Raw genomic sequence first — 60,948 nt, forward strand, 5'->3', positions numbered from 1 at the left:
CCACTACTAATAAAATAATAAATATACAGTCTAACTCTAAAATTTCAGAAACTGAAATTTTCTTAAAAATTTGAGTGGATTCAGATCCCAATGACTCTTTCTCCATATCGTGGGTTTATCTAGAAATGAATCTTTCAAAGAGATGAAGAGTTTTCTTGGCAATCCATAATCAATTCCATTAAAGAACATTTGGCACTTTGTTTTTGGTGAAGTGAACGTGATTGGTAGATCAGAAACTTAGAGATGTGATGAGTTTAACATCTCAAGACTTTTCCAAAAGGTCACTAAATAATTGCATGAGACCTCTTACAACACTCTTATTTAACTCTAGCCAAAAGCATGGATTTAATTGAAAATTGAAGTTGTACATATTTGTAGTATCTCTAATATATTGACCATAAGAACTTTGCATTAAAATAGAGGACACAATACTTCAAGAGAGAGCTGAAAAACGCTATGCCGACTCCAAAAACTTGTTTATCACAATTTATGCGGAATTAATATTATGAAGCAATAAACAATTCAATCACCCAAAATATATAAAGCAATAAAGAGGCAGACACATATATTTTGGTTACGAAGAGGAAACCTTTTAAAAACCGATCTAAAAGTAAAACCTCTCCTGGGCAGCCAAACCCAGGAAATCACTATCAAAAGATTATCCAGAGATTACAGACACTAGGAACACTTACAACCATTTGCAAGACCTTGGCTCTGTAAGATCTACAAGCCTACAACTCGTCTCCTTGCTCACAATCTTCTTCAACGTGATTCTCCTTTACCGGACCCTTCCGATAGACTTCTCAACCGTAGATTTATCAAAGGAATAACTAAAACTCTAAGAGATTTAATTTAACGCTCACCACATATGATCTCTCTTAGTACAGCCTCCGACGAACTCTCTGGGGGTGAAAAATTCGTACTTCTATCTTCTATAATGATGTATATATACCCCCGACAAAACCCTAGACTTAAACCACTTAAAATCACGTTTTTTGGCCTCAAACTTACGGGGTGTCCGGACATGTTAATGGGCTGTCCGGACACGGCTTTGCGGAGCAAAATTTGAGTTTCTGGAAATGAGGTCCGGACCCGGGGAAGGCATGTCCGGACATGAGTGAAACAGCATTCTGGAAATGCTGTCCAGTCTTGATCAACAGCCCCGATCGATGGGCGTTTGTGGTCCGATTGAGCTGAAATTTTGCAGGGACGTTCATAACACATGAATCTACATTATGTACGGTGGAGATTGGATTCTGAGCATTCTATATCAGTGTTTGAGCTCGTGAACAGTAGCCTCTGCATTTTGAAACTGAATTAAGCCAACACAAGAACTAACAAGAGCAATTAAAGAGGTATGGGTATGGATGAAAATTTTCTGAGCAAGATTGTAGCGGTAATGAAAATTGAAGTGCAAGCTGAAGACCATTTACCTCCCTCTCTTCATCCTTATTCCTTTTCCTCATCTTCTTCATCATCTCCGATCTGCAAATTCCAACTGTTATAGATAATTGTTAATGTCAAAGTAGTGCGGTGTGGTTGTCTTAATTCTATAGCAGTAACTGTTATTTATGCATGCCTTTATTTATAAGAATGAAAAGGTTTCCGTAGAAAGTGAAACGACAGACAATTTTACTTTCAATTGTATGTTGAATTCCTGGGCTGAATATCCGATTGTTTCCTATTAACTGTCTACCGACTTCTGGTGATCAGTAGTCAGAATAAAATAATTGTTTGGGTGTCAGTTTAGTAAGTGGTAGAATTTTTATTTCTTCGGTTAACCAAACCAAACCGACTTAATTGACATGTGGCCCTCAACAATGTTTTACATTACCTGTTTAGCTCCAAAACAATCTATTTTGACACAATAAATTTTTTTTTTTTTTTTTTTTTTTTAAAAAAAAGGTTCATAATTAACCGACTTAACTGACCGACCTTTAACCGACTTCATCGAGTTAACTGATTTAATTGAAATAGTTAAAATTTATTCATATCGATACGAAGTCGGTTAACTAATCAATTTTTTTAATTCAGTAGATGAAAATATCTTTACTGTCATGATTTAACCGATACCCAACCTTAGGGTAAAGATATTGACCACGCCTGGCGTGCATCAACAGTGATGCACGCCAGGCACAAAATTTTTTTTTTTTATTATTTTATTATTTTAATTTTTTTGAAAAAAAAAAAAAAAAAAATTTGTGCCTGGCGTGCTTCACTGTTGATGCACGCCAGGCGTGCTCCCAATCACGACTCCCCAACCTTATCCAGTCTAGTATCAAAGCTGTAAAACTCTGTCAAATTCCTGGGCCTCTCCCTCACTGTTGAGCCTCTTTGGGGGACCCATTCAACAATTAGTCAATTGCTAAATAATTCATCCACCAGCTCACAAGATATTAGATAGATAAGGATAGAATCTAAACTAACAACAGGGGACCAGAAACAGAACCAACCAGTCAATCCACATTCAACATAGCAAAGTATTGTACAACAAAATCCAACATAAATTCTAATTTATGTATATCCTCACACATTCACTATATACATAAAACTAATTAAACATCATCAAAATATTTGTAACACAGATTACAAAACACTGCATCACTCTCTTAAAGCAAAAGAATTGGATCAAACTCTAATTAATTAAGGATTCTAAAACTAGAAACAACATGTCCACTTTACAGTTGGTGGCAGTTGGTCTCACCCTGCCAGCTCCAAACAATGTCTTTCAGCGCAGGCCTCACCTCCTCCTCATACAACTTCTTGTACTCCAGGGTGTCTCCGGCCGACTTGGAGAACTCGACCACCGCCACCTCCGGTGCCACCTCGAACACCTCAGCCGTCACTGCCAACTTTCCTTTCCTGCCATCCATTTTCCCCTGCATTTTCACCTTGAATTCTTTTACGCTCGTCACGCTGAAATTCAGCCTGCTCGCCAAAGCCTGAAGCTTCGCCACGATCGCCGAAGCCGAGCACTTGGAGGTGAACATGGACCCAGATTTCCTCTCGCACTCAAACAAGTTCGACAAGTCGAACCCGGACGACATCGACGAAATGAGTTCGAAAGCGTTGTAAAAACGCGGTGACATGGACTTTTCATCATTCTGGTCGTTCTGATCACCGACCGGTTCTTGGATTGAGAGTGGAATTGGAATTGGCTTCACAAACCCCTTTTGAAACCAGGGATTTTGCATTATCTCCAGGATTGAAATTCTCTTCGCCGGATCAGAAACAAGGAGCTGGGATATCAACTGCTTTGCGTCGGTGGAAAACCATTGGGGAAACTCGAATTCGGCCTTGAAAACCTTCCGGTACATTTTCATGAGGTTGTCGGCTTGAAATGGAAGATACCCAGCAAGCAAAACGAAGAGAATTACTCCACAAGACCAGATATCAGCCTTGGCTCCGTCATACCCTTTCTTCCTCAAAACCTCTGGCGCCACATATGCCGGTGTGCCGCACTGCGTGTGGAGCAAGCCGTCATTCCAGAGCTGCTCCGGCAACGCCGACAAGCCGAAATCGGAAACTTTCAAGTCCTCGTTATCATCGAGGAGGAGATTTTCGGGCTTCAAGTCTCGGTGCGAAACGCCACGGCTGTGACAGAAATCGATCGCACTCACTAACTGCTGGAAATACTTTCTCGCCAAATCCTCCTTGAGCTTTCCCTTGGCAACCTTGGCGAACAATTCGCCCCCTTTGACGTATTCCATCACGAAGAATATCTTTGCTTTGGTGGCCATCACTTCCTTCAACTCAACAACATTTGGGTGGCGAACCAATCGCATGACGGAGATCTCGCGCTTGATTTGCTCGATTAGGCCTTCTTTCTTGACGTTGTCCTTGTTGATTAGCTTGATGGCAACGCTTTCGTCGCTGACGAGATTCTTGCCGTAGTACACCTTGGCGAAGGTGCCTTGGCCTAACAATCTCCCCATCTCGTACTTTCCGAAGATTATGTGTCTCGAGGAATCGAGATTGCCGGCTTGTTGAACAACACTTGGTTCTTCCATCTCAATTCTCAACCAAAAAAAAAAAAAGAAACAGAGGATGGGATGTTTGAGTTTTTGGGAAATTGACTCAAATCAGGCCATGAATGGTAAAAATGGGCATGGCCCAGATGAGAAAAAATGGAATTTTTCCCGAAAAAATGTGTCAGATGGCCGAAAAATCGGATGAAGGTGGTGATACAGCATAAAGGACGAAAAAATGGGATTTCATTTTTCTGAGAGAATTGAGGGATTGGAGGTCAATGATTACAAGTTGGTGGTGTTGAATTGGATCAGGTTTGGTGGAAAAAAGGTGGTGATTGGTGGCAGGGAAATAAAGGAGATAAGAGGACGCAGAAATGGTGGGAAGAGCGGGTTGGCATATAACCATTGGAGGACATAGTTTGGGGTGTCGGAGAGTGTGGTCTGGAAGGAGCGGGAAGGCACATAAAAGGTGGCCCAATTGGGTTGGGACACGTACAAATGTGTATGGGTCCCCCCACAACAATTAAGACATTTTGTCTCTCTTCTTGTTTTCCATAAATAGAGCTCTCTTTCTCTTGTATCTTGTACACGTACTTTGCTTGAAATACTTGTGTAAAATTCAGAGATTCTGAGGCGGAGCAAAAAGGACAATATGCTCTGTGAAGCTTCCTGTTGAAGCTTTGCCAAATAAGTACCAGCTGCAGATTCAGAGCTCTGAAGCATGAATACAATGGACCCAAATCCTGCCTAAATCAATCTGAGCACACGGTTGAACTTTTCTTTTTGTTTTTACGGTCCACATGGGGCGCCCACAACTGCTACTGCTGCTTCCTGCAACCTAGGAGTTTGAGCTCTTTGCCAGAGGTTGTAAGGGAGCACTACAATTTCAACAGTTAAGCTCAATCCAAGTAGGATGCTTCTCCAGCGGTAAAAAATATCATTCAAGAATTCTCGTAAGTCCAAATTCTTGTGAAGCAGTAAAATATAATGGGGAAAAGTTTACGTGATTCTATCAAATTATTATTTAATTCCTCAAACTTTTAATTAAGATAATGTTGCTTTTAAACTACTAAAAAATTGTTAATGTCATCCACAAAGCTATCAAAAAGACAAAAATTACCTTAAATTTTTGTTAATAAAACAAAATTACTCCCATAAATTCAAAAAAAAAAAAAAAAAAAAAAACAAACAAACAAACACAAAAATTCCCACTTCCCTTTATCATTTTTTGTCCTTAATTTTTAGTTTTAGTTTTTTTTTTTAAAAAAAAATATTTATTATTTTTTTATTAAGGGTATTTTTGTCATTAAGGGAAACATTGACAGTTTTTTATAGTTTATATGAAGATATTATCACAATTGAAAGTTTAGAGAGAATATTATCACTTAAGGCTCCGTTTACTTCGACTAAAATGGTTTCCAGAAAATGATTTCCACATTTTACAGTGTTTACTTCGACGTAAAATAATGATCAACGGAAAATATTTTCTTTTTGAACGAATTTTTTTTTTTAAATTTTCGAAAAATGGTTTATGGTTTTGAAAACCGCAAACCATTTTCCAACTATAAGTATCTCGTTCTTAAATCGATGAACCTTACCAAGACTCATCGAAAACCTCGCAGGTACTTGACCGGGACTCGCCTAGGACCCGCCCGGGACTTGACCGGGACCCGCCCTGGACCTGACCGGGACTTGACCGAGACCCGCCTAGGACCCGCCCGAGACCTCGCCAGGACTTGCCCGGGAGTTGATCGGGACCCGCCTGGGACTTGCTCAGAACCTGACCGGGACTTGCCCTAGACCCGCCTAGGACTCGCCCCGAACCCCGCCAAGACCTGCCCGAGACTCGCCCAGGACTTGCCCAGGACCCGCCCGAGACCTGACCAGGAGCCGCCTGAGACTTGACTGGGACCCGCCTAGGGCCCCGTCAAGACCTGCTGGGAACTTGACCAAGACTCGCCTAGGACTTGCTCGGGACCGACGAGGACTTGCTCGGGACCCGCCTGGGACTTGACCAAGACCTGACCGGGACTTGCCTGGGACTTAACTAGACCTGCCCGGGACCCACCTGGGACTTGACCGGGACCCGCCTGGACTTGACCAAGACCCGTTCGGGACTTGCCAGGGACCCGCCCGAGACTTGACCGGACTTGCCCAAGACCCGCCCAAGACTTGCTCGGTCATGTCCAGTCGGGGTCCCGGTCAAGTCCCAAGCAGGTCTCGGCGGGGTCCAAAGCAAATCCTGGGCGGGTCCCAGTCAAGTCCCAGCGAGGTCTCAGGCGGGTTCCGGTCAAGTCCCCGGTAAGTCTCAGGAGAGTCTCGGGCAAGTCCCGGGCGGGTCCCAATCAAGTCCCAACAGGGTTCTGGTCAAGTCTCGGGCAAGTCCCGGCGGGGTCCCGAGCAAGTCCCGGGCAGGTCCTGGTCAAGTCCCAACAGGGTCTTGGTTAAGTCCCGGGCAGGTCCCAGTGGGGTCCCAAGCAAGTACCGGTCAGGTCCCTGTCAAGTCCTGGGCGGGTCCCGAGCAAGTCCCAGGCAGGTCTCGACGAGGTCCTGGCCAAGTTCCGACGAGGTCCAGGGCAGGTCCTTGCAGGGTCTCGAACAAGTCCCGTGCAGGTCCCAGCGGGGACCTTATTAGAAAAAAAAATATTAAAAATATATATATATTTTCTGTGTGCACGGTAAACACAGTAAAATGTTTTCAACAAAAAACATTTAGGAAAAATGGCTTTCCTGAAAATATTTTCTGACATAAACCATTTTACGTCGAAGTAAACTGAGCCTAAGTGGCAATTTAAAAAGAATATGTGGACATGAGCTACAGCATTAGGTTTTGTTAATTATGTGCACTAATGCATTTGAAATTGTAAAATTTCCTCCCTTTTTTTTTTTTTTTTTTTTTTAATTTATTTCTTTTTGGTAAGTTTAAAATACTAAGGCACATTTGCTACATGAGGTGCCTATTGTTCTACCAATTCATGCACACAGCCAAGTCATACAAAATTTTTTGCAACCAAAACCAAAAAAAATAAATGAATGAAAGACCAAAAATAGTATTATGAACACCACAAAGCCATCACTAATTTTAAATTTAAAGGATCTAATTATATCTTAATCTTACATGAATTAAAATTTAACACTAGCCAAGGCAGCAACTGACAAGGATTATAAGTTGTTGGGGGTGACAAGTTTGAGGCCGTAGCTGTGGAAATTTATGTACGTGAATCGAAGTATGAGTATAAGACTATTAGAAGTGAGTATCGGTCAAAAAGGTCCGGTTTTGGCTCTTACTGGTTATTAACCGATAATTATCGGTTAAACGGTTTCTTAACCGATTACCAGCCGATAAGGAATTTAACTGAAATTATCAGTTATAACAATAAACGGTTAATCGGTTTAATCGTGGGCTTCAGGTTTCTTGCTCTTCTGCAGAAGAACAAAAATGGATCTTCTACATTGACCGCAAACAGAGAGAAAGAAACCTGAAGAAGAACAAAAACCTTTTTCTTGGGGACAAAACGGAAGTGATCTTCATGTCGTTGAAGATGGAAGAAGGCGGCGATTCAGGCCAATGAATCTGGATTTGCTTCAAATGTTGCTGGGCAATTTGATCGGTTTTGGAGTTCTCTGTCACCGTTAATAGAGTTATGTATTGCAATACTAGTTTGGTTGATTTTGTTCTTGACCTTTCTCATGTTTTAGCTAAAGCCAGTAAACTCATATTCAACGTCCTGGGCTATAAAGATGCTGATGCGGAAGTTAATAGTCCTAATGATAGAAATTTAGTCTCAGGCTATGAATCTAATTCTGCATCATGCAAGTTCTCATTGGAGGAGTTGAAGAATTGAAATCGGAGAAAGATAACATGGCAGTGGATCTAGCGATAAGAACAAAACGGAGAGTAGATAACATGGCAGTGGATCTACCTGAACAAAAGAAACCTGAAGGAGAACAAAAGAAACATAAGACCATTTTTGTTCTTCGGAATTCACCGCAAACAGAGCGTAGAGAGTAGAGAGGCGAGAGCAGATGGGGGGTATGGTGGCAGATGGGTCGATTTAGGCTTAGGGTTTGATATTTAGATAGGTGTATATAATCCCCCAAAACGGCTTTGTTTTGGCTTCCCCAACTAACCGGTTCTTATCAGTTAAAACGGTTAATCGATAATAAATTGTTAATTAGACCGGACCGGACCAATAAAAATTTTAGTACAAAATTTTTAACCGATAAGAATATCGGTTAAACGGTTATGGTTAATATCTGTTCGGTCAAAATCGGTAAACGACGGGTAATCGGTAATCGGTAACCGATTAATTTGCCCGCCCCTAAAGACTACATGTGTCAATCTTAATCTAATCTATTTAATTAAATGGTTTAGTCTCATAAACTATCAGTGGCGGATTCAGGAATTCATTCTTGCAAGGGCGTAAATAAAATAATAAAATTTAATGATAATTTTTTTTTTCTCTTTATATATTATATTTTATTATAATATGGTAAATACAATTAAAAATATATATTATAACACAATATGTGTATCACAAAAAGCATATTTATGAGACTTCATAAATATATGTCAGATTGATATATCAGTTAACATGTAGGCACTAGTACAAAAATAAAGAAAAATACGAAGTGTCTACAATTGCATTTGACGTGATCTTAAAGAAACAAAATCATTTGAAGCTTTCAAAAATTTTCCTTTCAATGTAGACAAGTAAATTATCCACAAGAAACTCATCCTCCATTTTGTTATGAAGTTTTGTTTTAACAATCTTCTTAGTTGAGAGTGCTCGTTCGGTAGTTGATGAACAAAGAATTAAGAATGAGATGTATGTAAAACCCTAGATTTAAAAGACTTTAACAGTTTTCCTTCTTGTTAATCTGTTGATGGGATAATGGGAAAACCCAAACAATAGGAGTAGGGGCACTAGGGCAGGCAACAGCAGTGGAATCAGCAGAGAATAACTGAATAAGTGAATAAAAGAGAGGTTTTTTTTTATTTTTTTTAGGTTAGGTTTGGGCTTTGGAGGGGCTGTTTTTTTAAAAAAAAAAAAAAATTGGAGGGGCTGGGCTATGGGCTGTGCTAATTTGGAGGGGCTGGGTTTTTAAAATGGAGGGACTGGGCAATATTTGAAATAAAAATATATAAAAAAAATTTTTTAAAAAAAAAAATTTAAGCAAGGGCGCTAGCCCCTGCGTCCTTGTGAGTAGATCCACCCCTGTTAACTATAACACAACCTATTTAAATAGATGAATGACCTGACCCGACTCGCACAACTTATTTAATAAACAGATCATGTTGGGTTGACCTGACCCGACCAACATAACCTGTTTAATTAACAATTTCAATTATTGAGCATGAAAATAGCATTTTATACAAAGATATTGCCATAATAATTATCAATTATGAACAACAGATCATATTGGGTTGACCCGACCCAACCAACTATTTAATGAACAATTTCAATTATTGAACATGAAAATATCATTTTATACAAAGATATTGCCATAATAATTATCAATTATGAACAATAGATCATGTTGGATTGACCCGACCCGACCAACATAACCTGTTTAATTAACAATTTCAATTATTGAGCATGAAAATATCATTTTATGCAAAGATATTGCCATAATAATTATCAATTATGAACATGAAAATGAATTACACTACCACATTTATATCTTTGCAACTAGGGATGAGATTAATGGTAATTTCTTTTCGTCTTAGACTTTAGGTTTTTAATTTTTTAATGGTAAAAATTGAAAAAAAAAAAACAATTAATTAATGAATATATATACAAGTTATGCGAGTCACTTGTAGGTTAAGTAGGCTAACCCGAAACTAACTCGTTTATTAGTCGTATCTAATCGGGTCGACCCAGTTGGACTTGAATTCTATTTTACTAAATTTTAATCAATTAATTTTGTACTAGATTTATGTCAAATTCGCAAATCTTGTTAAAAATTATCGGCCATAAATTATATAAGAGAGAGAGAGAGATGTGCAAGGAGTATTGGCCCAACCCTTCCTCCTCATCCCATCTCTAAATGGAAAAGTGGGCCTCAAATAAGAAACCTTAGAGAAAGCAACACCAATTGAGGCTCAGGCTAGCAAATATCCTGCTTATGTAGTCTTGTTTCGTTTGGGCCTCTCAGCATATTCCCTCCTCAATTGGGTTGTGTTGACTGATGTGGAAGGTGGGTTGGGCCCTAGCGTTCTCCCTGATTTTTGAAAAATAAAACAAACAAATCCTATATTTTTTATTTATTTTTTTAATTATCATCAAACAAACAGACAATTCAACATCACGAATGTCAATCAAAAAGACAAAAAATCAGAGAATAATATGCCGAAAACGCAACCTCATTCTGTCAAAGAGTCACTTGGACTCTTCTTGATCGTGTGGGCATCCCTTTCAACGAGAGCTTTAAGTTAATGTTGATCCACCAACCTGGAGAAAAAGGATGCAATATTGTTACCTTGTATGACCTTTATGAGGGAATCTAGAGAATCTAAAAGGGTTTATCTTCAATTTGAACTAATCAACACTTTTCTCATCATGGTTTGAATGCATGCATGAGCACTAACCTACTAACCCATTACTCGTAGACCGATGTAGGGGGACTAGCATACGCCATAGCCTCCCTTCACTTTAGAAGGGTTTAGTATAGATCTTTTGGCCAAAAAATTTTAGATTGGCCGCTCACCGGCCCTTTGAAAACGGGTCTAAAAAGTTAAGTGACGTAGGGGGACTAGCATACGCCATAGCCTCTCTCTACTCTTGAAGGGTTTAGTATATATCTTTGGGCCAAAAAATTTTAGATTGGCCGCTCCCCGGCCCTTTGAAAACCGATCTAAAAAGTTAAGTACATACACAAGCTAAGGTGGTCTCATACAGCCTAGGAAAAAAGTGGTCCTATATGAACTTGGACTAAATTTACATCAAAATCGATGATATTTGTTGGTTGGTAAACAAATTTTATTCGCAAAACGTTTTATGAAAATGAATAATTGAAAGTAGAACTCTAGCATTATTAGCATATTGTAATTCAACATTTAGACTTCCTGGGACTGTCAAATGTTTCTGAATTGTGTGAATGAACTCTTCTTGTTTCTATCACAACTACTAAACAAACATTTTTAGCTATGAATATTCTTAAAAACTATGCTTTTTAACAAAAATGAATATGATTTTTTGATTGATTGTGGTTATAGTTAGGGATGGAGGCAGACTTTGGTATAGGTAAAGGCCAAGGGCCAAAACTTTTAGTGGGTAGGGGCCAATAGGCAAAAAAAAAAAAAAAAAAAAAAGTTTTCCTTATAATTTTTTTTTTTCCTTGTGTGTGTGGGCCTACACCGGCCACCCCCAGCTCCGTCAATGGATATAGTGTTCTCCTTGTTATCCTAAAAAAGAGTAATATATGCTTCATACTCAACTCTTATCACAGTTATATACAATAATACGACTAGGCTGATATGGAATTGGTCATAAGGCGTTGGATTAGCGTTTATTGAAATAAAATAAAAAATTTAAGGATTGATAGACATTATCACATCAACTCAGTTGTATGCGAATGAGATGAGGATTGAGTATTTTACATTGCTCCTCATAAAAAAATAATAAGGATAATTTATTAAAAATATGTGAAAGTTGAGGAATTCAGTTGTATCTTTCTTTTGGACGCCTATTTTGTCCCTTAATAACTACTATATTTCATAATTGTCGAAAATACTTTATGTGATGTTAATTAAAATATTCTGGTGAAAAATAATTATAAAGAAACGAATCAAATAGCTAATTTTATGGGTTTTTATTTATTTATTTATTTATTTATTTTTATTTTTAAATATATATCAATTAAGTGATATTTGTTGTATAGTCTATCCAAGTCTTTGACTAACTACTTTTCCTACCCACAAAAAAAAAAGTGTAGAATATCATATGGCTTCTTAATGTTCCCAATTTTGTAGACTAATATGGTCAATTGAATTCTGCAGGACTATTCGGTTCCGTTTGTTAAAACTTTTGTTTTAAATTCTTAAAATAAAAATATTAACAAATAACTCAAAACGGACAAATAATTTTCACTTTTACATCAAATTAAAATACTTTTGTGAAACAAAAATCAGCAAACATTCCCTCAAAATACATTAACATAATTAAGAAGAGAGCCATGTTTAATCTCCAAGTGGTAGGTGTTAGGTGCAAGACAGATACATTAGAATCTTAAAATAGGATCAAGAAAAAGAAACCTTGTATTTCATTGGTCATTGGAACAACAATAGATGTTGAAAAGAATATCCAGGAACAAAGTCAAACCTCGTGTTTGCCCTACTTGTTTGATATCTGCAACTTCTATTTCTGGACCAATCACCCGTTAAACGGAATGGGCCCCTCAACGTTCACCCAACTTTGAAAGTCTGTGCTCTCATTCTCAGGTTGTGGCGGTGGCTGAATAATTTTTTCCCAATGAATCTAGATTTTTCAATAATTTGTTATCCGAATAGTTTGACAATTCGGATAATTACAAGATTTACAAATTTGACACAAACTAAATACTAAATTATTGAGTCGGGTTAAAGAGTTTGACTAATTTAATTAAATAAGTCGGGTTAAGATCATGACTTATATATACATATACATACTCAACACGATCCGAACTTAACACATGACATTTAAGACTGGCAATTTTGATACAACTTATACAATTGACATAAACTTAACACGAGATTAGCGAGTTAGGATTAAGAGGTCTGACTCGTTTAATTAAATAAGTCGAGTTAATGTTGACGTATATAGTGTAATAGCTATACCCAACACGACCAGAACCCAATACGTGACATTTATCCTGTAAAGTGTAAACCTAAAACAAAATTAGTGAATTAGAGTTGAAGGGTCTAACTCTTTTAATTAAATAAATCGGTTTAAAGTTTACTTATATAGTGTTATACTTATTAACGAATTAAGGTCGGTGAATTCGACTAATTTAATTAAATGTCATATTAAAATTGATCAATATCTTGATACAACTTCAACCCGACATATGTAACACGGTGCCAGTGAACCTCAAGGGAATCCAAATTATTATCAAACATGTGGGTAAAAAGAAAGACCAGACAGAGAACAGAGTATTTGAATTGGTAGTGCTTTGGTTGGACTAGAAATGGTGATTTGTGTCGGGGTAATTAATTGGACGTGGACATGAAAAAATAGGGTTCATGAATCATGAATGTGAACATGCAGAGACTTTAGAGTTACAGGTTCATTGGATTGACTATTACGTAATTAGTGTTGAATATATAAGTCGGTCGCGGTCACTGGTCAATGGTTGAGTCTTCTTGTTGTACTTTTTTTTTTTTTTTTTTTGGTATGGGACGACTTTTTATTTGTTTTGTTGTGCTTGTGTGATGTAGCCAGTGACGTCATTCCCATGAGGCACCCCACCCCACCTTCCAATTTTGAACCATCAATATCTTTAGTCGAACGAGGACGAATGAAATTGACTTTTATAAAGAGGAAACGTTTATTTTCTGGGAAAATATATGCTGTGCATTTTTTTTTTTTTTTTTTTTGTTATGGCTGAGGTCAATAATTAATAAATAATGAAGAAGAAAAATAACAGTAAATAATGAATTTAGGCAGGTGTCAGTTCATTTAGGCAGGAAAAATATATAATTTACGCAAGCCTAATTGGAACTCTAATCAAGACCAAGTTCAATCCATGCAAACAGAAAATGAAAAAGTCATGATGTTTGGAGAGAAGAGCGAAATATATATATATATATATATAGTTTTTGAAAAATATGGTTTTTTTCTTTTTTAAGAAAAAAAAGTGTTTTGATGGTATACAAGGAGGAGGAGGAGGACTAGTTTTTGGTAGAGTCTACGTTTAAAAAAAGTAGTTGTTTAGGTGTGTTTGAATTGTTTGAAAAAGATGAGAATTGTTTTCTGGTAGGGTCGACACGGATTTTTCTTTTTCTTTGCTTGAATTGTTTGTTAATAGTTTTGAAAAAAAAAAAAAAAATTGAAAATAAGAAATTATCAAACCATTATTATTTAAGGCAAAAAATTAGTAATAGAATTTTTATTTATTTTTTATTTTTTTATATATATAAGTACAAGAGACCTACAAAACCAAACCAGAAAAATATTAAGTATGGTATGTATAAGATTACTTCAAAGGGGAAACACACAATTACACAAATAAGAAAAACTATGAAAACATCATGCATCCCAATATAATAAACTTATATATATATATATATATATACTCTATAGACAAATAAGATGGTTTACATTCAATTGAGATATGAATTTTTTAGGCACGGGATACTCTGGATAGCTGGTTTAGGGGGTGGTAAAACCGCCTCTTTAGCTTAAAGGGGAGGTTCGATCACCTCTAATAGTCAATTTGAAAGTGCTTAAATCAATGGCCACTGAATGGTTCAGTCATCTTTAATGACCAGTTTGGAGGTGACCAAACCATCTGCTTGACTATAGAATAGTACGTTTTAAAAAAGTAGTTGTTTAGGCGTGTTTGAATTGTTTGAAAAAGATGAAAATTGTTTTTTGGTAGGGTCGATACGGATTTTTCTTTTTCTTTGCTTGAATTGTTTGTTAATGGTTTTGAAAAAAAAAATTTGAAAATAAGAAATTATCAAACCATTATTATTTAAGGCAAAAAATTAGTAATAGAATTTTTTTTTTTGTTTTGTTTATATATATTTATATATATAAGTACAAGAGACCTACAAAACCAAACCAGAAAAATATTAAGTATGGTATGTATAAGAGTACTTCAAAGGGGAAACACACAAATAAGAAAAACTATGAAAACATCATGCATCCCAATATAATAAACTTATATATATATATATATACACTCTAGACAAATAAGATGATTTACATTCAATTGAGATATGAATTTTTTAGGCACGGGATACTATGGATAGCTGGTTTAGGGGGTGGTAAAACCGCCTCTTTAGCTTAAAGGGGAGGTTCGATCACCTCTAATAGTCAATTTGAAAGTGCTTAAATCAATGGCCACTGAATGGTTCAGTCATCTTTAATGACCAGTTTGGAGGTGGCCAAACCATCTGCTTGACTATAGAATAGTATGTTTAAAAAAAGTAGTTGTTTAGGCGTGTTTGAATTGTTTGAAAAAGATGAAAATTGTTTTTTGGTAGGGTCGATACGGATTTTTCTTTTTCTTTGCTTGAATTGTTTGTTAATGGTTTTGAAAAAAAAAAAATTGAAAATAAGAAATTATCAAACCATTATTATTTAAGGCAAAAAATTAGTAATAGAATTTTTTTTGTTTTTTTTTTGTTTATATATATATATATATATAAGTACAAGAGACCTACAAAACCAAACCAGAAAAATATTAAGTATGGTATGTATAAGAGTACTTCAAAGGGGAAACACACAAATAAGAAAAACTATGAAAACATCATGCATCCCAATATATATACTCTAGACAAATAAGACGGTTTACATTCAATTGAGATATGAATTTTTTAGGCACGGGATACTTTGGATAGCTGGTTTAGGAGGTGGCTGCGGTAAAACTGCCTCTTTAGCTTAAAGGGAAGGTTCGGTCACCTCCAATAGTCAATTTGAAAGTGGTTAAATCAATGACCACACAATGGTGCAGTCATCTTTAATGACCAATTTAGAGGTGGCCAAACCATGTGCTTGACTATAGAATAGTTTAGTCATCCTTGAATCTTGATAGCCAATTTGAAAGCGATTGAATCACCTTCGATGGCTTATTTAGAAGTGGTCAAACTACCCTAAAATGCTTCGTGCAAACTCAACAGCTAGCCAACCAAATCACCTTTTTAAAAAAAAAAAAAAAAAAAAATTATTTGATGTCATAATCTAAGTCATTTATTTAAATTGAAGGGTCCAAATAAAAAAGATATTACTATATTGGGTGCAATGGTCACCGGATCTCAAGGTATTTACATGGCCGACTTGAAAATGTGAAAGAAAAAAAAAAATGATATATATAGACGGGGCAGGGTCCTTAAAGTCAAACCCGAACGTGTAATTGGCGACATGTGCTCTTATCCAGTCCATAATAATTTAACACGTGCGACGTGAGGCTCACGTTGTCAATGCACGCGTGTTTTACTTCTACTCCTCTCGTCAACTCCCACTACTAACACTCCGAAATTCTCACACCAAATAAAGCTTTTTTTTTTTTTTTTTTAATAAAATCAAACAAATAATTAGCTATTACTGTTCCTATTTCGGCTGCATTGTAGCAGGTGCTCCTCCAACAGTTTCAAGCAATTCAAACGTTTTTGAATTTGTTACTATTTTCAAAAAGAAAAAAAAAAAAATACATACTCCTTATCTTACCCGAAAAATAAATTAATATTAAATAAACAAGACAAAGAGTGTCACTTACAAGTTACAAGTAAAAGACACCAACATGAGTTGTTAAATTGGACTAAGAATAGAAGAATAGAAGATTGAGACCAATCAAGTTGACAAGTTGATGAATTGTACCCCAAAAAGAAAGAAAAAGCATAGGCCGCTTATCTCATGCAATGCGTCATTTGCAGACCGTAATTAACTGTCCAGATTATTAATAAAAGAGTCATGTGAAAGTGAAATTCAGTTGCCTCAAGACAGAAAAAAATTGTCGGATAATTTATCATAGTGCATGGCTGTCTAAATTGTTACGAGTCTGGTGTCGCGGTTTGGAAGCTATATAAGAAAGGTAGTAGAGATGAAGTGTCAAAGTTTCCAAGGTGAAGGGTTGGTGGCGATGGGTTCCTACTTTCTGCCGTGAAAGTTAAATAAATAACACAAGCCTGCAGCCAGCCGTCGTGAATTGGTCAGAGGTGGCTTCTAACTACGATTGGCTTATCCTTGCTTGAATTCAACCAATCTTTGACTCTTTATACATCATAAAGCCGGTGGTCACGGTCGTGCTACATTTTTGAGAGGGTGAATGTATAAAATCCAACTATCATAAAGTGTATCAGATTCAGAAAGCCTAGAAAAATAAAAAAGAAAATATTATTTTATTCCAAAAGTAAATAAATAACAAAAACTATGACTATTCACCCAACACACATTTAGCCCGCCAAGAATAAAGTTGCATATATAATACATGCATGTGATATGAGCCTCCTGGCCTTGACATTTGCTCACCAATAAAAAGAAAAAAGAAAAAAGGGAGATAGTCAATATTGCTTTGTTTGGTCATATTTAGGGTTGGAAAGTTCAAAAACATTTAAGAGATAGAGAAAACTTTTTAGAATTGTCTTTTTTTAAAAAAAAAATAATTGAGACTAACTTTTGGTGGGAATATTATATTATATGGAAATGCCAAGTTTAAAACAGTCTTTAGTATGTATGTGAAAAAACTAAATCAAATATATTAATTGGTTTTGATTTTGAATGTAAAAGTATCAAATTTAGAAGAAAATTTTAATTTAAACCTAAAAAAACACAACAAATTAAAAAAAAAAAAAGAAGAAAGAAATGAATTGTTTATACAATTTAAAACTAACACGATTCTCTGATTTGTAAATTAATAATCACTCAACATTGATTACGTTTATAAATTAATTATTGTCCATTAAAAGTAGGAAAATTTGGTTTAAACTTCTTAGTTTTTGTGATATATATATATATATGTTGGGGATAAAATCCACAATGGGTCCCACTATCTCTCAGCAATCCTTAATTATCTCATAAGGTCCTACCTTATCTCAACTACCTCACATTATCTCTCCACTGTTTCAAATGATTCTTCGATCATCTTAAAGGAGAAGATTACATAGAAAAATCCTATAAAAGGGAACAAAATCGGTAAGAGGATCATCCTTTCTATATATAATGCTAGCTCTGGGTATATTTTGACCCCATATACGACTGCTAACTTAAGTATCGGAGGATCTTCCCTGTAGACTCCTTTGACGCTCTTATTATTTTGTAGGAGCCCAAAGATTAATAATTAAGAAGATTAATAATTAAGAAGGTGGGAGGGGGCAGTTGAACTGGGCACACAAGCCATCCCTTATGTTTGGGGCAGTCGCACAAGCTACCATTAGTTAAGGGTTTCTGTGTGAATCACCCCTTAATTAGTTTGAGGCAGTTGTGCAAAATATCCTCTATATTTGGAGTGGCTGCACAAGCCACGCCTTTTGTTTCGAGTGGCCACACGAGTCACCCCCTTGCCGAGGGGTAGCAACACAAGCCACCATTTTTTTTAGGGATGACTGCACAAGCCACCCACACTATTAGAGATGCCTTGCCTCCTTTGAGGAGTTCACCAATCCACCCCTACTTATAAATGTAATGAGAATTTTTCTAGTTATAGACAGAGAGTTGGACATTAAGACCAAGGGAGGCCATGGCCCTACTATTTTTCCCATTTTCTTTTTAAAAAATGCTGTTAAATTAAATATATGTGCATTTTTTTTTAAAAAAAAAATTAGGCTTGATCCTTCATTGATCTAGTCAAATTAAAAATTCTACTTTCGTCCCGGGTTATCGTCCCGGGTTATAAAAGACTTCAATCAATGTCATCTTCAATCTTTGTTTATTGATGCACTAGTGGAGCGGGCGGTTAAGCTATGGCTCGACTGGTCTTGAGGGTGCGCCTGCGGTTTTCACCGTTTATGTCCTTCATGAGCAGTCTCCCGCGGGTTGTTGCTACTATGGTCACGCCCAAGTATAATAGACATAATTGGTCTCTCCTTCCAACCTTTTTAATTAGAAAAAAACAAATCTTTCTTTATTTATTTTCCCTCTTAGATGATGACCAAGAAGCACGCAGTCACCCTGGGACATTGAGAACGAGTTCAACCTACTTAATTGGAAGGACCTTCTCTAATATCATGCTGCAAGATTTCATAGATAAGGTTCATGAACCTTATAGACACGTTTTGCCTTGTCATACAAGGCATATACTAGATGAGGAAAACATCTAAATTCCAACATAAATATTCTAGGTCAAATCTAGAGAATGCCAGCTAAATTTTATAATGCTAATGATGTGACCGTTTTAATCAACTTTTGAAATTTTATTAAAAATAAAGATTGATCAAACAATTAGTCGGAATTGTCATGTTAGTGTTATAAGATAATTATAAGATAAAGATGCTGTTTCTAGCATTATTATTCGGTAAATATCAAATACTAAATGAAAAAGTGAAAAAGTAATATCCTTTTTCCCAAACAAGAAGCATTTTATTGGCAGCCAACACAAGAAGATGAGTGGAATATGAGTACTAAACTACAGTGTTCATAGCTTCACACTCCTCACTCGGGCAACGTTAATTCGATGTCCTTCGTATATACTTTGAAAAGCAGAAATGAAAAGAGGATTGCAGTTCCAAAAAGCATCCTAATTTTGTGTCAATTTTATCAGCCGACATCAGAAAACGACAAATTAAAGACTCTCCGTAGTCCATGCTTGTCGCTTTACTTTTTTTTTCTTTTTCTTTTTCTTTTTCTTTTGGCATGCTTCTCGCTTTAATTTCTTAAGAAATGCAGGCTTAAAAAAAAAATTTTACAAAAAAAAAAAATTTATAAACTGATGTGACACAATATGATTGGATATAAGATAAGTTCAAATTTTAAAAAATCTAATTATGTTGTGTCACATCAGTTTGTAAAAACTTTTCTGTAAAATTTGTTTGTAAGCCTAGTACTCCTCTTACTTTGTTATATAAAAGGCTTCTTGTGAGCTAGGGGTGTAAACGAGTCAAGCTTGAGCGAGCTTCTCTTGTTTGAGCTCGGCTCGTTTAAATTTTACTCGATTTCGAGCCGAGCTCAAGGACAAGCCAAAAAATCGAGCTCGAACTCATAATAAGTCGAGCTAAGCCGAGCTAGCTTGCAAGCTGGCTCTTATATTTAATTTATTTATTTTTATTATAAATTTAACTTCAAGTACTCTTAAACCATTCAAGAAGCTAGCTTGCATATGAGCATTTGCTTAGCTAGTTAGGATCCATTTGAGAGTGCGTTTTTAAAAAATTAATCTGCGTTTTTAAACCAAATCGCAATTTTGGAGTGTTTAGGATTGCGATTTTAAAAACGCAAAATTTAAAATCGTGGAAAAATCTGCGATTTCTATAAGCTGACTAGGGGGTGCTTATTTGAAAAAGTGCGAATTTAAACCAAAATCACGATTTCTCTTAAAACAATATTTGGCGCAATATTTACCTATTTGGCAATGAAATCGCAATTATTTGCTAATGTTATCCAAACACTTAATTAATAAAAAAGTACTTTTTAACATGTTTTACCAAACGCCTATGCGAATTTAAAAAGTAGCGATTTTAAAAACGTAATTTTTAAAAACGCAATTTTTAAAATCGCACTCCCAAACGGGCCCTTAGTCGAGTATGGAGCCTGAGTTAAGAAAGCAAGACACTTAGTTTTGAAGCGAGAGGCTATGTATCCTTTTATTATTAGGAAAATAAAAAATCATCAATTTTTAATATTAATATGAGCAATTACCAATTCGAGCCTTATAAAAGCTGCTCACAAGCCTAACTGAGTCGAGCCGAACTTGCTTCATTTAATATTCGAGTCAGTATTTGTGTTCACGAAATACCTTATTTAATAATCAAATTGAGTACAAACCGATCCCGAGCTTGCTCGCGAACAGCTTACTTGTTTAACACCCCTATTGTGATTGTGACTGTGGCTGCCAACTTTTTTCAAAAAACTTCTTTTTTTTTTTTTAATCATTTTATTTTATTTTATTTTTTTGAATTTAACTAAATTTTCATATGGGTATTGGTATGGCGTGTTTAAGTTGTGAGTTAGTGCAAATTTAGGGCTGTTAAGTGAGCGAAGCGTCTCGCGAGCAAGCTCGGGCTCGGCTCGCATAAGCTCGGCTCGTGCTCGACTCGAATATTAAGTGAAGCACTTCGTGAACACAAATCCTAGCTCGAATATTAAACGAAGCAAGCTCGGCTGACTCGGCTAACTCGTGAGCAGCTCGTGAGCTCGGCTCGTATAAGGCTCGCCTCGCTTATTAAGCATTTATCATACTCTCGTATAAATATATTGCACTGTGCAATATATTTATCATACTCTCGTCCTACCCTCGACTCTGCACGGTTGACCAATTAATCAATGCTTATTTTTTCTATAGCGTCAACTTTTATTTAAAAAAATAAAAAATAAAAAATAAAATAAAAATAGATACGATCAAATTAGTCCAATAGAATAGGGGTGAAATGAGAGTATGACAGATAGGAATTTACTAAGGTTAAAATATTTTCTAGAGAACGTTTTTTCTATTTTTTTTGGTCTTTGAGAATAAAGATAATGGTCAAATCGAAAACATTTTCGATTGGCCTAAAAAAACTTATTTAATTTTTGTAAAATAATTTATCTTTTTCAAAATCGTAAACAATTTTTTTGAATTTGAGCTTTTCACTCTCAAATCGTTGGAGTTCGCTAGATCATAGTCGGCTTCTGTCGAAATTCGCCTAACTACTGCCAGAGGTTGTTGGAAGTCACCAGCTGTTTTTTGTTGTCGCTCATTTTCAGTACGAGCCAAGCGTAAGAAAATATTTGCAACAAAAAACATTTTACTTCAACAAAATATCGAGTAATGCTACTATTTACACTAATTTTACATCGATTGACGTTGTGTATTTTAAGTGACTTCTCATATGAGCCACTTAAAAAACACAAAAGAAAAATCACTTAAAATACTTCACGGTATAAAATAAATATGATAAATAAATGTAAAGAATATCATTACTTGCAAAAGTATTTTGTCGCATTAATGGTTGTATTAGCATGTTGGATGAAAAATGTCATGGAGGGTAAGAAGGTAGCCAAGACTTTTATTTAGGGAAAGGGATGGATATGATAATTCAATAGTTGTGGTTTGTCCATAATAAGGAACACAGATAATGACTCATTAATAGGCTCAAATTAAGTATATATTCAAAAGTATGCATATTAATTTGGGGGAGCCCATATTGAAAATTGGGGCTCATATATATGTGGTGATATATTGAAAGCTTTGAAAAGTTTTGACATACTCATTCACCACATATGTATTCATTCTTTCTTTTTAAAGTCTTTAGGCCGATATTTAAGCTTAATTAATATCTTTATTAGAAAGTTTTAATAAACTTTAACATACAGCATCCGCCACATGGCCCACATGTTTATTAATTTTTTTTTTTTTTTTTTACAAAATATTTGGGAGGACAGAGTCACATATTTATTAAACCTAATGCTATTTTTCACACCCATTTCACATAAGTTAATATAACGTGTTTTAAGTGGTTTTTTATTTTTTTATAGTCACTTCTATCAGGACGTGGTGAAAAACTACGTATGTTTTATTGCATTCAATAAAAAATTGATACATTAGGTAAAAACACAAAATATAATGAAGATGAAAATGCCGTATTTTTAATTCAAATCAATCCCAAGAACTTTTTTATTAGTTCTAACCCAACACCCACCACTCACCACCGAATCCCGTCCCGCCTCCGAGCTCTCAACATCAGAGTTTCCAAAACCAACCAAGACGGTAGATTCGGTAGTTTTATTAATGTGTATTTTGTCAAAAGAAAATTATTTGGTTTGAAAGGTTATATTATTTTTTGGTATTAAAAGCTGAGATGATTATTTTCTATTGGAAGGTGTAAAACACTGAATTTACACCACCATCTAATTGAAGTTATTCTCATTTTTTATAAAAAAAAATATATTTTTTTCTTTAAAATAATTAACATGAAAAATCGCTTAAAACATATTACATTATCGAAAAATGAGTATAATAAATAAATGCAAAAAGAAAGGTTGATGTTTTTTTTTTTTTTTTTGTGGTGTGACTTTGTGTCTCTGCTTTTCCCGCGTGTTTAGTCCCCTAATTTACTTTTGCTTGATTAGCGCCCACTGTTAGTAGCAAGGCAGGTAAAGTCCATGTAGTTCAGCTGTCTGTCTAGCTGCCCAAACAACCTTTCTGGTTGAATTGGACCATCTTTTGTCAAACATGTGCGGAGAAGCAACCCCCCCACACCTTTTTATTTGACGTCCAAGCAAAATAAAATAAATAAACGAAAACCATATTAATTTTGCCTAAACTAATATTTTTATGGTTCCAATTCAATGTACTTGAAAAGCATTATTAAAAATTTGGTCATGGTGTTCATGTTCGGGGCTTGCTCTATTTTTTAAACATTTTTTTAATTTATTATGTGAGGAAGGCAATGACCTCAATGCTGTGACGCATGGCACCGCCCAATTGGAGATAGCGTCTTCAAGCATGAGGTTTTAAGTTAAACAACCTTTTCATCACAAGGCAAAAAGAGCACTTTTAAAACGTGTGAATTTATTAAGTACTCGTAAGTGGAGGAAGGAACCACTTTGTAGCATGCGAAACTCGTGCTAAATAAAGCAACACACACAAACGCTTCTCTGTGTCTTTCTTTAGAGAAAGTTTCCGTTTTCATTATCGATGGAGACCCGAATGGGTGGGTTTTATTTTATATTTTACTTTATTTACAAACAATGGAGAATTATAAATTATTATAATTGTTTTCTTTATAAATGGCTTAACTTTATTTACACAATTATGAGTTGATGATGTGGATGTTCTAATCAATAACATATCTAATATTAGAACAAAAGATGTTCTAGGAAAAGGAAACCACAATTAACCTTGAGGGAGTATCGACACTTTTCCTTAATCAAGAATTTTTTGTTTTTATTTTTGTTTTTTTTTTTAAAAAAAAAAAACAAAAAAACAAAAAGCAAAAAGCATACCGTACGTCAGACACGTGAAGGGAAGGAAGAAAAAACAACACATTTTTCAAGACCTCCCACGACTTCTTAAACGAATACTTTAAGAAAAGAAATACTTTGTTTTTTTTTTTTTTTTTTTTTTTCACGTGTGAAAAGTTTAATTATTCCTTTAAAAATTGAATAAAAAAATTGAAAGGAGTGGCGACGCAATCACCCTCAATGAAGGAGAGGCCGGCCACTCAGGGGAGTGATGGTCGTGCAACAACTAAGAGGTGATCGTGCAACAATCTCTAACTAAGGAGAGTGATGGTCGCCTCTGTCATGAACAAAGAAGAAGGATAACTACAACAACCACTTTTGTCCTGATCAAAGGTAGTTGTACGACAACCCTTGCAAGATGAGGGTAGCCATGCAACCACCTCCAATAGGTTAAGGCTGATTGCACAACTACCCCAATAGGACATGAATGGTTGCGGAGCCACACCAACATAATAGAGGTTGTCACATGATTACCCTCCTTCTCCACTAACAATAGCGGTGTGGCCACTCTCTTTTTTTTTTTTTTTTTTTTTTTAAAGTAAAAATCAACATCACACGTGAGAATAAGCTTGTGCATTTTGTCAAAATAAACTATAGCCCGGCTTAGTCATATTCAGTGAAACCCAATGTGACTAACATTAATCAGGAGTGAGTGATTTCCATTTCGGGTTTCGAACTCGCTTCCTAATACGTGTTTATTAATCATATAAAAATTGCCTTGAAACCACTAAACCACCAGCACTAGTGGTGCCTATATTTTGATTGGATTATAAATTTAATAAGACTTGTAAGAATGTGAAATTTTACCGGAGGCTCATCGTAGTCCCAAATTCTCATTAATCTTGTAGGAATGGCTTTTATGTTTTCCAAAATTCCCTTTATAAAAAGGAGAATTGGGTTAAATTTTTATAAATTTTAATAAGTCAATTTAATCCCACCAAAATGAGGCATTATATATACATAACATAAGGGGGCAAATTTTTTTTTTCTCCGAATTGAATTGAAAGAACTTTTTCAATCAAATCTATAAATTTGTCAAATTTTTTTCTAAGCATACGAGAAACACATGTTTCTTTTTTGATACCATTAATAGAGTTGAAAAAAATTCTATTAAAAAATCACGTACTTCTCATATGTACTATAAAAAAAAAAAAAAAAACAAATGTAATTATTTAGTACTAAGAGACAAATAATAATTATATTGAGTGAATAAAAAAAAAAAAACCAATTAGAGAAGATGAGTAACGCTAGAAGTTCTCATTGTATTTTAAATGATGTGACTTTTAAAATTATTATTGGGCTTATGATAAATCATTATTAATTTTTGATCAAATAATAATTTAAAATGTCACGTCCTTTAAATAGAAGGGGCTGCAAGAAAATAAGAAAATTACAGTTTACCCCCCCAAAGTTGATAGTGATTTTCAATTCGAATACCAAAGTTTTAATTTTTGCAATCCACTCCCACAAAATTTCAATTTTTTTTCAATTCGACCAATATTATTCAAAAATTCCCATATTGCCCATAATTTTTATTTTTTATGAAAAGAAATAAATTTGGGGCTGCAAAAATGACCAGATGGCCAAAGGGGTGGCTATGGCCACCCCGAATTTTTTTTTTTAATTTTTTATATAAAAAAAAAAAAATAGGGGCAATATGAGAAGTTTTGGATATAATTGGACAAATTGTAAAAATTTAAAACTTTGGGGGGTGAATTACAAAAATTAAAATTTTAGTGTTCGAATTAAAAAACGCTGTCAACTTTGAGAAATAAATTGTAATTTTCCTCAAGAAAATTAAGGAAACACCTTTTGGAAAAAGCAAAGGTAGAATAGAAGCATGTGAAGTGTGTAGTGTGAAGCGCGGAGAGAAAAATGCTTTGAGCTGAATAAAAAAATTCGCTTTGTACCAATAATAATAATAATAAAAAAGTGATATCTATATATATTTTAAATATATAAAAATAAAATAAAATAAAAAAGAATGCATGGAACGTGGAAAATGCCAGAGAACGGGACAAAGAAAAGAAAGTGAATGGCCATACATAACAAAAACCCATAATGAAAAGCAGATAATGAAAGAGAAAGCAGCGGGTCAAGATGGAACTTCTCCTTCCATCCATTGTTTATTCATTTGATGGCGTGCTTGACTTTGAAATTTTTGTGCCTGGAATTTCAATGCAACCGACACGTTCCCACCCATCACATTCTTTAATATTTTACCCAACTCAACCAAAAACCGTGCACTATAAATCTATCTATTATCTTTACTGTCTACCCACTTGAACTCCACATGCCCCCTATCTCTCCATTTCCACCAAGTTTCCTCACAACTTGTCCTTCTTTTTTTTTTTCTTTTTTAATTCTCTGTCCCTTTCTCTTTTTCTCTATATATATATATATATATATTCACACGCCCAATTCAACGAACAATTGATAGAGGAGCCAGCATAGCTTTTTTTTTCTTTGTTTCTTGGTCAATCTGAGACAGCTTTGAGCCGGTCGAAACTTGAATTTTGCTTGCTCGGAATACGGCGGCTATGGATTTTTCTTCATGGAGAAGCACTCGCTTGGATCTTAACGCCAATCCCATCCGGGTTCTCGAGGATGCTTCGGTACGTACTTGGAAATTTAATCTTTTCATCCATCCATCCGTTCCCAGAAGCTCATTTTCACTTCAATTGATGTCATGAAATTAACTAAGAAGATGTTTTTTTTTTCTGTTTTCTATTCAATTTCAGAACAAAGAGGAGGAAAGCAATAATTTTGTCGACTTTGGAAGGAAGGTTTCTGTAAAAGAAGAGGTGGGTTTTTGATTAATTCTCTTTTTTCTTTTTTCTTTTCTTATTTTTCTTCATTATTACATGGGTGCTGAGATTTTGTGGTGTTCGGATGATGTGTTCAGAGTGGGGCTTTAGTGGAGGAGATGAACCGCGTGAGCGCAGAAAATAAGAAGCTGACGGAAATGTTAACGGTGATGTGCGAGAATTACAATGCTCTGAGGGGACAATTGACGGAGTATATGAGCAAGAACTCTGAAAAGGAGCTTATAAGCGAATCAAGGAAAAGGAAGTCAGAAAGCAGCAACACCAATAATGTCAATGGAGTTCGTGGAAATTCAGAGAGCAGCTCAACTGATGAGGAATTGCCATCCAAGAAACCCAAAGAAGAAACCATTAAGGCAAAGATTTCCAAGGCTTATGTCAGAACTGAAGCATCCGATTCCAGCCTTGTAAGTCTCTACCAAGCTCTCTTTCTCTTTCTCCCTCCGTCTGTCTGTGTGGGTGGGCATAAAATGACATGGTTTTCCTTTGTAGGTTGTGAAGGATGGATATCAATGGAGGAAATATGGTCAGAAGGTGACCAGAGACAATCCCTGTCCTAGAGCTTACTTCAAATGTTCTTTTGCTCCAAGCTGCCCCGTTAAAAAGAAGGTTAGTGATCTTCAAATGTTCTGTTGCGCGCACACGTTGTCTGTCTTTCAGTTCAACTAAGAAGAAAATGAACCAATTCCTCACTCAATTTCCTATTTGATTGATATTTAGAAAGAATATGTTAAGGAGTTTGTGCTTATGATATTATTTTGGATCTTCAGGTGCAAAGAAGCGTGGAAGACCAATCTGTGTTGGTTGCAACCTACGAAGGGGAGCACAACCATCCCAACCCTACTCAGCTGGAGGCAACATCTGGCTCGAACCGCTGCGTGACCATCGGTTCACTCCCTTGCTCGGCGCCTCTCAACTCGGCTGCAACGACAGCCCTCACAACTCTTGACTTGACAATTAAAGCGAAACCCAACAGTGATATTGCCAAGCAATCAAAACCCAGAATGGATTCGCCGGAAGTGAGACACTTCTTGGTGGAGCAGATGGCTTCTTCCTTGACGAAAGATCCCAATTTCACAGCAGCTCTTGCCGCAGCCATTTCGGGAAGAATTCTACACCAAAATACAACAGAAAAATGGTGAAGAAATTATTGTATTGAAATAGCTTTGTATGGGTATTTAGAGGATTAGGATCGATGTTTATGTAAATACAACATTGGGAAGATCGAGGGAAAGAAGATCTAGCTAGCTAGGAACATATAATTGTTGAACCTCGAACTAAATTAAGAATACTGTCCACTGAAACAGTAAAACACTTGAAGAGTCTGGTTCTGGTGCTCAATCATGGCCTCTTTATACATCGCTTCACATCCTAGTATGGATATTTCTTAAACCTTGATAACAATGGAAAACTACTGCTGGTCTCAGTCCTGCAACCTTTTTGGTCCTTTCCTTTCTGTAATTAAGGCTCAACAATTGTGAAATGAGTTGAACTAATTCTACAAATGTTGGAAGCCTAAACCTCAGACGACCAAGAAACAAGTTATGTATAAACCAACCAGCTACATATATATATATATATGTTCCATTCAATCTCATTTTCAATCTGACTATGATCAAGAATTGACAGTGAGGAATGTTATGTTGTGTAACTTAATTTTGCCATTTGATTAAAAAAGGAAAAAGAAAAAAAGAAAAGTGCAATATTTGAGAATATCGATCCATGTTCATTATTTGGAACCTTGGAACCGGGTGAGGGTACCGGAACACGCTAACAATTGGCTTATGGTTCACAAAGTTTTATTTCATGGTTAAGATTTAAAGTTTGTTTATCTAATGGTGTACACATGATATCATATACTCTAATTTTTTTTTTAAAAAAAAAGTGCTAACATTGACATCATGTATATAAAATAAATATTAAATATTATCCATTTTATTAGAAATCGAGAGGATAAGTGTTTGTGTGGGTAACAGTAAACTGGCTTGATTCTTGAGATTAATGGGAGAAGAATGATTTTTCAACAGTGCACTACATTGTAAGAAAACAGGTGCTTTCTCACCAAACAAATCATCAATAATTCCCAAAACCTAAAATGAGCTCATTTTCAATCTGCAATATTACTGAATAACAAGATAACACGAACAATAAATTATGGTCTCAACCTTGTACGTTTGTCGTGCATTTTCAATTTTATTATTATTTTTTTCTTGCAGCTTCATTTAATCTTGAAACAAGAGAGGGGGTCAAAGTCCAAAAACACCTCTATGCAGGCATACAAGTCATTCCAAATAAGCTCATTACTGTCGTGAAGAGGTAGTTCAATTAGTTAGAACCACGCTTAATGAAGCGAAAGTCAACTAGTTCGAATCCCTCTTTCCCTCTTGTGCGGACATATAAATAAAAAATAAGCCCACCACTTAAAAACCCACAAAATTCTAAAAGCCATTTGACAACTAACATTCCTTAAAGTTGCCCATCAAAGAGAACCACACAAAACACACGGCTCAACACCTCACCAATTCATGCACACTCCCTTCGTACTGTGACACACACAACACACGCACAGCCGATTTAATTGAGTTGGTCGGCTTCATCGAGTTGGTAGGAAGAGAAGTGAGAAAGAAAGAAACATATTGGACCACCCTCCTTTTTCTTTTAGGAAAAATGGGGCACATTGGACTCCTAATACGTAAAATATTTAATTGAAATGTAAGGTAAATTGGTGAAAACAAAATTCAAACTTAGAACTTTTGATTTTGATACGATGTTAAATCACTATTTCTCTAAAATATTTAAACGAATAAAAAATGACTAATTTAATAATTTAATTTATATTCTAACTCAAAGAATTCAAACCATAGTTAATCAAACTGGCCGTACCATATTATGCAAAACAAAAACATAAAAAAAACAAAACACTTTTAAGAAAATAGTATTCATCTCTCTCATTTTCTATACACATATCGTCTGGTTAATATACATACAAGAGAAGAAGCAAAACTAAAGATAAATATTTCACCTTCATCACTCTTTAGAACAGGAAGAGCAACCAATAATGAGCATTTAGTAGTTCCCAAAATCACAAATCAAGCAAAGCTTTCAAACTTTATATTAACATGAAATTAAAAAGAAGAGAAACATAAGCATACCGGTATTGGGCGTACTCCAAGCGCACCGTTTCTTGCTTTCTAAGCAACCCCACCACCGACTCTCTCGACCTTCTCAGCCTGTTCAGTCTTCCACCCAGATTGCCTCCGCCTCACCCCAGCCCCCCACTCAACGACGACGTATCGGCGGTAGACGGCGACGACGACGCTGTCATTGAATCCTTCCGACCCAGTACAGACGGCGCCGTTTCGCGTTTCGGAGAATTGAGTACAGGAATCGGACCAATCGGTTGCGGGGACGGTGCTGTCGATTTCTTTGTGCTTGGTATCGGATTTCTTCTTGGGTTTTCGGGGATCGGTGGGCCGGGCCTTGTTCCCGGTGGGCTAAGGGCCGGCCGAGACTCAGACTCGGCAATGTTCATCGACCGTACCCGCCATGGGCCCGACATTTCCAGCTGAGATGTGTAGTTTCTCTGGATGCGCAGAGGAAAATTTGAGTGAAGATTTTTGACTGAGAAAAAAACGAATATCAGAGACGGAAATAAAGTGAGAAAAAGCTTCTCAATAACCAATCCAACTTTGCCACGTCATTTCATGAACTTCATTAATTAAATAATAAGAGTTATTGCTGATTCATATCATCCAATGAAGTGGAGGTCACCAGTTCGAATCCCCCTCCCCCTCTTATGCGGACATGTCAAAAAACTCTTATTATTTAATTAAAAACTTTTTTTTTTTTGCAAATGATTAAATTAGTCAATATAGTTTGATTAGACAGTAGATGTCGCAACTTTTTTTATAAGCTTAAATTGATAGAAAGAGGTAAATAAAGTCAATGTTAGGAAGAAGTAAATTTAGTCACTTAATCAATACTTTAACATTCATGTGTGAACTTAAACTCCTTTTTAATGCGTGGGGCTCAACATTGGGATGAACTAATAGAGTCAAGGTTCGATCTCATAAATTTGGCTATGATACCATGTTAAATAACCAGTTATCTCAAAAACTTAAACTGATAAAAAAATATAAATTTAATCATTTAATTAATACCTTTAACATCCATCTTCAAGCATTCTCTTTGTTCTAACGATGTGAGATTGATAGTTGAGAATGCTAAGTAGTATTTTTCATTGCTCTTTGAATGTAATGTGATATTAAAGTGAAATTATTTTTGAATATTTTGTGTATTGAGTTATTTGTTAGTAAAATTCTAAAAAAGACTTAGCAAATTACCCCAAAAATTATAAAAAAGAAAAAGAATTTGGTGGCCCACTTATCCAACTACCATCCACACACTCATATGCCTTAACAATAAAACCAGAAACTGAACCAGAAGAAGCGCTCAGTCCTCATCCATGGCTACAACTTCTCTAATCCCCAAAGTACCCCTATCACCCTTTCTCACAAACCCAGCTTCATTTCCCTCACTCCACTCCACCAAACTCTCTTTCCTGCACCCACCAGACCACCCTCATTGCGGCAAGAGACCAATCAGCAGCCTCAACGCCCAACACAAGAAGAAGAACTCCTGGCTCGACCCGTTCGACGACGGAGAGGACCCGGAGATGGAGTACGGCGGATTGTTCAACGACGGGAAGCAAGAAGAGGACGATCGGCCGCCGGATAACCCCAACAGCCCCTACGGGTTCCTGAAGTTCCCGGCGGGTTACAACGTGGAAATCGCGTCCTTGGCGTTGAAAGTTAGAGGCGACGTGAGGAGGTGCTGCTGCATGGTCTCCGGCGGCGTGTATGAGAATTTGCTCTTCTTTCCGGCGATTCAGCTGATCAAGGACAGGTACCCGGGTGTTCAGGTGGACGTGTTGGCGTCGGCCAGAGGGAAGCAGGCGTATGAGATGAACAAGAATGTGAGGTGGGCTAATGTTTATGATCCTGATGACGATTACCCCGAGCCAGCCGAGTATACCGACATGGTTGGACTTCTTAAGGTCGGTGGCTCCCATAACTTGAAGTCTATTTCATTTGAATCTTACTCGGTTAGTTATAAGAAGAGTCAAAAATAACCTTCCAATATAACTAATCGGATATTATTCCTACTTAATAAAAAACGTAATAAAAAACAAAGGGTCAAATGAATAATTTAGTACTGTACTTTACAAGCGAAACCAATCAAAAAATGACACTTGGCACACATGCCTCATTAAAATTTAAAAGAAAATTTAAAACTATGGCTAAGGCCTAAAGGGGGTGGAAAGTGGAAACCACTCCCATCCCAGCTGTAAGAGTAGTTTGGCCATCCTAAACGGCAATAGGAAATGGCTTGACCACTCTAAACTTTTTTTGAAGTCTTATTTTTATTTTTATTTTTGTTTTTGTTATTTTTTTATTTTTTAATGAAGCATATGAGCCAAGTGTCATTTTCTTATTGGTTTGGCGTGTCTACATGTTTACATGTTAAAATTATGGATGGAAGTGGATAGAAGTAATATCTTGATGCTTAGGCTCAAAACAAGTACTATTTACCACACTTTTGAAACTAAAGCTTCGTTTACTTCAATATAAAATGCTTTTAAGAAAATGATTTTTCGCATTTACGGTGTTTATTTCGACGTAAAATAGTGGTCAACGAAAAATATTTTTCTTTTGACCGAAAATTCTTCTTTAATTTTCGGAAAATGATTTTCGGTTTTGAAAACCATAAACCAATTTCCAATTGTAAGCATCTCATTCTTAAATCGACGGACCTTGCCAACACCCGCCCAGAATCTCTTCGAGACTTGCTTGGGACCCGACCTGAACCCATCCGGAACTTGCTCGGGACCCGCCCAGGACTTGACCGGGAGCTGCTCAGGACTCGCCCGGAACTTGACTAAGACTCGCCCTGGACCCGCCCGGGACTTGACCTGGACCTGCCTGGGTCCCCCTAGGACCCGCCTGAGACTTGCCCGGGACCTGCCCGAGACTTGACCGAGACCCCGTTGAGACTTGACTAGGACCCATCCGGGACTTGCTCGGGACCTGACTGGGACTTGCCTGGGACCTAACTCGGACCCGCCCGGGACTTGATTGGACCTGCCCGGGACTTGCCCGGGACTTGACAATGACCCGCTCGGGACTTGACTAGGACCTACCTGGGACTTGACCAGGACTGGACCAGGACTCGCTCAGGACTTGACCGGCACCCTCCCGGGACTTGCCTAGGACCCCGCCGGCACCCTCCCGGGACTTGCCTAGGACCCCGCCGGGACCAGCCCGGGACTTGCCCGGGACCTGCCTGGGACTTGACTGAACCTGCCAAGGACTTGCTAAGGACTCACCTGGGACCTAATCGGGACCTGCTCGGGACTCGACTGGGACCCATCTAGGACTTGACCGGGACTAAACTTGGACCCGCCCAGGACTTGCCCTGGACCCGCCTATGACCCACTCGGGACTTGCCGGGGACGCTGTCGGGACCTACTCGAGACTTGACTGGGACTCCACCAGGACTCACCCGGAACCTAATCAGGACCCGCTCGGGACTTAACTAGGACTCACCCGAGATTGGACTAGGATTCGCCTAGGTTTTGACCTGGACCTGCTTGGGACCCCATTTGGACTGGCCTAAGATCTGCCCGAAACTTGCCTGGGGCCCTACCGGGACTGGACTGGGACTTGCCCGGTCGGGTCCCGGTCAAGTCCAGGCAAGGTCTTGAGTAGGTCCCAGGCGAGTCCACGAAAACTCCTGGGCGGGTCCCGGTCAAGTCTCGATGGGGTCTCGGGCAAGTCCCAGGCAGGTTTGGGTGAGGTCTCGGTCACGTCCCGGACAGGTCCCTGTCAAGTCCCGGGCGGGTCCAGATCAAGTCCTGGGCATGTCCCAGGCAGGTGTCGGCGGGGTCCCGGGCAAGTCCCGGGCGGGTCCCAGTCAAGTCTTGGGTAGGTGCGGGTGAGGTCCCGAGCAGGTTCCGATGGGGTCCCAAACAAGTCTTGGTGGGGACCTTATTGGAAAAAAAATATATATTAAAAAAAATTATTTTCCGTGCGCACGATAAGCGCCATAAAATGTTATTGACAGAAAACATTTTCAGGGAAAATGGCTTTCCTAAAAATATTTTCCGACGGAAACCATTTTACGTCAAATTAAACGGAACTTTGGGTGCATTTGGAATTATGATTTTCATAGACAAAAAGTGTGATTTTAAACCAAATCGTAAAAAATAAACTGTTTGGGATTGCATTTTTACAAAATTACAAGTTAAAAAAGTAGAAAATCTGTGTTTTCAAGTCGCAGTTAAGAAGATGTTTTTTTTGAAAACGTCCAGTTTTAAAGGCTAAACTACAATTTTAAAGGTCTAATTGTGTTTTTAAAAATCACGTTTTCAAATTACATATTTCAAAATCGTATTTTTTGAAATCGCAAACTCAAACCGACGTAAAGGGCAGCCATTTGATATTAGACTTTTACCACAGTTACCTCAAAGGCATTTTAACCCACATTAACACTTAAACAGGGCGTTTGACAAACTTCCAAAAAAAAAAAAAAAATACTAGATCAACTTGGTTTTAAATCATTTGTGAACAGAAAATCAACTCATTTCTTGAATATGCAATATTTCTAATACTATACTTATTTTCAAAAGCTTTTGCTCTCTTCGGTGATTTCTTGATAATCATGTAAGAAAAATAATCAGCAAATCTATTTTTTTTTTCTTCTGCAAATGATGCAATTCATAAGCTTTTACACAGTAGCTATAGTTTCTCTTTGCAACTTTATGTATAACAAGTGATTATTCAGGTGGGTTTCAATTGTTGCTGCAGAATAGGTACTATGACATGGTGTTGTCAACCAGGCTAGCAGGGCTAGGGCATGCGGCATTCTTGTTCATGACAACAGCTCGAGATAGAGTTAGCTACATTTACCCAAATGTCAATTCTGCAGGGGCAGGATTACTTCTCTCCCACACATTTGTTCCAGATAGTACCAATCTCTCTGATGGAGGATATAACATGTGAGTTTACAATACAAGACAAATGATTTAGGTACTTCAATATTTAGTAAACATAGATATTGTTCTTTCCAAACAGAATTTTGTTCTGCAGGATATAATGTTTTTGGAAGGCCCAAGTCTCCAAAGTAGCAGAAAAATGTACATGGATTAACCAGAAAGTACAGAGTGACTTACTATGTTATGATTTGTTTGATTAGGTATCATCAGATGCTTGATTGGTTGGGGAAACCATTTCGAAGCGTGCCAAGGCAACATGTGCCTCCTCTCAGAGTAGCCATTTCAAGGAAGCTGAAGGCAGTTGTAGAGGCAAAATATAGGAAAGCAGGAGCAGAGAAAGGAAGATATGTTGTAATTCATGGGATAAAATCGGATTCCAAGGCCTCAATGCAGTCTAAGGGGGATACTGATAGCTTGCTACCAATTGAAGTGTGGGCTGAAATAGCAGATTTTATAAGGTACTGAATTCATTATAGAAAAAAGAAAAAGGAAAGAAAAGAAAAAAACTGCTGTTTGAAATGCAAAGAGCATACATAACTCTGCTACTCAGCCAAAAAAAAAAAGAGAGTTAAATAGACACTCTCATGTGGAAAGCATTGACATGAGATTGTATTTGTTAACAGGGGACCTAGGCCAGTTTTTGTTATTCCACATGAGAAAGAAAGGGAGAATGTGGAAGAACTTGTTGGAGATGATGCAAGCATTGTGTTCATCACAACTCCTGGCCAGGTAACTTTTTCTTCTTTCACTTGTTCTTGTGTAGAAAAACTAGTGTACGAAAAGATAAAAAGAAAAGGCAAACGTCAGCAAAAATGCGTAAAATGGTAGAAAACTTATCTGGGTATACTAGAAAGGAAACCACCCGATGTGGTAGTGAAAATCACTATTGATATCTTATATACAGATTAACCCGTCTAAAATTCAATGACGGTTTTCACTCCCACATCAAGGAGTAAGCACTTAGAATTTAGCAATACATGTAGCATTTCTCTTCATGAAAATGCCTCTCGCACGGTGATTTTGCATGTTATGTTTAGAACATACAGCAATAGTATAAATTTTCTACGAAAAGATGAAGAATGATAATGCTAGATGATTAAAAACATGGAGCATTTTCAAGTTCCAATACTGTCACTTGATTCTGCTGGGGTTTCCTCTGCTTCAGCTGGCAGCCCTTATCAATGACTCAGCTGGGGTGATTGCTACAAACACAGCAGCTATCCAACTTGCAAGTGCACGGGAAAAACCCAGGTAATTCATTTCATCTGACAAATAAACTCAGATAAGTTTAGATAGAAGTTAAAAAGGCACAAGTTTGAAATGGTTACACATATTTGCTGCAGCATCGCATTGTTTTGCTCTGAAGAAAAGGGGAAACTATTTGTTCCTAATGCAGAAGAGAAGAAATGTGTTATTGTTTCCTCCAAGACAGGAAAATTAATAGATATTGACATTCAAGCTGTTAAGAAAGTACTTCAAATTTTTGATGTGTCCCTAGCTCTAGCCTAGAAGAAGAAGAGGGTCACTTCCTTTTTTTCATTTTATAATTTTTTTTTTTACTTTTTATGGTTTTTGTTATTGTTGCTGCTATTTTGGAATTGTTTCCATTTCAATTGTATAGAAGAATATCAAATTTTCTGCAAATGGTTCTGGCTAAACATACCTTTCCCCAAATTTATCATGGATAAAATTTATTTAACACAATTTAGTTTGAACTACCCTGCTGCCGAATATGTGAAACATAATATTTCATTTTAGGGTCTGTTTGTGTATGTGTTTGAGAGGCTTAAAAGTCCGTTTAATACTCAAAAGTCCGTTTGAAAATAAAGTACCCGTTTGGTAAAAGAAATTGAAAGCGTTTTTAAGAGTTCAAAATGCACAAAAATTGCTAAAACACACTTTTGCCAAAAGCTTAAAAATAACGTTTTTTGACTTAAAATCTCTAGCCCATCTTCGGGAGCTTTTACAAGAAATTAACTAAATTTGAAGTCAGCCTCTTGGTAATGTTGCCACAATTGCTAGACGCAAATGTTTCTACACAAAAGCCTTGTTGAAGTGACAAGTACCCTCTCCATTTCTAATGCAATGATAATATTTATTTTATGGTTAGAATTTAAAGTTGATATATTTAACGATGTACATGATACAATATCATTTAAACTTTTTAAAACAGGTGCTAGCATTGACTTTATGTACACTGTTAAATGCACAAACTTTAAATATTTTTCATGAAAAGATCATTGTTTTGTTGTTGAAATACCTGTGCATTCCCCGAAGGGTTTCCAGAGGCCACAAATTTAATTTTAGAGATGGTTGCCACTCCTTCACGTGGCAATTCTAATGCCTTCCCTCATAAAAAAGCACAACATTTAATTCCTAGGAAAGTCAATTTCCAAAGAGCTTTCACCTAGTTTTTCAAAGAAAAAAAGTACGCAGAAAGTATATAAGAGAAATGCCCTAATAAGGAAGAAAAGTCCAAAATATCAGGTGTCGGCTCTTTTTATTAAGAAGAAAGAGAAAGAGAAAGAGAAGCAAAGAGCTGAAAGAAAAGAAACACCTCTAGACAATCTACCTTGGACAATCTGAGGAACAGTTAGTTCTTCCATGATCAAATCATGAGACTAGCTTTGCCCGAGTGGCTAGATCTTCCTTTGATTCTACATATATCATGAAGGCATAGCCGAGTGACCAGAGGAGAATGTATTGCAAGGGCACCCAAGAAAGACATGCAAGAAGACTCATAACGCTTCCTACGTACTGAGGATCTCTAATAACCCCAAAAGGGAATTCTGTCACCCAGGGAATGTTCTTTCCAAAGCGAACTCCATAGTAAGTTCCAGATTCACCAAGCAACTGAAACACCCTGTAATTTGACAGTTTTAGTACACCAACTAAGAGATAGATAGTAAAAAACAACACAGCAAACAAAGGCAATAATCCGAACCACAAATTTATTCATGGAAAGCACATAAATTACCGGCTAAATTTCTAAGTAGTTTAGAAAATATTTAAGATATCACCACTGGAGCATAAGCAATTGACATTTTATCTGAAAGTAAACAGTGGTCCTCCAAAATGAAGACAGAGCATTCGTTTTTTTTCCTTTTACTGTTGTGAGTATGAGTTTCTAGAAAATAGCCGTTATGCATGCTCTTGTCATTCCGTAGTATGCAACACTTTAGTGAAAGCTATAAGAACAAAGTAATTAAATCCTTCGTAGGAGTTACAAGCATGATCTAACAGTTCTCATGGTTTTCTTCTCTAGTTTTACTTCTGGTTGAAACAAATTAAGCCTTAGATAAACTATTTTTTAATGAAGCTCAGTTTGCAACAAATAACAGTAGCCAGAGAAGTGTGGAGCCTACCAAGCTCACGCAGACTTCTATGTTATATCTGTTAAGATTAGTCCAATTTTGTTTTTTGATAAATAAGATTAATTCAGTGTTTTCAATATGCTCCTATTAACAAACTCATTCTGCCAGTTCGTAAAACCATAATCATCATGGGAAGCAAATGACCTGCTGCTACATGAGATGCCACAAACTTCTGATCTGAGGCAAAGAAAAAAGGACAAGACATTGTCAAAAAGTTTCTTTGACTATTGCAAATTTCCTTTAGCAATCTAGGAAGGGAATCCTCAACCCTAATACATAGATATGGCTATCTTTTAAAGGTGATTCGCCCTTATAATCCTTAGTCATTCTTATTACACAGCTCAATAGCCACAATCCCCTGCCAAAGGCTGGCTTTGCATTTTGAAATTTTAAACCCACCTGATCCCTCAGTCCCCCAAGATGGAATTTCCTGCACCCTACAAAGAAAACAAGTACTTGCTCCAGAAACTATCTAGTAATTCATAAAATTTACAACCAATAAATGCTAGTTCTGCTCTTCAAATTGAAGCAGTGCCAAACCTGACGACCTACAGGTTCTTCCCCTTCTCCTTAACTTTTTTTTTTTCTAATTCCTGTGTGCTTTTCTCCTTCCTTCAGTACCTGGGATCACATAACTGTAACTATTGCATTCTCAGCTGGGATTCAGATGATTCAACCCCTAAGCCCCACACACAGTTCTCAGACAAGGGGATGAAGAACCAACTCTATGATGGAAACCCACACGACAATCAAGTAAATTGATTGAAGAAAGTGCTTCACTTAGGGTGGGAGGCAAAACCACAATCAATGTTTTTGATAAAATGACCAAACAGATCAAGTGCACTTCGTTATATAAAAAATTCACCCGATCCATATTCAACTACTTGAAGATAATAACTCAAATCAAAGAGAACAAATCCTAACAACCTCATCCCACTCTCTGTTTTGATGATAACAAAATAGAGCACATATTATCTTAACCTATCGAATATAACAGGACACCAAGTAAACTAACGCCCCTTACCACTAACAACAATAAGAAATCCAATTGACCTAACACTCTAGCCTCCTTATCTTCATCTTATCTGGTACTTAGGATTAGGCTCCTATCACATTGCCTGCAGGCTTGTCTTCGACTTCTGCTCCACCACCCCACCCCCCCCCCCCCCCCCCCCCCCCCCACCAAATCCCTTCGTTAAAGTTCTTTCTTTCTTTTCTTTTTTTTCCTTATTATTGTCCATAAATTGATCTCCATTCCATTTTTCTATGAGTCTAATTTACAAGGATACTAACACACACGCCGGTGTTTGAAGAAATTAATGTGTGCACTTGGTGCATCAATATGAACCTAACATCAGTACCATTTCTCAAATTTGAAGGGCAATTCAATTAGAGCCTGGGAATTGTAACAGTATGACATACATTCTAGAGGGGCATGGCTGCATTTGCTCTGAACCTTTAGGTCTCTGCTAAAAACAGTTTATGGATCAGTACTAACTAACAATCAAGGAAGTAAATCATTTTATCAAAAACCATATGCGCTGGAAAAGGAGATCATCCCAATGGCTAGTTGACACCAATTATCCAACCTCTAAGTACAGAAATCATTTTTGGATGTTATAAACACATAAGAGACTTGTGGCATGCCTCTCCCAATCTTTTAATGCTTTAAATCTTTCACTGATTCTATTGACATCTACATTAATGAACTAATGGAACTAATGAAAGCATGCAAAACAATTAACAAGATACAAGCCTATTATATAATAATTACACTTGGTGACACTTCTATTCTTCAAAAATACAAGGCACCGTAAGGACAAGAATTACACAGTACATTGTTTGCAAAAACCAAACATAAGATGATTTTCTAAAGAGACGTCAAAGATAGGACATAAATATTATCCAAAAATAACACATTCATAATTCTAAGTTAACCCCAGAACCAAAATTTGACAGGTGCACCTAACAAACATCCCAATATCCCATCTCACACACAAACACACGCACGCACATGAATATTGCATAAAGACAGGAAAGGACGGACCTGAAGTTGAGGAACTGGCCAAAGGCGAGGAGGGGCCAGAAGTAGAGAGGGGGAGGCCAAGAGAGGGAGGACACAGAGAAGAGTGAGACCAACTGAACCAGCTTCAGCAAATGGGAGACGTGGGCCATCACCTTCGATGGGTCCCGCCCCTTCCCACACAGGTCCACCCACGACTGCGGTCTGGTCCAAAGCAAGTAGTAAAATGGGAACGGCACCAAAACCCCAACCGCGGCTGCTATCCCCATTTGTTTGAGTGTTTTCCCTTTCACTTTCTCGGGAAGAAAATATCTGTTCCCCCCTGCCTGCGTGTTTGCGTGTCTGACAGTCTTGAGTCTCTGAGAGACAGAGAGAGAGACTCTTGCCCAGGCTATGGTTTTTGGATTTTGGGCTTAAAGCAATTTATTGTGGCTTTAGAAATGTATTGGGCCAGGGCATATATGTGATAAATCATACATTGCTATGGTGGCATGCGAATTTTGCTTTTGTTATTGGAAAAATTATAAAATCAGTACTTGTAGTACACTAATTTGCAATAAATTCTTTATGTTATAAAAATAATCTGAAAGCTTCATGTACTACGCAAAACTAACAAATAAATCTTTACTATCAAATTCTGTCTAAATTGTTGACCGATTATGTTAGTATGCCACGTATAAATCTAAATTATATAATGACTCGTGTCGGGATATGTCTTTTCGGGTTTTGGGTGTGTTTGAGACAAGTTGATATCGATTAGTAGCCTCTAGGATTGATCAGCAGTCTCTTGTGGTCGATTAGCAAGCTCTAGGATCGATAAACAAAACCCTGTGATTGATCAATTCCAGTTCCAACATCCCGTTTTATTAGTTTTTTTGGTTCTTAGAGTAGGTATTTGATCCGATAGAATCTTCTAAAAGTAGGCTTTTTCAAAGAGAGCGTTGCAGAAGAGTTCAAGGATAGTTTCCAGGGTAATTTCAATGATCAAAGTGAGTGAAATTCATAGATACTATTATGTGTTTTTTGTTGGCATATTATTTAATGTATGAAACATGTATGCTTACTACTTGCAAGAAAAATACTTTGTAAACGATGTAAAATTTAATTTGTGAACACAAAATATCGGAAATTAAAGGTATGAAATGTCATATAAGTATTTATCATTGCAAGCATGTAAAATACAAAGATAAAGTGCATCGTATGACATGACTTCCATGTATGCATAACAGTCATGGGCTTACAATTATACAAACTTGACCTTATGGTCCAAATTTATGTTTATATTTTTGCCACTTAGATCCAAAGGTTTAGCTAAATGACTAATGCAACCATTTACGAATGGTGATCACGACAAAACATCGCTAGTAGTGTGTCACCCAGGGTCAGACCCGATCGGGCTACTAGTTAATAGTTGCTATTGTATTACTTCACCGGGGCACCAGTGTTATACCAGAGATTTTTGGGAATGCACAAATCTCACTGTAAGAAAGTTAATGGTATAGGTAAACCATGTGGAGTTGAGCTATGACTCTACATTTATGCTATAACATGTACTATATGTATAATGCATTTTCATCCTTTGCATTGATATTCTGCCAAAAACTATTTTACATGATATTGATTTTATTAAATATTGGGTTTACTGCATTGATAATTGTCTTTCACGTGTTCTTTGCTCACTAAGTCGTAGACTTATACTTGATTTTAGCTTCTACCATTATGTCTTACAGCAGTTTACTCTTTAAAAGATGGAACTTGGGAATTAAGTCGAACAAGAAGTTGATGACTTGGGATTTGGGAAGATTTGACCAAATTGGTCTTTGAGGAGTTAGACTCGGCTTGTGGCGTGGTTTGAACATATAAGGATAATCTTGGAGATCATGAGTTCATAGGGATTGGTGAACCTGATTATTAGAGTTGATTATGTTTTAAGATTTTGCTTAATTTACAATCACAAAATCAAACAATTAGGAGAACCATTATCAAACATGATTTTGTTTGTCTTTCATTAGATGCTTCCACCTTGAATTGGACAATATGGTACAAGACACTTGATCTTCTGTTTTCTTTGAGAAAACACGAGCTATACTGATACGTGAGTCAATCAAGCTAAAACAAAACGGTGTCGTCATCAGAAATCACGTGGATCAACAAAAATCACGGATGAGGATGATTGGCGATTCATCCAATCAGACGGCTCACATTTTTCACTTTCATCTCCAAGCCTCTTAATGCACCACATATCTTCAGCCCACGAGAATCTCTTCCAATGTGGGATCGCCTCTCGAACCGGGTCCCGCTGTCCCACCTCGGCCACCACGGCCCCACATCCGACGTCGTCCCGAGCCAGATTATGCGCAAAGGCGCATAGCGATTTCATGAGGCGCGATGCATGTTGACCTTCCATGTGTAGCCCGTACAAAACGTGCACCCCGAATTGTCGGAAGACGTCGGGAAACGACGGCAACCTCAGCCACGGCAAACACGCGTCCAACAACCTCGTACCCATGCAGCCGGCGTACGCCAACGCCGACACGCCCTTCACCTGCAACTTGAACACTTCCTTTGTGTTCCACACGCTTAGGATTGCGAAACTTGGGGGAAGATTATTTATTATTTCGGCGTTTGGATCCCAAGAAAAGTTCTTCGGGAAAGCCACGAAAGTGCCATAATTGAGCTTGTTGCGTAAAATGCTGTCTATGTCTCCTGGGAAGAACTCCGAGTTTGCAAAGATTCGACGATAAATTGACTCAGAAAGTTGTGGGGTGAGTTTGACGATCTCAATGCCCGAGCCAATTGGTTTGTAGTGAGCGTGGACCGGTTGCACCAACATAGTAGGCGTGCGGAATTTCTTGTACGAACATTTTATGGTAAATAAATTAATGGAGGCCTCGTTGGTGCAATCCGTGGCCATGTATGCATACTCCGCACCCTTTTGCTTGCACCATTCTTCTAATTTTTGTACCAGTGTTGTGCCGATTCCAAGCCTTCTGTAAGCCAATAATTAAGTTTATATTAAAATCAGGAAGAAAAAAAAAAAAAAAAAACAAAACAAAAAAGCAAATGGTACCTCTATATATATATATATATATATATATATATATTAAAAACAGGTGGAATGGAATAAATGTGAAGTACTTTATAAAGGGGCTTTATTGGGGGGAAAAGCAAGGAACATTTTAGGAGATATAAAATAACATGGCAGACTAAAAAACATAAGAAATAATCGTGGTCTCAGTCATAGGCATGGGAGCTAGGCTGCGCCTGGTGACATATCTAACACAGTACTATATTATATAATTGATGGAGAAAATTTTAGTTAATTAAGAAGGCCAATTATTTAGGGGACACACCACACCACACCATAGACTAGGAATTTAATAAATCATTTGTTGTCCGTACTAGATAAAGCAATTCTCTTTTTCCTCTTGTTCTTCTCGATCAAAAGATGATAATTAACAATATTAATAATATTAATTAATTAATTAATACCAAAGAAGAGAATGAGACATCCTTTGGAACATTTTGGTGACAGAAGTGCACGTACACACACATGATGGTGGATACATATGTGTCAAGGACAGGCTATAGCTCATTTCCATGATACGAGGAATTAACATTACCCTCCTCATGTTCTTGTCGAATCTAATCCTGTTTTTAATTGTGGGGTGGCCATTGGACGAGAATCTAGAAAGCAGACAAACACAGAGATAGAAAGAGAAAGAGAGAGGAACCTGTGCGTAGGGGAGACCCGTAGGCCCAGAATATAAGCCAACTTTACATAAACAGAATTCCCACGTGTCACAGTTTTTACACACCCTCTTATCACCCCCACAATCTCTCCCTCTCCATACTCGGCAACCTGGACAATTAATACAAACATCATCGTCAGTAAGACTAAATTAATGCAAAACTAAAACAACCTAAATAACTCGATCTCCATGTACAACATATATCAGTCGGTCACGTCCACATTACAAATATAATGTGGCTTTGAATTAATTATATATGTAATTATTAGAAATTAAATAAATATAATTACCAGCATGATGTGTATTGGGAAGGGACGGACGCGGCATATGGGATCACCCATTAGGTCGGTGACAAGAGAAGGCTTCCCCTGCTGCCCTTCTTCACACCGCCTCTCCAGCTCTTCCACCGCCACCTTATCTCTCTCTTCATCATACTCCCTCACCGCCACCAGTTTTGGCACGTACTCGGCGGCTACCTTCACCGACATATATATATATATACCCCACTATATAGTAGATAGAGTGAATATATATATTTTTCTCGTAGAAATTATCTTAATTTCTAGTACTTTGTGCTCTCTGGGCTGCTAGCTAGCTCTCCAATCTCTATCTACTTATATATATATAGGACAAGGGGCTGACGTGGCAACTCCACCAGGTTGAGTGGACCTTTTAAATTGAGGCAATGTTACACCAATTATATTATGTCACATTCTCTAGCTCCATCCATTTGAATAGTCTAATAAGAAAGATGAAAGGTGAATATACTATATCATTGGTGAGAACCAGATATATTCTTTTCAATTATCGCTTGATTTTTATTAATTTTAGTAATATGTTTCTATGATGTCGATCTATATATAAATCAAACAAAAGAAAAAAGGACTAAAAACCCGAGTCAATTATCATGGTTTTAACATACATATCATGTGTAGTGTCAAAGTTATTATCGTGTGTACAATGATGAGAACGATGACGGCATGCAGTAGTTTTATATATATATATATATATGCATGGCAGTTCTTAGATCTCCATATATGGTCCAAATTTAATTACAGTACCACACACTAATTAAGGCATGTTTATCATAAAAGTTTAAGATTTTATGAAGAGATAAATTTAACTAAATTAATACTCATTCTTACAATATGGGTGTTCGAACTTTGTCTTAAATATAAGGCTCAACACGTATAATATTTAATTGAAATAAAAAGTGAATGAAAAGACATAATTCAAAATTAGGGTTTTTACTCTGATATTATGTTAAATTAATTACCGCTTATTCAAAAAGACTAAGTTGATTATAAGATATAAATTTAATTATTTAATTAATACTTTAACACTTTCTGGCCATCACTTGTGGGCTCAAACTTCATTTTATTATGTGAGTCAAAACACATGAAACGGAGTGACGGAGGATGGAAGGAGAACAATAGAAAACATATCAAAAATAACATAAAATAAGATAAATCACATTGATCAGAGTCTCACCGATCAACAATGAGGTTTTGGTAGAGTGTCACTACCAAGAAGAAGAGAACAATCATGCCTCCAAGAAAACATCTTTTTCATTAATCATAATCTGATCTCCATAGAGTACACAGAGCATTTAAATAGATATTGTAAAATAAACCATAACCCTAATTTGACTCACTTTGGGCTAAGCCCATTATCTATTTATAAAATAACTTTAACCCTATTTTAACTGACTATATATGGACCAAGCTCATTATTAAATTACAGAATACAAAATCTTAAAATATAAAACCTAAATAAAACTGAAGACTAATTTATTCTTTTCTCGTCCCGCATGAAGGGGTGAATTGATGGAGTCCAGGTTTGAATTCATCATGACCTCTGACTTTAATACCATATAAAATCACAACTTCTTTCAAAAGCTTAAGCTTATAAAAAGAAAGAAATTAATTAAATTTAATCATTTTATTTATATTATAACATTATATATCTTAAGAAAAAAGAAATTGTACTTTTCCCCCCCGATGGATTATATGTATATATATATATGGCCTGGCAGTGGTGGACAGTAATTGGTCCGGCCGACACCTGCAATGATGATGCCTGCGTGGTGAGAGATACCCAGTGTATGTAGCCGAATTCCTTAATCTCATAGAGCCATCCGATCCCCATACAATATATTACTTTCTCTTCACCAATTATTGTGGGGGATGGTGTTGTGGTAGACCACGTCTTTGGTGAACATGTGGATGGTCTTGTAAGGATGATGATGATTACCATGATCATATATAATACGTTTTCCACTATCAATTTGTTTGTTTATGTTTACAAAATAATTAAAGGCCAAATAATTGTTAATAAAATTCTAAAAAGCTGATGTATATGTACTTAATTGGAATGACGTTTGTAGTGATGCAAGAGTTCTTGAACTACCTACCTATTTTGGGAAAGGGGAAAATTTTATCTCATATTTTCTGACTTGGGTTCTTTTTCTTACAGTAGCTGCTACATATATTATATGGTACTTCAAATTAATGTTATAGATATATATGACTAATTTAGCCACCAAAAGGAACCATTAATGATTTAATGTTACAATAGAAATAAGATTGTCTAGGCAAGAACGCTCATGTTGCACAAGTGAGAAGAACATGTTACATGACACATGCGTGAAATGGGAGAGTAGTACGTACTATATATATATATATATATATATATATATATATATTAAGGATGACAAAAGCATTAAATGATATTTAAAGATTTCTATATGTTATCATTGTTATCATTAGAAGTAGTAGGAATTGAGATCACTAACCAAAAAGCAGCGTTTTCGTCTTCTACTGAAAAGATAAAACTTTACAGAGTAATTGAGAGAAAATTCTCTGATTTGATAACAATATTTTAACTGATTAAGTTTTATATAAATAAGCTAGTCTATTTATAAAAGATAAATACTTGTAGAGAAAATAAATCTAATCCTAGTAGTAATAATAAACATAATCCTAATAAAGAAAAAAAAATAATTAAAGCAAATCTAACTCTATTAAGGAAATAAAATAAAGTCCTAATAAAATAAAATACAATCATAATATAAAATTGACCATAGCGTGAATTGTGACACTCTTTCTTTTTGTACTTCCATTATCTGAGAACCGGTAAAATTCTGATCAAGCGGTGCTGCTCCAATATTATTTTTGATATTTTTCTTATTTTCATTTTTATCGAAAATATAGGTAAATATCGTCCTACATCATAATTGCAATGCATTAGGTTTCTACAAGGAGAGAGTCGGTGGGAGATATTATCAAGCACCTCCTATGTACCAGTTACTCCTACCTTAATTAAGTGGGATTATTTTTAATTCAATTCCATTCCTCACTTACAAATCTTCCAACATTCACAAGGACCCACACTCAACCCTTAAGTAGTGGGGTAATTTTTTTTATTAAGTTAAATACATATGCATTTTTAGGCTAAAAAATTAGACTTAACCCTTCGTTCATACTTTGGTCCCCCCGAGTAAGAAATCCTAGCTCTGTCTCTACTCATAGCTAAGAGTGGCAAAATGGGTTGGTGGGTCAACCTGAATACGACCCGAGTGACTCGCCACCCAATTAGCCTAAACCCAAACACGACTGGTTTAGATAAACGGGTTGAAAACATGGACACGACACGAAAAATAACTGGGTACATAACTCGACACGACTTGCTTACTTGCAAGGCGTAGCGATACGACCTGACACGTTTGAATGAAAAATAGGAAAAATAATGTAATAATACTTGGGCTTTAGTTTAGGGTTTTTTTTTTTTTTTTTAATAATTTAAGGCGGGTCACCCGGTGGTGAAGCGGGTTGACCTGACAGACACGAAAATAAACGGGTCATAAATGGGTTGGCCCAATTATGACCCAAACCCGTTTAGATTAAACCCAAACACTGTAACTTCGTATCGGGTTCGCGAGTTATGTCAAAATTGCCGGTCCTACTCACAGCTTCTACAAATAGTGGTGCATGCATGGGCATGTGCATACAAGATAACATAGAATGTATTAGATTATGGTCAAGCATATTCTATTAATATTTCAACAATATTATTGTATTGGTATAAGAATGATCTTTTAGATCTTTGGAAAATATATGATTCGATCATACTCTTCTTTTTATCTCCCTTTTGAGATTTCTTCTTCTTTTTTTCCCCTCTCATTTATAACAGTATAAAGTTCAACATATATAGAATTATTCATCCAAAAAAAAAAGAAGCTCAACATAGAATCTGCCTGGTATTATCTTTTCTCATTCCTATTGTCCGTTAAGATTGATAGGTGACAAGAGCTTCTTATTTGTAGCTAGGGCCACCAATGGTTTTACTCATCTTTTTGTCCTTGTAATTAATATTGGCTGCCTGCTTAATTACAGTAAATATTCGATTCTTAATTAGGTTCATTAGAAATGATTATGTTGACTATATTCTTAATTGCTGACGTCAATATTATATTATATAATTAAATTACAAGAGAGCAAACAAAGAGATATGTAGAGGATGATACATTGAATTAAAAGATCCTTCAAACAGCTAATGAAGTTTAATGTGGTGGGAGTATAAGAATATGAACTTATGCGAGTTCCCAGCTTTATAAATTAACCTACTTTATTTAATTAAATTCATTATATAATTAATCAGATGGTCTAAGTGCTTAATCCAATACATAAATTAATAATTAGAAGGAGAAAAAAGGTTTCCTCCTAGGACATATAGCATTTAGCGTATACAACAAGTATATAGCTAGGTTACCTTCAAATTCATTATCCTTTTTGTCCAACATCCGGCAAAAGATGTGTACTTCTCAATCTTAGATTGTTTATTTATTCTTCTTTCAATTTTTTTTTTATTTTTTTTTTCCTTTGCAAAAATTGCACTTGCAACTTTCGAAATTCAGACATGCATGCACTCCGAGGTTGCTTCACCATTATTATTTAATCTATTTCATTAATTAGAAACTTCAACTGATGTAGGACGACAATCTAAGCTCCCTTGATCAATTGATCATAGCCACACGTTTCTATCAAAAAAAAAAAAAAAGGGGGAGAAAAACTTTACTTACCACTCCTTTCATCACTTTTGCAATCATACCTTTAAACTTTAAAAAATGTCAATCTAGAGTTAAGTCAAACTGTTGATGAGTTAAATCTCCAAAATACTCCTAAAATATTTATAAAATTACAAAAATACCTTAAATTTGGACAAGGGTATTTTGAGAATTTCACTTTCTCCGTTGGGATTTAACTTTGAATGTGAACGGGAGGATTGACATTACAAACTTCTAATAGATGGTTTATCTAAATTAACACTTTTTAAAGTTTAAGGGTATGATTGCAAAAGTGATAAAGATCAGAACTGGTAAATAATGTTTTCCCCCAAAAAAAAAAAAAAGAAAAATTGTATTTAATTACAACTTTTAACCTATTTCTATTTTTTTTACTTTACATTAAGAAAAGATTTAATAATTAGCTTATTTAGTAGAGATTAGTACCTTGAGGATAATCAATACGTCGATTGTGACGTCAATATAATTTTCTCTTTTTATATGAGTCAGGTATTTTATTGTTTTCAAATAAATAAATAAATGAGAGAAGAGACCGGTCCAGACGTATATGCACGTGTTAGCAAGTAGCATATGAAGCACAATAATGTAAGGATATGATGCAGCCACAGATGTACATATATATATAGCTCCACTAGATAAAGTAATAGAATCTAAAATTAGTAATTAACACTTGTTAATTAATTAATTAATAATTAGAGGCTTAATATATGTATAAACGTGTAATGATAGAATGATTCAGTCGTAGGTCCCCACTTGCTTATGATCTGCCCTTTCGGCTAAAGAATCCATAGAACCAATTAACTGTGATTAATTAGAATCATATAAAAATAAATTAATAAGCAAATTAATCTACACAATTAATTAGTTAATCATGTTAAATAATTAATACCTAGAATGTGGCAATGTGTCGTCTTTAAGCTCCACTACCCAATGCCCTATGGAACAGTTGTCAAAATGTCCATGGGAAAGAAAGGCATATATGCAGGTGCAACCCATTTTCTCATTTGTGCTTATTTTACATGCAAATATATATATATATATATATATATATATATATATATAGGGAGAGTCTTACATGCCTGCGGTAGTGGATTTATTCCAAGGGTTTTTTAACCCTTAGAAGAAAACTACCTAAAAACTACCGTGAAACTAAAGTTAAGTACCGTCAATTAAAATATACAACGTTAAGTCTGTTTTTTTTTTTTTCTTCTCTCTGTTTGTTTGTTTTTTTTTTTCTTCTCTCTTTTAATTCTCTGTCAACGAGTTGAAGCCCCACCTCAACTTGTTGACCCTAAACACCCTTGAACTATAACCCTCGAATCCTATGATGCCGTCAAGTTTGCACCAATGGGAACCTGACCCTCTGTTTCCAACTATAAAAACAGATGTTCTTGGTTACACTTGGAAAGATTATAAGAATTACCTTCATAGCAAACGACAACGAGAGCTAAAATATGGTGAGTCAGGAAGTTAAATTAAATACATGGAAAAGAAAAGGCGAGAGAATATTTTATTTTATTATGCATTACAATTGGATGCAGAAAAACATATAACAAATCTTTTTGGGCAAATGCGCAAATGATTATTGATTATAAGTTATTTAGTGATGTGGTTTCTTTTGATATGACATACCGAACTAATAAGGAGTATTGACCGCTTGCAATATTTGTTGGGTTTAATCATCATAGAGAGGTTGTGATATTTGGGGCTGCACTTCTATACAATGAAACTATAGAGTTATTCCAGTGATTGTTTGAAACTTTCTTTGAAGCAATGTCGGGGAAAAAGCCAAATACAATCTTTACTGATCAAGATTCTGCAATGGCAAAAGCTATCTCATTGGTGATGCATAATACTTACCATCGATTATGTAAGTGGCATTTAATGCAAAATACTTTGAAACATATTGGCCATTTATTAAGAGATGAGAATGGGTTTAATAGTGATCTCAATGCATGTTTTAAAGTTTGGGAAGAGGAAGATGAGTTGCTCATTGCTTGGGATGCTATACTTCATAAGTACAATGTACATGACAATTCTTGGCTACAACATTTATTTGAAGTGAAAGAGAAATGGGCTAAAGCATATGTCAAGATGTCTTTTTCTGTTGGAGTAAATTCTACACAAATAAGTGAAAGTTTGAACTCTAGCTTGAAGAATTATTTACAGTCAGATTATGATATTGTAAAGTTCTTCATACATTTTGAAAGATTACTGAATGATAAGCGCTATAAGGAATTATTGGCGAAGTATAACTTAAGACAAAAGTTACCAAAAATTAAGATCTTATGGGAAAAAATCACTTTACCCCCCTGAAGTTTTAAGAGTTTTTCAATTTGAACCAAAAAGTTTAAAAATTGACAATGTACCCTCCCAATGTTTCAAAAATTTTCAATTTAAACATTCCGTTATTAATTTCCGTATCTATGAAATTATGTAATTACTCTCAGGCTTTTTTTTTTTTTTAAAAAAAAAAAAATCTGTCCAATTTTACGAAAATTAGTAACGGAAGGTTTAAATTGAAATTTTTTGAAACATTAGGGAGTACATTGTCAATTTTTAAACTTTGGGGTTCAAATTGAAAAACCTTTGAAAATTCAGGGGGGGTAAAGTGAATTTTCCCCAGATCTTATCACCTATGTTGGTACAAGCAGCAAAGATTTATACTTAACCATTTTTGAAGTTTCAAAAGCAGTACGAAGAGTTCCAAGAAGCTTATGTCAAGGAGCATATCGAAAGAAACTCATCTCATGAATATATAGTGTCATTTTATGATAAGCCTCAAGATCGCAGAGTCATTTGGAAATCTTTAGAAAAAAAATTTTCAGGCAATTGCAGAAATTTTGAGAGATGTGGAATTTTGTGTGGCCATGCTTTAAAATACTTGATGTTATGAATATTAAGGCACTTTCAGAGAAGTACATCCTTAAGAGATGAACAAAAGATGCAAGGAATGAGATTGTGCAAGACTTCAATGGACATGAAATAATAATAGACACCAATTTAGTGTTAAAGTATATCAAGCACTCAAGAGGTCGAGCCCAGGCTCGAGCGCAGTAACAAAGAAGAAAGTAGTCCAAGTGCGCTTGAGCGCAGTATCGAGTGCAGTAACAAAGAAAAATGAAGGGAAGCAAGCTCGAGTGCGCTCGAGCGCAAGCCAGATGCGATTGAGTGCAGATAGGCACACAAGCCAGTCTCGCAACTGCAGAAAAGCTGAAGCTCAATATGGAAAGATTTTCTATATTCTTCAACCTCCTATGACAGCATGTAAAGTAACTTTGGGAGTACCAGCTCGCAATGATCAAATCTTTTGTAGAAGGAAAGAAGCTCAACCATTGGAAGACTTAGACAACAAGAAAACCAATTAGAAGATTTCATTCTCCTTGACGTAAAAGGAAGATCTCCTTCTCCTTAGTGTAAAAGGATTTTGACTTTATTGTATTAGTGTTAGCCGTGTATTAGGTTTAACCTTTGTAGTATATATACAACATCAATGTATTTGTAATATTATCAACTTTGAATACACCTTCTCAAAGTTTTTCTTGGTATCAGAGCCTCAAGGCCAACACCATAACCTTTTCAACCAAAACTGAATTTCCTTTCAACAATACTCACAAGAATACTCAATGGCAGCTACAAACCCCAATGCTTCTTCTTTCATCCCACCTAATACTACACAAAACACTCTCTTGAAACTTGATTCTGGCAACTATACCAGTTGGTTGACACAGATTAATCCCACATTGCGTACTCATGATCTGATGGGCTTTGTGGATGGGTTAGAACCATGCCCCCCAAAGGCAACCACGGATGTAGAAGGAAAAGAAATCCCCAATCCTTAAAATACCCTACCTGGAACAAGAAGGATCAATACTTACTAAGTGTGATTACAGGATCCCTTTCAGAAAAAGTTCTAGCAATAGTTTATGGACTAAACACCTCACAATAGGCTTGGAGTGCATTAGCCACCAAATTTGCCTCCAAGTCCAAATCTCGAATCTCCAACTTAAAGAAGCAATTGTAAGGTCTCTCTCAAGGTCCCAAATCATGTGTAGATTACATACAGTCTGCCAAGCTCTTGGCAGATCAACTTAGTGCAACTGGAAACACCATTCCTGATGAAGAAATCATCACCTCAATTCTCAATGGATCGAACCCCTCTTTTACTCACTTCATGACAACCTATTCCTTCCATACCAGAACCAATGAAATCAACTTTGAAGACTTCCAAGATGAACTCCTAAGCCATGAGATGCTGCTCAACCAACAACTGTTCTAGCATGAAAAATTGGGTTGGAAGCCAATGCTAAAGCACTTATGTTATCACACCGCAGAACTGGAGGAGCAGCTAGATATACTTAGATCTCTTTCAGTAGCATTCTAATCCAGAAGAGTTCAGCTGTAGTGATGGAGAGTGACGTATACTCAGCTTCTGTGCTGGACCTTGATACAACAACTTGCTTCTTTGCACTCCAGGCTATAAGACAGTCTCCTAGGAACACTGCAAATCCTATAGCTCCATCTATATCACCTGATATCTAGTCACACTTGGACCTTGTGCCCAAGACCTATACATCACAATGTTATCAGAAACAAGTGGGTCTTCAAAATCAAAAGAAAATCAGATGGGACTGTGGAGAGATTCAAAGCCAAATTGGTTGCTAAAGGATTTGATCAGAGAAGTGGAATAGATTATACTGATACCTTTAGTCCTGTCATCAAACCATCAACTATTAGGATTATCTTCGCCCTAGCAATTCACTTTGATTGGACTATTAGACAACTTGATGTTTCAAATGCATTTCTGCTGGGTCATTTAAATGTTAAAATATAACAAGCACTCAAGAGGTCGAGCGCAGGTTCTAGCGCAATAACAGAGAAGTCTGCAGTCCAAGTGCGCTCGAGCGTAGTAATAGAGAATTTTGTAGTCCAAGTGCGCTCGAGCGTAGGCTCGAGAGTAGTATCGGGCGCAGTAACAGAGAAAAGTGAAGATAAGCAAGCTCGAGTGCACTCGAGCGCAGGCCAGATGCGATTGAGCGAAGACAGGCGCACAAGCCAGTCTCGCAGCTACAGGAAAGCTGAAGCTCAATATGGAAAAATTTTCTATATTCCTCAACCTCCTATGACAGCATGTAAAGTAACTTTGGGAGTACCAGCTGGTTGTGATCAAATATTTTGTAGAAGGAAAAAAGCTCAACCATTGGAAGACTTGGACAACAAGAAAACCAATTAGAAGATTTCCTTCTCCTTGATGTAAAAGGAAGATCTCCTTCTCCTTAGTGTGAAAGGAATTTTACTTTATTGTATTAGTTTTACCTTAGTAGTATATATTCTAAATCAATGTACTTGTAATATTATCAACTTTGAATATACCTTCTCAAAGTTTTTCATTTAGAAGTCAAAAATCGATATAAGTCTTTATGCCCCATGTATGTCAAGCTTATCAGTCGAGTAGTTGAATGTGAAGAAGCATACAATATAGCATTGGAAAGATTGAAGATGTAATGAAAAGGAAGTCCAATCTTAGTCAAGTTGATAATTCTCAAGAAAATCCATTAGATGAGATGACAATCATAAGTGCTAAAGGCATAAAAAAGAAGCAAGGTTGTAAGGGAAAGCGTCGAATCAAAAGTTGTACTGAAGTAACTAAAAAGAAGAAGAAAAGTATCAATAATCATCCCCTACAAGCAAATCAATATATACATGTCATAGTTTTGCAACTTTATATTATGTTTCACATTTATACATTTAACTTATTTAATATGAGTTTAATTTATCAATTAGTGTGTAATTAAAATAGGGCCAGTGTACAACTTCATTGATGCATGGATCGCTGATAGTTCTAATCCTTTGTCATATCGTCATTCAGATCAGGTATCAATATTTCAGCTTTTTTTCTTATGTTTTTTTTTTTTTTTTTTAATTGATTTTATTTGAAGAAATTGTATACAATTATTGATCAATAAAATATGACATAGGATTTGTACGTGCCTCATTCTACAAGGGTCATTCTACAAGTGCTAATGACCCTCGTAGTATTTACCCTTTATCACTGCATCATGTACTATTCTACTAAATTTTTATTTAAGGCATATATAATATGTTAGTGCTAATAACTATTCTAATTATTTCTCATTGCTTGCAAAATCGCAGGATACTGAGAGTAATTCAAGTCTTCTTACAAGTTTGAACATCCATGACAAGACTCTGCGAAATTCTGCGAAATTTTTTTCCTAACCATTAGTTGGTGCACAGTTGTTGGAGGGCTTCACCAGCTTGCAATTTTGTGGAAATTCTGATTGTTCAGAGTCCACGAGTTGAGGTGGGGCTTCAACTCGTTGACAAAGAATTAAAAGAGAGAGAAGAAAAAAAAAAAAACAAACAGAGAGACGATTTTTTTTTTTAAAAAAAAAAAAAACAGACTTAACGTTGTTTATTTTAATTAACGGTAGTTTTTAGGTAGTTTTCTTCTTCTTCTTTTTTTTTTTTTTGAAATTGAAACTTCATATATTAATTAGAACTTTGCTCAGCTAAAACAAAAGGATGGATACAGGGAGGATAATCAGCCTCCCACAAATGCTCTCCTTGTAATGATAAAGCTAGTTTTGCAATTCTATGGGCCACCCCATTGGCATTCCGAGAAATGTGCTTCATTCTCCACTCTGTGATATTTTCTAGCTGGTGCTTAACATCTTGAATAATTGTCCCGTATCTGCCCCACCAACTTTCTGATTGTAGTAGGTGTTGAATTACTTCTAATGCATCTCCTTCCAATACAACCTTCTGCCAACCCCTTATTGCACAAAACGCCACCGCCTGCTTCATCGCCACAGATTCTGCAACTGCTACATCCCGTATGTAGGGTCTTCTATCGCAATAACTGGCCAGCACCGTACCATCATGGCTTCGGGCAACTAAGCCAATCCCCATACCCCCTCCTCTAGGATCTATAGAAGCATCCCAATTAATTTTGACAAATCCTTCAGGAGACTTCTTCCAATTCATATCGTGATTAGCTGAATTGAGCATACAATTGCTATTCTTCTGTAATTGCATCGCCTGCTCGTACTCTTCCAGATGAGCCTTCACTTTTTGTACAACAGCTGCAGGTGCACTCATGATCCCTTTAAACACCATAGAATTTCGGCAGAGCCAAATCTGTCTCGCTACTACCACAAACAACTGTATCTCCTTCTCCTCCAATTTTTCCATCAAGTTCCCAACAAGGTGCCCAAAATCCGTTTCATTGCTCAGGCTTTTCTGTAGTTTGCGGCTGCATTCCATCCAGACATCTTGAGCCGAGGGGCAACTCCACAGCACATGGCATGGGGTTTCCTCCATACGCTCGCAAAGCGGACATAAAGGATCAGGTGTAATATGTCAACGGTAAAGGTTTCCTTTGGTGGGCAGAACATCTTGGCAAGCTTTCCAGATAAACAATTGTTCATTTCTGGACCCCTTCAGTGCCTATATGTTCCGCCATAAATTCCCTGCAACCTCCATCGACGAACTTGATCCCCTCCCTGCTTCCCCCAAGGATTGAGCAACATGATAAGCACTTCAAACCGTAAAAATACCATTTTTTGTTCCCGCCCACACCAACATGTCTTGCTGTCCGCCTGGGCATATAGGCATATTACAGATCACCTCCACTTCCTCTTTCACGAAAATCCTTTCGATAAGAGGGATATTCCACCATTTTTTATCTTCGTCAATAATGTCCCGTACCTTGGCATCTTAGCTGAGAACGCAAATCGGCGACTGAACCAAATGAGATGAATCTGTAGGCAACCATCTATCGCCCCATATGTGAATTGTATGACCATTTCCTACCCTCCATAGCAGTCCGGCCTGCAGTAATTTCCTCGCATTCCAGATGCTACGCCAAGCGAAGGAAGGTCTATTCCCCAAATTAGATTCCAGAAAAATTCCATTAGGAAAATACTTCGCTTTTAAAACCCGTGCTACAAGAGAGTTAGGATTTTGGACAAGGCGCCATCCTTGCTTTGCTAGAAGGGCTTGGTTGAAGTTTTCTAAATCACGATACCCCAATCCTCCCCTTGCCTTTTGTGTCCCCAACTTGTCCCATCCCATCCAAGCCACCCTTGATAAATTATCCTTGTGTCCCCACCAAAACCTAAGCATCATAGAATTAATCCGTTTGCATAGAGTCTTTGGTAGCTTGAATACACTCATCGTGTAGGTCGGTATTGCTTGAATCACCGACTTCAGAAGCACTTCCTTCCCCGCTTGAGATAGGAATTTTTCCTTCCATCCGTTGATATGATCCCATATACGTCCTTGAATATTTTTAAAGGAGCGTAAACGAGACCTGCCAATGAGAGACGGGAGGCCTAAATACTTTTCGTAGCTTTGTGTAGAATTGACGCCCACTAAAGCTTTTATATGAGCCCGAACTTCCACCTTTGTATTTTTGCTAAAGAATAAGGATGTTTTCTCCCTATTTAGCTTTTGGCCAGAACTTCTCTCATACAGCTCAAGAATCTCTTGCAACTTGTTCCATTCATCAATGTTTGCCCGACAAAAAAGCAGACTATCATCTACAAAGAACAGATGATTGAGACTTATTCCCCCCCGTGTTATAGGCAAACCTGTAATCTTCTTTTGCAATTCAGCTCGACAAAGCATATGGCTAAGCCCTTCAGCACATAAAATAAAGAGGTATGGAGAGAGAGGATCCCCTTGCCGCAATCCCCTGGATGGAATAATTTTTCCATAGGCTTGGCCATTCACCAACACCGAAAAAGACACCATACGTACACAAATCATAATTTTTTCAACCCATCTTGTGTCAAAACCCAATCTAAGCATAATCTTCTCTAGAAAATCTCATTCAACTCTGTCGTACGCCTTACTCATATCGAGTTTGAGTGTCATATACCCCTTACGCCCCTTCATTCTATTGTTCATTGTGTGTAATGCTTCAAAGGCCACCAAAATGTTGTCGGTGATGAGTCTACCTGGCACAAATGCACTTTGATAGGGAGAAATAATATTAGGTAGCACTTTTTTCAGCCTATTAGCTATAACCTTTGCTATTATTTTGTAAATAACATTGCATAAACTAATAGGTCTAAAATCAGACACAATAGAAGGTCTCTTTTTTTTTTGGATCAATGCAATATACGTTTGATTAATACTAGGTTCAAAAATACCTCGATTCAGGAAACCGAGCACTGCTTCACAAACCTCTTGATTGACGACTCCCCAAGAATTTTGGAAAAAACAGGCCCCATATCCGTCTGGGCCCGGTGATTTCATAGGTGCCATCCCCATCAATGCTACCTCCACTTCATCCTTAGAAAAATCAGCTAGGAGCAACTGGTTCATGTCACCCGTCACCCTCTGTTCTAGCCCCTCCAAACAAGAATCTATTTCTTCTGTTCCCCAGTGTAAGATCAATGGAGGGTGATCAACTTCTATTTATTTTAATATATATATATACCTAAAAACTACCATTAATTAAAATAAACAACGTTAAGTCTGTTTTTTTTTTTTTTTATTCCCTTGGTCTATATATATATATATATATTTCAGAATTAAAAATGAGTTTGACATCTCATTCTTATTTTGGCTCCTCCAAATAAGAAATTATGAGGATCGAGTGAAAATGCGGGCGGATAATAATCGCCCGCATATGCTATCCGCACTTATCTGCAATCTGTTATCCGCATATGCAAATGCGGATGTAAATAGCAAAAACTAATATTCACAAATGCAGATGTAGATATTATCTGCATCCCTATTCCTTTATATATTTAATATATATTATATTTTTATATATATACATATATATTATATTTAATATTTTTTAATTTATGTTTGTCGGATTTGTAATTTATGTTTCTTATATTTGCTGGATTTGTAATGTTGTTGGATTTCACTTTTAGAAAACTCTTCTGATTTGTTATGATTAACTGCCTTATATGTTCTTCATTTATTATTATTTTTTTAAAATGTTTTTTTCTTGTCACAAACTACAGATTTACTAGAAGCTAAATATTAAAGAATATATGTGATGAAAATTTATTGGCAAAATGATTAGCAAGTGTGATATGAATAATAGTGTTCAATTATAAATAATGTCTTATTTATTTATTTATTTATTTATTTTTTATTTACTAGAAGCAATAACTAGTGAATTGCAATTTCAAGGTCTAAAACGATCATATTCTTACCTCAAATGCAGATAGCGAATAATATCTGCATTAACCGCGCGAATGCAAATAATAATCACATGAAGTGAGATAAGAGTTGAGTAAATAGCATTACTCTGTACCAACAGACTACCATCTAGGAAAGAGATTTTGCATTTTGGAATGAATGAAACAATTTTTAGTGCTGATTTGAGAAGTGTAGCATTTCTCTTAATCAATATGTTTTACTTTCCACTTAAAGCTCTGTCTTACATATGGGCATTTCAAGATTGAATACTTCATAAATAATTTACGGTTTTGTATTTGTAAAAACTTTGTAGTTTCGTTTTCTAATGTAAGAGGGGTTCATAAAGTGGGTTAAAGTGTTGGTAGGAATCGATTGTAATTGGTAGAGAGTAAATACTACACACACTTTCATTCTTACACTCTTACTTCTATTCTTCATCGCGTTGCTTTTAAAATCACAATTTGGTCAAAATCCAATAATAATTTATCTCGAATCAAATGATAATTTTAAGGGAAAAATATAAAAAAGCCCCCCAAACTACCAGCTGTTTTCGATTTAGCTCCCTGATGTTTCAAAAGTCATAAAGTAGCCTTCTAAACTATCAAACTGTCGTATTTTGGCCACTCCGTTAGTCAAAACGTTTAGTCTCGACGAAAACTACAAAACGACGTTGTTTGGTTATGGGTAAGTTACAAAAATGCCCTTCTATGTTTTTTTTTTTTTTTTTTTTTTTTTAAGGAGTAAAACGGCGCCGTTTTGCTCCCAAAAGGGTTCACTTACCCTAAGCAAAACGGCGCCGTTTTGCTTAGGTTAATTAAACCCTTTTCCCCATTCTCAATCAATCCCACGCAGCACAGCTCCCCCCCTCCCCCTCACGCATAGCCGTGACCGATTCTCTTCTCCACACACACAGCTCCGGTGATCCAGCCCATCGCGCCAGTGGTCCCCCTCACGCCGATCGTTCGTCGTCCCGTCTTCACGCCATCGTCCTGCAAAACCCAAAAACCCATAAATCATTCCGTCCAAAAATCATTCTGTCCAACCCAAAAATCATTCCGTCAAAACCCACTGGCCTGGTTGTTGATCTGTAACATTCACGTTCTTTGATTTCATGGCTACTGCAGAGAAAAACCAAATTCAATTCCCATAGATGGGTTTGGGTGTTGTTTTCTGCCCTGTAGTTTTTTTTTTTTTTTTTGGTTCTCTTAGGATTGTCCAATAGTTAGAGGCTAAGATTTGAGGGTGTTTTTATGTGGGATTGTAATTTAGTGAAATGGGGTTGTTATCAAGTTGCACTATTCTTCCACAGATTCTGTTGACGGAGCTGAAATGAACTCCCGATGGTGTTTGTGTTTATTTGAAATTGAAACTTGGCCTTTCATGAATATTGAACCCAAAAACTGGATTTTAATGCGCCGAAAATGATTATAATGGCATCCATTTAAGCGATGTTTATCAGAGAAAGTTCATACTCATTGAGCTTCAAACCCACAAAACTTGTTGAGATGCCGCAAGTTTTGCTTAATCTATATTTCTGCAAGCTCAGATATAGTAAACCCTCTCGAAGATCCGAAACGAAAGCAAGCTTTGCAACCAGATTTTTCTGATGAGAAGTTGAACCTAAGCGATTGAGAAGGAGATGAAACCATATTTCTCTCAAGAGGAGTTGAACCCAACATCTGAGACAAGATGAAGTCTGAGCCGAGAAGAAGGTTTGTTTAGGCGTGGAGGGAAAACGCTGAACAAGGGTTTAATTAACCTAAGCAAAACGGCGCCGTTTTGCTTAGGGTAAGTGACCCTTTTGGGAGCAAAACGGCGCCTCCTTAAAAAAAAAAAAAAAAAAAAAATAGAAGGGCATTTTTGTAACTTACCCGTAACCAAAC

General features: G+C 36.5%; 6 protein-coding genes across 8 annotated transcripts; 2 read left to right on the forward strand and 4 right to left on the reverse strand.

Moving 5' to 3' along the window:
* Positions 1–2,439: 2,439 nt before the first annotated feature.
* On the reverse strand, positions 2,440–4,410 carry LOC132187303 (CBL-interacting serine/threonine-protein kinase 5). The gene has a single exon (XM_059601576.2). The coding sequence runs from the start codon at positions 4,008–4,010 to the stop codon at positions 2,679–2,681; it is 1,332 nt and encodes a 443-aa protein (XP_059457559.2). The 5' UTR covers positions 4,011–4,410; the 3' UTR covers positions 2,440–2,678.
* Positions 4,411–26,075: 21,665 nt separating this feature from the next.
* On the forward strand, positions 26,076–28,006 carry WRKY40 (WRKY DNA-binding protein 40). The gene is made up of 5 exons (XM_059601333.2): positions 26,076–26,385; positions 26,512–26,574; positions 26,676–27,002; positions 27,088–27,204; positions 27,366–28,006. The coding sequence occupies exons 1-5, from the start codon at positions 26,311–26,313 to the stop codon at positions 27,735–27,737; spliced, it is 954 nt and encodes a 317-aa protein (XP_059457316.1). The 5' UTR covers positions 26,076–26,310; the 3' UTR covers positions 27,738–28,006.
* A 3,022-nt stretch (positions 28,007–31,028) lies between these two features.
* Positions 31,029–36,337, forward strand: PNSB1 (NDH-dependent cyclic electron flow 1). The gene is made up of 6 exons (XM_059602945.2): positions 31,029–31,651; positions 34,461–34,651; positions 34,849–35,106; positions 35,272–35,377; positions 35,814–35,899; positions 35,992–36,337. The coding sequence occupies exons 1-6, from the start codon at positions 31,061–31,063 to the stop codon at positions 36,155–36,157; spliced, it is 1,398 nt and encodes a 465-aa protein (XP_059458928.1). The 5' UTR covers positions 31,029–31,060; the 3' UTR covers positions 36,158–36,337.
* On the reverse strand, positions 35,824–40,428 carry PLMT (phospholipid N-methyltransferase). Of its 3 annotated transcripts, none has more exons than XM_059602946.2 (3): positions 40,070–40,428; positions 37,221–37,511; positions 35,824–35,913 (listed from the first exon to the last, which is right to left on the reverse strand). In XM_059602946.2, exons 1-2 carry the CDS (start codon positions 40,312–40,314, stop codon positions 37,262–37,264), a joined length of 495 nt encoding a protein of 164 aa, XP_059458929.1. In that variant the 5' UTR covers positions 40,315–40,428; the 3' UTR covers positions 35,824–35,913; positions 37,221–37,261. The 3 variants fall into 3 exon arrangements, with proteins under 3 accessions (XP_059458929.1, XP_059458931.1, XP_059458930.1); XM_059602948.2 differs by lacking the exon at positions 35,824–35,913 and adding an exon at positions 35,957–36,035; XM_059602947.2 differs by lacking the exon at positions 35,824–35,913 and having other exon boundaries at positions 37,091–37,511.
* Positions 40,429–42,066: 1,638 nt separating this feature from the next.
* Positions 42,067–44,285, reverse strand: LOC132188676 (putative N-acetyltransferase HLS1). Its single transcript, XM_059603197.2, has 3 exons — positions 44,088–44,285; positions 43,780–43,907; positions 42,067–43,035 (listed from the first exon to the last, which is right to left on the reverse strand). Exons 1-3 carry the CDS (start codon positions 44,283–44,285, stop codon positions 42,177–42,179), a joined length of 1,185 nt encoding a protein of 394 aa, XP_059459180.2. The 3' UTR covers positions 42,067–42,176.
* An 11,105-nt stretch (positions 44,286–55,390) lies between these two features.
* On the reverse strand, positions 55,391–56,221 carry LOC148585050 (uncharacterized). The gene has a single exon (XM_088517670.1). The coding sequence runs from the start codon at positions 56,219–56,221 to the stop codon at positions 55,391–55,393; it is 831 nt and encodes a 276-aa protein (XP_088373796.1).
* Positions 56,222–60,948: the final 4,727 nt, after the last annotated feature.

Source organism: Corylus avellana, chromosome 6 (assembly GCF_965113065.1).
Source record: "Corylus avellana chromosome 6, dhCorAvel1.hap1.2, whole genome shotgun sequence".
NCBI lineage: Eukaryota > Viridiplantae > Streptophyta > Magnoliopsida > Fagales > Betulaceae > Corylus > Corylus avellana.

What these genes read in the sequence shown, in the direction of transcription:
- LOC132187303 (XM_059601576.2), bottom strand. Translation starts at nt 4,010, where the DNA reads ATGGAAGAACCAAGTGTTGTTCAACAAGCCGGCAATCTCGATTCCTCG.
- WRKY40 (XM_059601333.2), top strand. Translation starts at nt 26,311, where the DNA reads ATGGATTTTTCTTCATGGAGAAGCACTCGCTTGGATCTTAACGCCAAT. An exon ending in AAGCATCCGATTCCAGCCTT is followed by an intron (nt 27,003 to 27,087) that starts GTAAGTCTCTAC and finishes TTTCCTTTGTAG; the next exon opens with GTTGTGAAGGATGGATATCA. An exon ending in GCTGCCCCGTTAAAAAGAAG is followed by an intron (nt 27,205 to 27,365) that starts GTTAGTGATCTT and finishes TTGGATCTTCAG; the next exon opens with GTGCAAAGAAGCGTGGAAGA.
- PNSB1 (XM_059602945.2), top strand. Translation starts at nt 31,061, where the DNA reads ATGGCTACAACTTCTCTAATCCCCAAAGTACCCCTATCACCCTTTCTC. An exon ending in ACATGGTTGGACTTCTTAAG is followed by an intron (nt 31,652 to 34,460) that starts GTCGGTGGCTCC and finishes TTGTTGCTGCAG; the next exon opens with AATAGGTACTATGACATGGT. An exon ending in TCATCACAACTCCTGGCCAG is followed by an intron (nt 35,378 to 35,813) that starts GTAACTTTTTCT and finishes CCTCTGCTTCAG; the next exon opens with CTGGCAGCCCTTATCAATGA.
- PLMT (XM_059602946.2), bottom strand. Translation starts at nt 40,314, where the DNA reads ATGGGGATAGCAGCCGCGGTTGGGGTTTTGGTGCCGTTCCCATTTTAC. An exon ending in GGCCAGTTCCTCAACTTCAG is followed by an intron (nt 37,512 to 40,069) that starts GTCCGTCCTTTC and finishes GTCAAATTACAG; the next exon opens with GGTGTTTCAGTTGCTTGGTG.
- LOC132188676 (XM_059603197.2), bottom strand. Translation starts at nt 44,285, where the DNA reads ATGTCGGTGAAGGTAGCCGCCGAGTACGTGCCAAAACTGGTGGCGGTG. An exon ending in TCCCAATACACATCATGCTG is followed by an intron (nt 43,908 to 44,087) that starts GTAATTATATTT and finishes TTAATTGTCCAG; the next exon opens with GTTGCCGAGTATGGAGAGGG. An exon ending in CGGGTCTCCCCTACGCACAG is followed by an intron (nt 43,036 to 43,779) that starts GTTCCTCTCTCT and finishes ATTGGCTTACAG; the next exon opens with AAGGCTTGGAATCGGCACAA.
- LOC148585050 (XM_088517670.1), bottom strand. Translation starts at nt 56,221, where the DNA reads ATGGAGGAAACCCCATGCCATGTGCTGTGGAGTTGCCCCTCGGCTCAA.